The 72,089-nt window shown below is 38.7% G+C and overlaps 1 long non-coding RNA gene across 1 annotated transcript; it reads left to right on the top strand.

Annotated features, from left to right (window-relative positions):
* Positions 1–44,595: 44,595 nt before the first annotated feature.
* On the top strand, positions 44,596–57,576 carry LOC138889081 (uncharacterized). The gene is made up of 2 exons (XR_011406646.1): positions 44,596–45,292; positions 57,390–57,576. It is a non-coding gene; the product is annotated as an uncharacterized lncRNA (long non-coding RNA).
* Positions 57,577–72,089: the final 14,513 nt, after the last annotated feature.

Raw genomic sequence — 72,089 nt, 5'->3', positions numbered from 1 at the left:
GGCACCATCTTCATAGCCCAAGAACACCATGTCATGGCCTGAGGATTTCTTTCGATCTTTTGCATATCATTATTCAAAGGCGTCATGGTTCGGAGGCACCATCCCCATAGCCGGAGAACATCATTTCATAGCCTGCGAATCCTTTATCATACGCTTCATGGCTCAAGACATCATGGTCTGAGGACACCATTCCTAACCGTCCAAAGACAACATTCATGGTCCGATGGGAATTTGCATCATATTTAAATTTACGCACAATATATGCTTGTATTGCTTATTTGAAGGTAAGACGGCGAGCAACGGCTACCCCAGCAGGAGAGATCCCTGCTCTAGTTCCTTCAGCCATATCAAACCTAACCATTCCCGTAAACATTTCACTCACCCAGCCCTAGATATTGCGTCCGTTCTTGAAAGGTCTTCATCGATATACTCCACTGATGGATCCTGAACTACGTACGACCTGATTCCTATAAAACTAAGGATATGTAGGCAACTCAGAAGCCAGGGTGCGGCCTAAATCCTCCCAAACCGTTTCGCTCGTTCAAAATTGGCCATCATTTCTTTACCCGAAAACTGTTTCATCCTTCCCGGGTACAGAGCGGTAGCTGTTGATATCCAATTTTTCCTTATATATTTTCAATATGAAAAATACCTTCAAAATAGAATATATATGCATATATAAGCATGTCCAAAGGTTTTATTATTTTTCCTATAATTTTAAAGGTTTAAATTGATTTATTTTCTCTCTTTTTATCCATAAAATCCCCAATAATTATTTCTGAAATTACTATTTTGATAATTCATCTATTGGATTTCTATATTTATGCAAAAATATGGCTAATGCAATTTTTACATATTTTTTATAATAATATTTAGTATTTTTAAAGCTAAATTGCACATAATTGCAATATTAGCCCTTTTAAGGTTGAATTAGGTTTTAAACGCATAATATTGGATTCTTTATTTTTAAATTACTAATTATGTGTTATAAATCATTTTAGCACTTCAAATTATTTTTCAAAAAACTATTTACTATTTTTTATAAATCAAATAGGGAAAAATGGCTATTTAAAATATAGCCAAATTGGCTTTCAATTGTAGCCCAAATGAGGACCCCAATTCCCAGCCCAATTTCAAATTAAAACCCGACCCAAACCCTTTTAACCCTTACCCAAAACCCAAAACCCCACCTACCCATTTAATCTCGACCGTTGATCTCCCAGATCAACGGTCCCTATTATTCCCTTCCATTTTTAACCTGAATGACCCCCCTAACCTAATTCATTCTTACCAAACCGCCGCCCTAGAATCCCCTTTCCTCTCCAATTCTCTCTGATACCTAAACCTAACCCTAGCCGCCGCCACCCAAACCATCCCTAATCCCTTCGATCCTCACTCAATCCATGGATTCTCATGGCTGTTTGAGACGTATACTTGTCTCCTACGTCTTATGGTTGGTCGTTTTTGTGATTTCGTGGAAAGATCTCGAAGAGATCTAGTCCAGATCTTGTTCAACTCCTATCCATGGTTTTTTATGCCATTTTTTGGCCATCCATGGCTGTTCGAGTCAGATCCATGACTTTTTCGGCCAAAATCGGTAACATTTTAAAGTCCTTTCATCTTCTTTGGGTTCTCTGAAACCCTAACTCTTGAGATTTTTCACTTTTCTTTAGATCTGTCTTAGATCTAGGTGTATCTATGAGTTTAGAACTAGTTTTTTTCTTCGTCTCTGCTATTTCCTGAAAAACCTAGCTATAAATCCTCCGATCTTTTTAGATCTGTGATGGATCTATGGGTTTTTTTTTAAGGTTTTCACCTGTTTTCCTCAAAATATTTCTCCGATTTCAAACGATTTCTTCATTTTCCAGACTAGGGTTTCAAAACCCTTTTTGCAAAAATGATTTCTTTCTGATTTTAGCAATTACTTTAATTTTTAGCATGTTTAAACATCACCTGAGTCTTTCCTTTTTGCTCGATTCATTTTTGTCAAGAAACCCTAATACTTCTGGGTTCGATTCGAAGTTTGAGTTTGTTGGCGATGTGTTTGCATGACTATCATGAACATTCTAGGCTTCATGTGTGTTGTATATGCTCTTGTGCTTTCTGCTCTAATTTGTTCTTAAGGTTTCTTTGATTTTGTCCAAACACGTGTTATTTATCGTTTAATAGGTCCGACTATTTGTTTTATTGATTGTTCATATAATTTATGTTGATTTGGTGTAATCTCCTTAAACCTACATCTGTGATTTTGTGTATTTTCCTTGTAATTCTGTACTGATTTTTCGAAATTACTTCCTTATTTTTTGTGACACTTTCCTTAGTTAGTGTTGATTCCCTGAGATTTTCCATCTCATCCATGATTCTTTGAACTGACTTTCAAAATTGAAATTGTGCTCTACCTTATTTAGATGCCCAATATGCTGTTAATATACTTTCCTTACTTGAAAATATTCCGTACTTAGTCCTTATTACATGCTGCATGCTTTTACTACTCCTATTATGGTGAAATCAGTTCTTTTCCCTGCTTGATACAACTTGTACCCATTTGAACTATGACTCCCTAATTGAAGGGAGTCCGGGTCTTTAATTGATTTTGATTTGAATTATTTCTATAATTATGCTAAGTCAGTACTTATTACCTTATTTTCCTGCCTATTTGTAAAACTATAAATACTCTACCCTCTCTTAAGCATAAGACACGAACAATTAGTTCAGAACACACACATACACACTCAAACTCTCTCTTCTTTCTCTACTACTTGTGCTACTGCTTGTCTAGTCGGCTGAAAGCCAAGGCTAGACTGTGGAACTCTACTTGCTTTACTTTTCTGCACTTTGCTTCTTTAACTGGTATGTTCCTAGTTCAATTCTGAAACTCAACTCTATGTGCTCCATTGTTTGCCAATCCCTGTCTCTTTATGCACTGACTTAATGGCTCATGTTGTTTAGTTGCACTTCTTGCTTACTGCTTTACTCAGCATGTGTAAGTTCTGCCCTCTCTTGTTCAAATGTAATCAGCATGTCTACTTGAGTTTTTGTTTATGTCCCTCAACGAGTATGTCTCCTAATGTACTTGATTAACACTAAGTCATGACTAATTATGTATAATAGACCCCTGCATGACTATTCCCATATCCTGCCCCTATGTCTTATTACAATTCTAAACATGATTCCCTTGTTAACTTTTTGAAGTAATTGTTTGTGTTCTAAAGGCCAATCAGTCCCTACTTGTTCTTTGAACTTGCTGGTCTATATGCATCTCTTCTCAGCCATGTTTATGTGTTTCTGATTTGGGCCCTCTGTGTCCCCAACCCCTACTTCCCTTTTTGTAACTTCTGAAATTGTAATATTTTTTGAACTTATTTTGTGTGTGTGTTGGCTTGTTCCAAGTTATGGTTCAAAATTGTTCTGTTGTTTTGCAAACTTATTTCAAATATGTTGTTTCAAAATTATTTTCCAACTCAACTCTTTTAAATCTATGTCAAGCACTCTCACATATATTCTTAGACCACTAGGTTCTGCCCCTTTTGTGTGAAGCTTGTCTTGGGACCCTTGAGCTCCCTCTAAACTTGGACACATAAAAGCTAGCCTTTCCACACTGCACTTAATCTGTCTTGGCTATGAAATCTGGGTGTGAGCACTGCCTGGGATCCCTTGAGGTCCTTAAGGAACTCTGATACACCCAGATATGAGAAGGCTATGGAACAATCTTGGCACTTGAGGTGATTTATTATATAACTCAGGGAGGAAGTCTTAATCAGTCTTCCTATAGTGTAACTTCTTATTTTTCATTGCTACTTATGTAATTCATTCACATGGTCTGTCATAATTTATAAATAAGTATTGGGGTGGCTAGTGAAAAGGGATGGGGTAAATATGCATGCTATAGTTGTTAAGGGTAGAAAATATGTTATTAGGTTTATATTCCTAATTGTGCAATAGAAACCATGCTTAGGATTCATACGTGCATTAGAAATCACGCTCTAAGGTCCCATGTTTCTTGCTTCAGCATCTCATCCGTCATTAATCCATGTTTTATGTCTATTACTTAGAAACCCTGCTCCTAGGACAATAACAACATTGGCATAAAAGTTGTTACTCTTGTACTTTCAGAAGTTGTATTTCAATAATTCTGCAACTCTTGTGCGCATTTAGAAATCATGCCTTAGGGGTTCTGTTTTTTTGACAATCCTGTCATTTGCATGTGCATATTAGATATCATGTTCTAGGATCATGTTTGCATTTCGTTTAAGACTCCTAGTTAATTGTTGATTCATGAAAAGGTAATAAAAACAATCTCACATTGTGATGTTTTTAATCTTTTGCATTCTCAGATTCGTGTCAACTAGAACAACATGCTCTTATAGTAAAATAATTTCCAAACTATTTCAATAACTCTTAATAACTGCTACATATTATTTTATGCCTAGGCAAGCCTTAGGTAATAATTTAAATAAAAAAAACAAAACTGTCTTTGTTTAACTGCCAGCATGTTAAAATCAGTAGGCAAGCCTGATCCGGACTTCTTTTCTAAGTCATGTAATAAATTTGGTTCTGTTGTAATCACTTAGATACCTTGCTTTAGAGTTTTGAATTCAGACCTTATCTGTGTATGAGTCATGCTGTCTAAGTGCATCATTTGTGGAGGTATACCTGAGCCTTCTACCTGTTTTCTGTGTTTTCCCCTCTTTAATACAGTCCTATGTGTTCTTATATGCCGCCTTACTATTTTACCTTTAAACTTGAGGGTCTGCCTAGAATCCCCTTTATAGGATAGAAGTCCTAAATTCCTCTGGGACTGATAGGAAGGGACGGGTAACAGCATGCAGTAGGGGTCGAGATCCACCCTCGCCTTAATTACCTTCACGGGGCAGGAAAGGATAGATATGGATATGATGACCAGTGCGTTATTACCACGTGTAGCCCCTCTTTGAGGAATGTCATACCGGGTATTGTATTAATGTGATCCATATTATAAACAAACCTAGGACCCCCCCTCCCCCTCCCTTTATGCTTAGATTGTAATTCTTTTCGAAAAGCCTTGCTTTTTCATTAATTGTTTCTCAAACACCTGTGAGACCTACTTGCCTATTTGCTAATTGTACAAATCCACAAAAACTGTTTGGCCGGGAACCATACTAGTGGATCCTGAGGAGTGCCTAACACCTTTCCCTTAGGATAATTTCAAACCCTTACCCTATCTCTGGTTACTAAACGTCGTTATAAATAAACCCTATAAGTGCCCTAACGCACCTTAAAATCATTAGGTGGCTACTCTTAAAAAAATGCAACCCCTTCCCAAAAGGAAAGAGTTGTCCCATAGCAAAAATGTCATAAACCCGATTTCCGCGAAGGAAAAAGGGGGCGCGACAATGTTTTTAGTAGGAGGGGTATGACATTGTGTGTTGTGCTATGTATGTGATTATTTAGATCATGCCAAAAGAAAGAAGGGATAGCCTTAACATACATGAGCCGATTCTCTTGAGAAGGATTACACCGTACTCCTTAAAATTTGCAAAATATCACGCTATATTTATGATGTGAAGGTTCAAATGAGCTATGGAGCTCCATCCATTAGCAAAAGAACGGGAGGTATGGTGTTATTTGCTTACTAGCAGAGGATACATCACATATCAGAACATCCCTGCGAAGTGTTTACTATCCCTTACTATCCAGACAATTTGATTGGATTCTTATATGTTTTCCTTTCATTTTCTTTTTCTTTTTGATGCAGGGTTACAGTGCCAAATCCCTTGCTAGTCAGCTGCCAAAATGGCTCTCTATCTCTTTTCTTTGTAGAATAGGAATTTGGAGCTTCACTATGTTTTTTTTTCTTCCAGCAGATGAACACCTTATGTACGTACATCTCAAAATGATGTATCCAAGGACTTTTGGGAGATTAAGCACTATTCCACTAGTATATCTTTTCTTTATCCTATCAGCTTCATATATATGAAAACTTTTTACCAATTTAACTAGTGCGTGCATGAGGTCCTCCTTTGTAATACAGATGTGGCAATTGCATAAAGCAATATTCAAAAATGCTTACGTGTAAACAAGGTATAATATGTCTTATGACTCATTTGCATATTTTGCCACTTTGGCTTAGCTTATGCCATGTGGCATCCCCAAGATCCTAATCCACTTAATATAATAATTATTTCCACAATTAATCAATTATTCACATAATTAAGAATTATCTCAAATTACTTAAAATACTACTCACTTTTAACATACTTTATACATCTTACTATCATGGTCATGTGGTACCATATAAAATCAATACGTATATTATTATTTCATTAAAACGTCCATGTAAAAATACATATATTTTCTCAACTTATAATTTTCCTAATCTCATATAAAGAGTAAAAATTTCCGTATGCTTAATTCTTGAAATGGTAAAAGATAACCTTATTTTCTTATGAGAAAATAATTTCTATCTTTACAATTAAAAAAATCTCATAAACTTTCTCATATTATGAGTATAATTTACCATATCCAAAAATAGTAATAATGGTAACTATAAAAAATTATACTTATAAACCTTTTACTAAAATACTCTACTTAAAAGAAAACATCATATTAACATAATATCTAACGATATCAAGGTTGTTAAACTTATGGGGTCTTATAATAACACAGTCGCAAATCCTCTATAACCTCATGAATTGTCTTAGTCCCTTCAAGTCCATATGGATTACTATGACTCATCCTGCTATTAAAGTACAGGATGTAACACCTTTGCCCTATTAGGATACCGCACTACGGTCCGCACATCAACTGAGGCAACCCCTATTTACTGGTTTATGGTACCAAAGCTATCATTCCAGCCAAGGAAGAAATTGCTTCTTTAAGGATCATACAGGAAGCCGAACTCAGTGATGCAGAATAGATAAGGAGCCGCTATGAGCAACTGGCCCTTATAAATGGATAACTCTATTTCATCAATAAGTGCATATTTTTGAAAACTTTATTTCTATGGCCTCCAGGTGTTACCAGGGTAACTCGAACAGGGCCTTCAGAATAGAGCAAATCAAAGGAAGCAGAAAAGAGCACGAACCAACCTTTCCCCCTCCCCCCCCCATAAAACTCACAATTTTTCTTTGAATGCAGGCACAGTGAACATGACAGGAATATTCGCAAATATACATGTCAAAGTCATTATCCTCATAACAATTAGGCCACGAGATGCAAATATACCTCCAACTAAGAAATATTCTATTCCTATTTGTTACTTTCATAAAGCTAAGCATTGCCTTCTCTTTGCATGACTAAGCCTTGTCTCAAAATCTTGCATGAGGCTAAGCCCTGCCTCACTATTTGCATAAGGCTAAGCATTGCCTTCTCTTTGCATGAGACTAAGCCTTGTCTCAAATCTTGTACGGGGCTAAGCCCTGCCTCCCTATTTGCATAAGGCTAAGCATTTCCTTCTCTTTGCATGAGACTAAGCCTTGTCTCAAAATCTTGCATGATATTAAGCCTTGCCTCCCTATTTGCATAAGGCTAAGCATTGTCTTCTCTTTGCATGAGACTAAGCCTTGTCTCAAATCTTGCACGAGGTTAAGCCCTGCCTCCCTATTTGCATAAGGCTAAGCATTGCCTTCTTTTTGCATGAGACTAAGCCTTGTCTCAAAATTTTGCATGAGGCTAAGCCATGCCTCCCCATTTGCATAAGGCTAAGCACCGCCTTCTCTTTGCATGAGACTAAACCTTGTCTCAAATCTTGCACGAGGCTAAGCCATGCCTCCCTATTTGCATAAAGCTAAGCATTGCCTTCTCTTTGCATGAGACTAAGCCTTGTCTCAAAACTTGCATGAGGCTAAGCCCTGCCTCCTTATTTGAATAAGGCTAAGCATTGCCTTCTCTTTTCATGAGACTAAGCCTTGTCTCAAATCTTGCACGAGGCTAACCCCTGCCTCCTTATCTGCATAAGGCTAAGCATTGCCTTCTCTTTGTATGAGACTAAGCCTTGTCTCAAATCTTGCTCGAGGCTAAGGCCTGCTTCCATATCTGCATAAGTCTAAGCACTACCTTCTTTTTGCATGAGACTAAGCCTTGTCCCAATATTGCATAAGGCTAAGCCCTACCTCCATATCTACATAAGGCTAAGCACTGCTTTCTCTTTGCATGAGACTAAGCCCTATCTCAAATCTTGCATGAGGCTAACCCTTGCCTCCACATTTGCATAAGGCTAAGCATTGCCTTCTCTCTGCATGAGACTAAGCCCTATCTCAAAACTCGTATGAGGCTAAACTCTGCCTCTGTATTTGCATAAGGCTAAGCAATGCCTTCTTATGGGGGACTAAGCATTGTCTTCCCTTGTATAATTGTTGTTCTATTCTAAAACTTTGCATTATCTTCTTCTCTCGGGGCTAAGCTCTGCCCCCAAACTCTGCACAAGGCTAAGCTTTGTCTTATTGTTACCTTTGACATCATGTCATTGCATTTCATGGGCTGATGTATAGCCAACTTGTCCAAAGGTGTCATAGCCCGAAGGCATCATCCTCATAGCTTAAAAACACCATGTCATGGCCTGAGGATCTCTCAATACTATGCACCATTATTCAAAGGTGTCATGTTTCAGAGGCACCATTCTCAAGGCCCGAGAACATCATTTCATGGCCTGCGAATCTCTTATCTCATGATTCATGGCCCTGGACATCATGGTCTAAGAACGTCGTCCTCAAACCATCCAAAGACAATCTTCATGGTCCAAAGGGAATTTTCATCATGTTTAAATTCTCGCAATAATCTACATATTATTATGCGTTGCGTTTTAAGTTTTGCAGGTAATCCAAGAAGTAACCGTTCTTCAAACATGAGCCACCTTCGCTCCGGTTTCTACTCATATCCTTCCGGTTTCTATTTGGTGCCTTACCATTATTTCAAACGTAATCGACTCCCATTAATTACTCGCCTTTACCCTACGGTCGTTTAGATACCTACCATGTGATACATCAATTATACTGCATACTCATCATCATAACTCCATCCGATATTACCCTTCACAAAAGAACCTTTTTCTGAAACTTGCTACCATTCCTATAACAAATCCATTGGCCTCATTCACCGTTGGGTCCAGAACTACACATGGTCTGATTCCTGTAAAATCAGGGATATATAGGCATCTCAGAGACCAGGGTTCGGCCTTTATTTTTCAAAACATCCCATTCGATCAAAATCAGTCATCCTTTCTTTACCCGAAAACTCTTTCATCCTTCCCGGGTAAAGAGGGCCAGTTGTTGATACCCAATTTTCCCTCATATATTTTCAAAATGAATATATACTTTCAAAATAGTGCATGACCATCAACCAGTATTTTTCCATAATTTTCTATATTTTTAAAAGGATTTTAATCAATTTATTCTAGCATTTTATTATATAAGTAATTACTAATTACATCACAAACAGGTTTTATGATAATTTTATTTGCTTAATTTTATCATTTATATTTGTACTAAGCTTTGATTATTTCAAAAATAGCCATATGTATATGTTAGGGTTATAATTGCAATAACTATGCAATAATAGCCCATGTGTGCATAATTACCTTATTTCACGAGAAAATAATCTTTTATATTTTTATAATGCTAAGTAATTATTTTAAATCATCTTCATGTATAAAAATTATTTTTATCATTTAATTAGCTATTTTTACAAATTATTTTATTAATAAATTAGGTATTTAACAAATAGCCCCTTTAATTATGTTAAATTTGGACCCCCCCCCCAGCCCAATTCAAATTAAAAACCCAGCCCAATTCATCTACCTTAGCTCAATTTCCTATCTAACCCGCCCCAACCTGGAACCAATCTTGAACGTTGATCTTAAAGATCAATGGTCCAAAACCTTCTTTCTATTTTTAATTAAGCCAACCCCCCCCCCCCAAAACCCTACCTCACTCTCCCATTTGTGTTGCCTCTGAATCAGCTCCTCCTCTCTTCTCTCTCAGACACCCTCAAACCCTAGAGCTTTGTCACTCAAAAATTCCCTAAAACCCCTTCGATTCTTGACCAGACATGGGGTCATCTGGTGATTCACTGCCTTATCTAGCCTCTTACCTCTTCTGGTTGTTCGATTACATTGATTTATGAAAGAATCTCAAAGAGATTCAACTCATATTTATTCAAAACCTTTGTATGAATCTACCTATAGTCAACTCCGTTTGTGAGTACTATTATCTTCGTGTTTATGGCTCAAATCTATGGATCCAAACCAGATTTTCTTTCATCTCTGTCATTCTTTTAAAACCCTAGTCTCTTGCTACTCGAATCTATTCAAATCCTTGTAGATCTGAGATAATTTTAAGTTTATTTTGTTATTTCTCTATAAAAACTTTATGTATTTTTTTATTATTAACCGATTTTTGTCTTCTCTAAATCTAGGGTTTCATCCCTTTAAGTTTATGAAAAATACTGATCTTTTTTTAAAGTGTTTAACCCTAATTTTTTTTATTTATTCGACTGATTCTCATGACTATTATCTTTACCCTAGGATTTTGATCTCTAACGAGTTTTCGGTGAAAATCCTTAGACATTTAAATGCTTTCAACTATGGTTTTCTTCTTCACTATTTCGACCGATCTTTTTTGAGTTTCATCTTTATGCCTTTGACATATCCTAGCATTTTGATTCTCTGACTATTTATCTTGTTGTCTTTTTTCTGTTACCTTTAACTTTGTCAATTAAGTTGTTAATTACTTTACTTACCTAAATTAGGATTTTAATTTAGTACCCATGTTTTCTTATTTAAGTTTTACTTGTTCTTACCCTATTTATGTATCTGTATTATCGGCTTGATTGTGTGTCCTAATTCCTAATTGATTACGGAAATTGTTTCTTACCTTATTAACCTTGCTCTTAATTACGGATTGATTCTGTGTGAGATTTTTCCTTAAATTAAGTGGTACTTATTTGATTCTGTCCTCTTAATTGATTCCTGACTTATTGGTAATTGATTTTTCATACCTTATGTATGTGTGATTGATTCATTACCTTATGTGACCTACCCTATTGCATGCTATAAAAAACCTTCTTGTTCTGATTTTCAAGACACAGACTAAGACACTTAAATGAACACACTCAGAAAGAAACACACACACACACACACGCACACAAACTCTTGTTCTCATTCAAACCTTTCTGTTACTTGTGTTTGCTACATTGTCTATCCGGCTGAAAGCCAAGGCTAGACTATTGGATTCTGCATACTTTCAACTTCCTGTTTGCTATTTTCTAACTGGTATGTCTCCACTTCTGCCCTCATTCAATATGCTATGTTATTAGACCTATGTGCTTTATGTTTTAATCAACATGTCCACTTCTATGTAATTAGGCCTATGTACTCCCTGTTCATGGATCTTAACTAGCATGCCTACTTCCATGAAATTAGACCTATGTGTTTCTTGTCTGCCTCTATGTAATTAGACCTATGTCTATTTGTTTCTCAACTAGCATGATTTCTGTCCTGTTTTAAGTGTTCATCCCTAAGAGGTTCCTGAATGATTCATGATTTTCTATGATCCTAACTTTGCTACCTTTCTGTATGATTGTCTGGTCAGTAATTTGATCACAGCATGTTGTTCTCTGATTAATATATGCCTATATGTTCACCTATTAATAAATAATGGATTAAGGTCATGTGAAACCTTGTTCAAATTAATTGTTACTCTGTCATGTCTATTGTTTGATTGCTGAATTTCATGGATGAACTCCTTTTGCTAAATGTGTGCTGCTTGTGGTTCTTGTAATCTGGTAATTTATTTCTACGCACTTCTGAAATCCAAACTATTTTTTCTAAAACAAAACTCTCATATTTTCATATATTATTTTCAACTCCTACTCTTAGTTAACTAGGGTCCTGCCACCCCCAATGTGAGCACTGTTTCGGGTCCATGAGACTCCTCTGAACTCTGACACATTGGGACTAGTTTCCAATCCTTTATGAACTGCTTCTGAACATTTTTTCTCTAGTGTGAGCACTGCTCTATGTTCTCGAAGACCTTGAGAACTCTGACACACTAGAGATTTGGGTTCTTGGTGCTTTGCCAATAGCTATTGTGTATCTCTGAGCTTTAGAGCTATTATGGTTTGAAGGCCTGGTTATCTGGATACAATGGGCCTGCTGCAGGCCTCATATAGTTATATACTTTGTAATTTATTCATTTGCTTATGATTTTTAATAATTATTTGTAATAACGATGGGGCAATAGTTAATTAGGGGAAAACTGGGCCTAGTTTAATATTCGCATGAGAATAGGGTAGAAAACCTGCTTTCCGTGCCTGTTTCTTTCAAATGTTTTCACTACTATATGTTAGATATCCTGCCTATAGGTTATTTATTTGTTCAGTTATACTCTGTTACTGCATGCAGTAGATGACATGCCTATAGGATTTAATTTGTTCAACATGTTCTGATCCACTTTTAGATGTCATGCCTATAGGATCAAAATAGTTCTGAATATCCCGTCAAGATTCACTACTGCATTTAAAATCATGCCCAACAAAGTTTCAAAATTAGTTTTGCATTTTAAAATCACGCCTATAATGTTTTAAATCAGTTTTGCATTTAGATACCATGTCTATAGGAAATTTTAGAGTCATTTTTTCATTTAGATACCATGTCAATAGGAGACTTCAAAATCATTTTTGCAATTAGATGCCATACCTATAAGGTCTTAAGATCAGTTCTTCTACACTTAGATATCATGCCTATAGGGTCTAAAGCATAAAATCCCGCATACTTTAACCATTGGTTCATAATCATGGTCCTATTAACATTTAGATGCTATGTCTATAGGATTCTGCCAAGCTATCACTTAGGCAAGCCTAGGATAATTAAAATCCTGAAGTTGCCAAAAACTGTGTTTGTTTGACTGCTTATAAACTGCCCAGGCTCAAGTTGTAACAAAATCAGTAGGCAAATTGATTAGCTATTTACTGTTTCACCTAATAACTGTTGTCTATTCTATTTTTACTCATTTAGCTATCCTGCATATTGGACTCTTAAAATTATAAATTGTTTGTTTGAGGCGTGCAATTGTTTGCTTATTTGTGGAGGTAAATATGAGCCCTTAAGTGATCTTTTATGTGACAGTCCTACTTGTTTTGTTTGTCGCTTAGTTTTCTCCTTTTTAACACCATAGGTGATTCTAGAACCGCCTTAAATAGAGGTCTTAAACATCTCTAGGGCCACAGGTAAGGGGCGGGTAATGCATGCATAAGGCACTATTGGATACTATTAGAACGTTTAAGTATCAATAATTAAGGGGAAGGGGGTAATCGGGTAGTAAAGGATATGATGCCCTGTGCGCTAATGCTATGTGTAGCACCCCAATTCGGGGACGATTACCAAGTATTGCATAGAAGTGATCCTATAGGCTAAAAAACCTAGGACCCCTTTACTCCTTGTTTTAAATGCTATTTGTCTAAATTGCTTTATTTGCTTATAAGACTAATTCACCTAATTCGAGTTTGGTCGGGACCCACCGTTGTGAACCTCGAGGGGTGCCTAACACCTTCCTCTCAAGGTTATTTCGAGCCCTTACCCAATCTCTGGTAATGCAAATCGGTTTATGAGTTATTTGCTTTAGGTGCCCTAACGCACCTCAAATCCGTTAGATGGCGACTCTTCAAATTTCATACCCCTTCCTAAAAGGAAATGAGTTGTCCCAAAAATGTCGAAACCCGTACTCCACGAGGAAAAAGGAGGTGCGACAAGGTCACTTAGTTAATTTGAGCAAGGTCGAATGTTACAGTTAATTCGAACGAGATTGAATACCACTAAGTTATTTCGAGCGAGGTCGAATGTCACTTAGTTAATTCGAGCGAGGTCGAATGTCACTTAGTTAATTCAAGCGAGGTCGAATGTCACTTAATTAATTCGAGCGAGGTCGAATGTTAGTTAATTCGAATGAGGTCGAATGTCACAGTTAATTTGAACGAGGTCAAATGTCACTTAGTTTATTCGAGCGAGGTCGAATGTTAGTTAATTCGAATGAGGTCGAATGTCATAGTTAATTCGAACGAGGTCGAATGTCACTTAGTTAATTCGAGCGAGGTCGAATCTTAGTTAATTTGAACGAGGTCGAATGTCACAGTTAATTTGAACAAGGTCGAATGTCACTTAGTTAATTCGAGCAAAGTGAAATGTCACTTAGTTAATTCGAGCGAGGCCGGATTCTAGTTAATTCGAACGAGGTCGAGTGTCACAGTTAATTCGAACGAGGTCGAATGTCACTTTTGTTTTGTTATAGCTGGGGGCCCGATTAGGTATTGAGGCAATGTTGCTATGGCGAAAGTATGGGCGAACTTCATGCATCTGCGTTTTGATCATATATTTGGAGAAATTTACATGTTTTCAGGGCTGGCATTCCGGTCTATCTATCTAGTCCCTTCATTGGGCGACCTGGAGAAGTGTTGAGAGGTTGGGCAATGAACTGATCGTCCAGTGCCTTCTTCCATTCGCACTTCAACTTGAAGTGTTCCCTTTTCGCCTTGTTAAAAACCTTCTTGAGAAAACCCAATTGGAACAAAACTCAAGTGAGGGAAAAAGAGTACGACTCGGAGAACATTTTTCCTAAGTTGAAGTACTTGGGGTGGGCGACGTTCCAATTGTTTGGTAGTAGTTTTACTTCCATTGTTTCTAGTTGGAATGACTCTTTGTTTGCCGCTGGCGTGACTTTGTATGGGCCATCCCAATTTGCTCTCAGTTTGCCTTCCCGCGTGTCTCTGCTTGCTTGTGTTTTGGCTTTGAGCATGTAGTCCCTGACTTTGAGTGGCCTGACTTTTGCTTTTTTGTTATCATAGTGTTCTGCCTGTTGCTTTTGGGCGACCATCCTTATGTAGGCCATATCTCTCCGTTCCTCGGCTTCATCGAGCTCTTGCCTTCTGCTTTCGTCGTTTCTCGGCTCGCTTTCATGGGAATATCTCAAACTGGGATCTCCTACATCGACTAGTATTATCGCATCGGTCCCATAGACTAATGAATAGGGCATCTCTCTCGTGCTTGTCTTTGGCGTTGTTCTGTAGGCCCAAAGCACTTTTGGTAGTAACTCTAGACATAGTTTCTTGGCATCCTCGAGGTTTTTCTTCATGATGTTTAGTATTGATTTATTGGATGATTTCGCTTGCCCGTTGCCTGCAGTGTGATACGGTGTTGAGAGTATTCTTTTGATATGCCATTTCTCAAAGAATTCAGCGATTTTTTCCTGTGAATTGGGGCATGTTGTCGTAGATGATCTCTTTGGGGAAGCCGAAGTGGCACACGATGTTTTTTCATATAAAGGCAATTACTTCATGTTCGCGTATCTGGGCGAACGCTCCTGCTTTCACCCATTTAGAAAAATAGTCAGTTAAAACCAAAAAAATCATATGTTACCTTGCCCCGCAGGGAAGGGGCCGACGATGTCCATCCCCCTTTTAATGAACGGCCAAGGGGAAGTGACTGAGTGGAGGTGCTTGCTCGCTTGGTGGATCATTGGGTCAAATTTTTGGCATTGCTCGTATTTTTTCACGAAGTTAGCTGCCTCTTTTTTCATTGTGGGCCAGTAGTAACATGCCCGAATGAGACTCCAACTAGAGCTTGGTTGCCGAAATAAGATCCGTAGTGGCCTTCGTGAACTTCTTCGAGGATGCATCGTGTTTGGTTAGGGCCTAGGCATTTTGCCAAGGGACCGCCATATGTCCTTTTGTATAGTCTTTATGGATGATATTGTACCTGGCTGCTTGCATCCGAAGTTTCTTGGCTTCTTTTTTATCATCCGGGAGTTTGCTATCCTGGAAGTATGTAACAATATGGTTGCGCCAGTCCCAAGTTAAATTTATGGTCCTTATCTCGATTTGATCTATCTATGAGTAAGGGAGACTGACCACGTTTCTTTCTCCGATTATGCTTTTGGTGGTTGCTCCAAATTTGGCGAGGCCATCTGCTTCGATGTTTTGTGCTCAAGGAATCTGGTCGAGCTGACATTCGTCAAACTCGGGCAACAATTTACAGATCTCAACCTGGTATTTTTGTAACCTTGGCTCTTTCACCTAGAAAGTCCCTATGACTTGGTTGATGACGAGTTGAGAGTCGCAGTGTAGTAGACCTATATTACCCCGTACTTCAGTGCTAACCTTAATCCTACAATCACGGCCTTATACTCGGCCTCATTGTTAGTCATGTCTGGGTACCTTACGGACTGGCGAATTACTTCGCCTATCGGGACTTCGAGTACAAGTCCCAGTCCAGACCCTGATGTGTTAGAAGCGTCGTCGGTGTACAAAATCCATAGATCTTGTATTTGTGGAGAAGCATGGACGACTTCTCTTTCGACTTCAGGCATTATTTTTGAGCTGAAGTCGGTGACAAAGTCGGCAAGTTCTTGTGACTTTATTGCCATTCGTTGTTGATACGTGATATCATGTTCGCTTAATTCTATGGCTCATTTGGCTAACCTGCCCGATAGCTCGAGCTTATGCAAAATACATCTTAAGGGAAAAGTCGTGACTACCGAGATGGGGTGGCACTGGAAGTAGGGTCTAAGCTTTCATGAAGCAACGACCAAGGCCAGGGCATATTTTTCTAGGTGGGAGTACCTCGTCTCGGCATCGACTAAAGTTTTGCTAATGTAGTATATGGGAGATTGCATACCTTTATATTCTCGGACTAGGACCACACTCACCGCTACTTCGGATACAGTGAGGTAGATGAGGAGGCACTCCCCAGGTTCTGGTTTGGAGAGCAACAATGTTGATGACAAGTAGGCCTTTAACTACTTCAAGGCTTCAGCGCACTCAGAGGTCCACTGGAGGCCATTGTCCTTTTTGAGTATGCCAAAGAACTTGTGGCATCTGTCGGATGATCGCGAGATGAATCTTGACAAGGCAATGACACAGCCAGTCAGCCTTTGGACCTGTTTTTTGGTGGTCAAGTGCTTTGGTATTCCTTATATGGCTTTGATTTGGTCGGGGTTGACCTCGATGCCTCGCTTTGATACTAGGAAACCCAAGAATTTTCCTAAGGTCACATCGAATGCACATTTTTCGGGGTTGAATTTCTTCTGTACTGCCTGAGTATATCGAAGGCTTATTTCAAGTGGCCGATGTGATCTTCTCTCCTTTTGGACTTGACCAACATGTTGTCTATATAGACTTCCATAGTATTGTCGAGTTGATCCTTGAACATTTTGGTCACCAACCTTTAGTATGTCGCCCCTTCATTTTTTAGTCCGAAAGGCATAACTCTGTAGTAGTACGTTCCTTGATGTGTGATGAAAGTGGTTTATGTGTGATGAAAGTGGTTTTTTCCTGATCCTCCTCGTCTATGAGGATTTGGTTATAGCTTGAGTAGGCATCTAAGAAGCTTATCAACTCATGCCTGGATGTTGCATCAATGAGCTGGTCGATGGTTGATATGAGGTAACAGGAATGAATCTTTGGGACATGTTTTATTTAGATTTGTAAAGTCTACGCACATTCGCCACTTCCCGTGTTTCTTTTTTACCATGACCACATTAGCAACCCACTAGGGGTATTTTGACTCCCTGATAGAGCTATTTTCCAGCAATTTTTGGACCTCTTCGTGCACTACATCGTTTATTGAGGAATTGAAATTTCCCCTAACCTGCATCACCGGTGGGTGCAATGGGTCGACGTTCAACTTTTGTGCGACGATCTCCTTTGGGATACCTGGCATATCTGCATGTCTAAAAGCAAACAAGTCTGTATCCGACCCTATAAGGCTCGGTATATATATATATATACACACACACACCGAGCCTTATAGGGTTGGATAACTATTTTACTTACTATATTGAGAGAGTTGAGTCAGTATTAGCAGGTAAGCTTATCTTCAGATCATCTTTGACTTCCAGCTACTTGCAGTTATTATATTATCAGTTCAGTTTCAGCTTTCAGTATATTGCCTTACATACTCGGTAAATTATTTCGTACTAACGTCCTTTTTCTGGGGGCACTGCATTTCATGCGTGCAGGTTCATACAGACATACGGGTAGGCCTCCTAATTAAGTGTTGCCCGAGTTCAGCTTGATCGGTAAGCTCCACACCTTTCGGAGTTGCTGGGTCTAGAGCCTTATGTACATCTTGTATATATATGTATATATGTTATGAGTAGGTCGGGGAGCTGTTCCGATCATAGTATATCCATTAGTAGAGGCTTGTAGACATATCCTATCAGTTAGTGCAGTATTTTTGGGCTTGCAGGCCTTGTATGTATATTTGGTTGGTTTGTCAGCTGTAATAATTATGACGGCCTTATTGGCCCAATTTTATATTGACAATTAGTCATCATTCGCAGATGTCTTGCAATGTGGCACATGGCCAAAGTATGACATAATATGTTCCGAGTCCCTTAGTTCCAAGTTGGTATGCAAAGATAGGTAAGGCACTGGGTGTCGGTCTCGTCCCCCAGGTTCGGGGCGTGACAAAAGTGATATCAGAGCAGTTCTATCCTAGGGAGCCTACAAGTCGTGTCTAGTAGAGTTTTGTTTATGGGTGTGTCGTGCACCACACTTATAAGCAGGAGGCTACAGGGAATTTAGCACTGTCACTCTTTCTTCTTACTCTTGATCGTGTAGTAGAGCTCAGTTGTAAGAACACAATTTTCTAAACTCTATCTTATTCATAATACGATGATGCCTACATTTAGAAAGATGGTTGGTAAGGGATTGAATGCGGTTGTGAAAGAGTTGAGTCAGAAGAACACGGTGAGCTTCTGGAAAAGGAGCCTTAAGGCAAGAATATCTATCCACCTTTATGTGAAAGACAATGAGAGATTCAGAAGATAAATACAACGTTCAACAAGTAAGGGAAGCAAGGTGAAAGAGGGTATGAGGTACACAGCTAATGAAGATTATCCTTATTTACCATTCCGGAAGAGAGATATAAGTATTTTGAGTTACCTTCAACAGTAATAAAGGTATGTACCATTGACCACACCGATCTAAGTTATGCTCTATGGGAGCTAACAAATATGGTTTAAGAGAAGGACATAATATCACGATCCGGCTGGGGTTAGAGTGACCCAAAATGGTGAATGAATTGTTTGCATTGGCTGACATTGTTGAAGGATATTGCAAATGTACTAATAGATCTCCCTGTGAGACACCCAGATGATGCACTCTAAAATAGTACAGCTAGATATGAGTACTACGAAGATAGGCACTAAAATCCTGGGAGGGATAAATATTACCTTAGTGTGACTCTCGTCCCTAGTAGAGCGAGGACGTTGAGAAACCCAAAGAGCCGATGAATGAAGCAAGAGGATCTAAAAGCAAAAGAATGTCTTGTTGAAGTTTTCACAAGAAAGGGATAAGCAGAAATAATAGAAGAGTAATGAGAAAAGAGATAAGGAAGAATTATGAGTAAGATGTGATACATGGATGACAACGATGGAAAAATAAAATCAAATGACAGTATTACATAGTCGATAATCGAGGGAAGGAAAAAATGAGAGGTGCCAGGTTTGGAGACAACAAAAGAGTATAGTCCATACAGTCACATCCTCATTTCGAGAAATAAGTTCCGAATCTAATGTGATTAACAGAAAGGAAAGTTAAACCCCCAGAGTAATAGAAATCAGTATGGACTAGTGAACAGGATAACCTAAACATGAATTAGGAACTGAGTTATTTGATTATAGTCATCATCATGAGAATTTCATATTGCGTTCTAATAGTAATAGAATGGACAATAGAAGAAGATCCATAATGAATTCAGAGAATGGTCATTCAGGAAAACGTTTCCCTAAATCAAGCAAGGTGAGCAAAGTTAAGCTTAAGGGACTATATATGCTATTTACACTAAGTGTCACCATTGCGAGTGAGGAATTTTGTTATCCTTGGTACAGAAGGATTACCGCAAGGCGAGTAAGGGTCATTGATGATGTGAAATGATGCCAAAGATGGAGAGGAAAAACATCTATATGTAGGTCGTCGTAGCTGCAAGTCTTAGTACTCTCCCAAAGGGGGGAATATGGAATAATAAAGGAAGAATGCGATAAAAATGAGAAATGGATGGGAGACTTATCCAAATCCTACAGATATGCTATGATTCCAGAACGTTAAGTAAGCACCATGTCAAGAAAAAAAGTAATGGTTCCTGCCCGTGATATTGCTGATAGGTAAGGAGCCGGTACGTGAGGTAAGTTAAGAAAAGGAAATAACCCAAGGAAAATTACGTGAAATATGGATATGAGAATGGGCCGATGAGTAGTTGCCAGTTGATTCAGGAAGAACCTAGTTATGGCTAGATAGGAGGTTGTAAACGAATCAGCAGATCGTACAAGATAAACATAGTAAAACTTAATATAGTAAATTCGGCCCCACAGTAATGTCATTATAATACTTGAGGTATATTCAAATAGGAGTCGAGTTAGTTAAAGGTACCGTATGAGTGTTACGGGGATAAAAGAAAGTTCCACTGGGAAGATAGTCAAAATATCATTTCAGGAGCAACCCTACAAGCATAAGGGCATGGAGGTAAGCAACTACGGATGATTATAGGCAAGGAAGGACATCAAAAGGTCCGTAATAAGCTCACATCTTTACAAGAGTCAAGGGTTCTCCCTAATTACTACAATGAAAGATTAGCTGATGAAATAAGGAAGAAGGCTGCAATCTAAGCACAATAACCTAAAGAGGAAATGGTCGTGTAACAGTAGTCTCACAATAACATTGTAAGCACTCCAAAGGAAATTGGCACCTACTGTGGCTAAAGAACAGGGAGAAAAATTAAAAGTAATATAAGAGATTATATGAGTTACACGAAACCTCCGGCATGCGTGGGAACTAAGATAAGATAAGTATGCACGCAACAAGGGGCAGAAAGACCAGGAAAAGTAATAGCTTACGTTAAAGAAAGCTAAGAAGGAATGAAAGGAATAATTTCAATCAATGATCCCGAATTAGTTACGTTACGAACATACTTAAGAGTTCGGATAAGCCATGCAACATATATGTGGACAATCATACAGTCGTAGAAGACTCCGGTATAAGTTAAAAGAAAGAATTGAGTCCAGGTCATAGAAAAAGGATTGAATTGTTAGAAGATTGTATCCTGAACATTCCATAGCGTCCATGAAAGGGCTAAAGCAATACCATGAGCCACATAGTGGAAGATGGCTTAAGCCTACATAAAGGCTAATCAGAAGGAAGAGGAAATTAAAGAGTTACATCAACGAAGTAAACCAGAAGTCTGATTATTGGACCTATAAAATTATAGAAATCGTTAAGAATATTGCAGAATTAATCTTTATATCAAAGGTATAAGAGAGATAGTACAATAACTATATTTTATAACGGATCTACGATAAAGCCAGTTAGAAGAAGTACCAATGTCATAAGAAGTCGGTATGAAGCTCCCACCGAATTGTGTATGCCCCAGAGGTGCAAGTATTATAATAGAGCTTCAAGTTGTGAACGTGAATTATACCTATATGGAAGGGAGGTCATGAAAGAGATAAAAGATACAATGCAAAATTTAAAGGTAAGAAAGGTAAAGGTGGACAACATACGAGATACTCAAATGCAGAAGGTTGTGAATAGTCCATACTATGGATAAAAGGCTAGAAGCACAGGGATTCAGTATCTAGGAATGATAGCAGCGTCGTCAGTGGCATACCTTCCAGCCTATGGATTCTAAGTACCGAAAGGTCTAATTAGAGAGTAAAAGAACAGTTAGAGACGATGCAATGTCTCGCTTGATGTTCCAGAAAAGCATAAGGGAATCCATAGCAAGCTAAAGTATGATAGAATGACAAGGTTTTAGAAAGACAAGAGTAAGGATAAGAAGAAAGCAAGTGAAAAGGTGACGAAAATGGATAATTTCTCAGCATTAAGCCCATGAAAACAAGGGAGTTGATGGTTCCTCTAAGTTGTAGAAAGCTCAATATAGCCTGAATGAACTCAAAGGAGTCTAAGACTAGTAGCATTTAGAAGAGATGGAATGCTGCCATGGTAGCAAAATGGGGGTGTAATTGTAATAAATAAAGGATGGTGTTGGGCTTTCGCTTGAGTAATGATTTGAAGAAAAGGGGGGGAAGAGGATTTCATGAATTGTAAGGGACTAAAATACCCATAAAAGGTGAGTCACATTGGGGTGCTATAAAGTACGAATATGGAAGTATAGTATCACCCCTATGTGGATCAATCTAATTACTCTAGATGTCCCCGGTGAGACGCGAGCCCTAGCGGCAGTGTTACATAAAAAATCAAGTTATCAGTGGTAGACGATGAATCAACATTAAGGTGAATCAACAATAGATGGATAAAACTTCAACAGTATGAGATGAGATTAGACCATCAGTCTTAAGGATAAGCAACGGGAGTAACCTTGAGTTGGTTGCAGACCTTAGTAATGATAAATCAAAGTAAGAATTATGGTATAGTATGACCTACGTATATGCAGTAAAGTCATACGAATGGATAACTAGGTATATGAAATAAGATATAGCCATATTCGCAAGTTCTACAAAGTACCGAGCGAAGAACTTCAGTACACCTATAGATACCCAGAGAGGCATCCTATTAAGCCTTGTATATGTTTACAAAATAAGGCCTAGAGATTGGCTAAAAGCTGGAGGAAAAAGGAGAGAAGAGTCGCATAGGCACACTTACAAAGTCAATATCGTAGAGGTTGCATGATAGGAGGTATCAAAATTACGAGATTGGAAGGAATTCGATCACAAGTCATGGCATGGGAAAGAGGCCTAAAGGGGGGAATGCCCTGGCCTTTGGATTTACTTAAAGAACAGTTGCCTAAATGGAAAGGACAATATTAAAGTATTCACAAGAGCTATGGGTTATGAGAGTGATACGTGCATCAGCCAACATTCGAGGACGAATTTTCCAAGGAGGGGGGAATGATGTTACGCCCCACAATATTACGTCGATGTTACGTCCTGCAGTATTATATTACGGTGATGTTACGCTTCGTGGTATTAAATTACGATGATGTTGAACCTTGTAGTATTGTACGTTGAATTTGTCGTAAGGTAATTGACATCAGTCCAAGGAAAAGATTATTTAGAGATTATAAGGATTATGCTATTTCAAACAAGTGGTGAGTAAATTCGTAAAGGTGAGAGGGGAAGCAAGTCAAAGAAAATGAATTTTCATCCAAGTTTGGCATGTTGGGATAAAATACGGTCTAGTGATAATACTCGATATTTATGGACTAGTATCATACAAAGTACCATATGACCATGATAGTAGTATGTATAAAGTGTATTAAAAATAAGTAGAATTTTAAGTAATTAATTGATTAATTACCGGGTAGCAGGATATTACGTAGTTAATTAACTAATAAGTGGATAAAGATTAAATTTTCCACCCCATCCCCACATGGCAGCAAGTCGTTCCTAAGGACACGACTCTTAACAATTTTCAATTAGGTGGCAAACTAATGTTCCTAAGGACATGACTCTTAATTATTTTCAATTAGGTGGCAAACTAATGTTCCCAAACACATGACTTTTAGTTATTTTTAATTAGCTTCATTCCTAACATTTTCAAGAGAAAAAACACGACAATCAGATGGGAGAGCAACGTGATTTCTTACAATTCCTACAAAAGAAAATCCAACAAGAAATTTTAAAGTCTTAGCAACGTAAAGAAATTTGCGGTTCTAGAGGAGTACGGTGCAACCTTCTCAAGAATATCACACGGATTTTTCCCTACTCCAGATATGTTAAGGCTAAGCTCCTCCTTCATTTTGCATGATCCCAGTAATTACACAAGTTTGATAACGAGGCATAAAGAAAAATTCATGTCCCGAAATTTACGTATATTTTCCTAGTTTTGTAAGTTACAATATTCCCCTTATCGGGACTCTATATTCAATTGAGTATTTACTTCTTCCAGTCAAGAGAGCAGAGAGTTTATATATACAGTACTATAGTATTTTCATTATCAACGAGCTATGATCGATCAGATGGTAAGTATATACCGAGCCTACTGTGTCCGAGCGCCTATAAGCGAGCCTGGTTGGTCGAGATATAGAGCCTAGTATGGCCGAGCGCCTATGAGTGAACCTACTACGGCAAAGCAGTTATATATATATATATATATATATATATATATATATATATCGATCAGATGGTAAGTATATACCGAGCCTACTATGTCCGAGCGCCTATAAACGAGCCCAGTTGGTTGAGATACAAAGCTTAGTATGGCCGAGCGCCTATGAGCGAGCCTATTACGGCAAAGCAGTTATATATATATATACACCGAGGTTTATAGAGTCGGACAACTATTTTACTTACTATATTGAGAGAGTTGAGTCAGTATCAGCAGGTAAGTATATCTTCATATTATCTTTGACTTCCAGCTACTTGTAGTTATTATATTATCAGTTTAGTTTCAGCTTTCAGTATATTGCCTTACATACTCGATACATTATTTCGTATTGACGTCCTTTTTATGGGGGTGCTGCATTTCATGCGTGCAAGTTCATCCAGACAGACAGGTAGGCCTCCTTATTAAGTGTTGCCCGATTTAGATTGATCGGTAAGCTCCACGCCTTTCGGAGTTGTCGGGTCTAGAGCCTTATATACATCTTGTATATATATATATATATATATATATATGTTATGAGTAGGTCGGGGAGCTGTTCCGATTACAGTATATCCATCAATAGACGCTTGTAGACATATCCTGTTAGTTAGTGCAGTATATTGGGCTTGCAGGCCTTGTATATATATTTGGTTGGTTTGTCAGCTGTAATAATTGTGAGCACGTGATTTTTGCCCTATAGGAATTACTCCTATAAAATCTAAGAAAATAAAATTTTCCCAATTTTTGTAATTTTATAGGATTTTGTGGGAATTTGTGTTAATTGGTGGCATTTCTGTGCATATTTATTTTTATTAAAATTATGAAAAAATATACAAAAAAATATCATGCATTGCATTTAGGTTTTATTTTTTTACATTTTTCTAGGATTAATTAGTTAATTATTTGTTTCATTAAAAATGAAAATTACAAAAATGGCCCATTTTATGTTTTTACCTTTTAATTGCTAGATTATTTGTTTTTCTTTTTCATTTAGGATCAAGAATTTTTATAATCTTTAGGAAATTGGTCAGTTTTACAAGCTAGATTAATTTAGGATTTTAATTTAAATTTTAGTTAAAGAAAAAAAAGGGAAAAGGAAAAAGAAAAACAAAAAGAAAAGGAATAAATGGGTAATCAAAAAGGGTTTTGTTTTAATTTTATTGGGCCAAAGGGGCTAGAGCCCAAATATTTTCTCCCCAAACGGCCAAACCCGCCCCAAAATCCGAGCCCAAGAACCAATTACCCGGTCCAGGCCCCCACTACACCCAAACGACCCCGTTCCATCCTGTTGTCATCACAGCCGTTGGATCTTGATAATCCAACGGCTCGGAACTAAGGACCCTCCAAGTATAAGACTATCCGAAACTCTATCACCCCCCTCTATTCCAATCCCTCTCACCTCGTCTCTAACACCAAAACCCTAAGAACCCTAGCCGCCCCAATTTCCCCCATCGTCTCCGCCGCCCTCCACTGCCGGAAATTGCCTCACGGCGGTGAGCCACCTCCAAACCTCCCCAAATCAACACCACAGACCCTCCGTCATCTCCTCTTTACAAATCTCCAAACCAATTCCCTCGAATCATCACCAAACGGCTTGAATCTTGCATCTAAACTCGGAATCCCCAAAACCCTAACTCACCCAAATAACCCCAAATTCACAACATATACTCCACACATCAGCATAATCATCGTCCTACCATTAATCTCAAAAAAAATCCCAACAGATTTCCTCCAATTTTAAATCTAGAAATTCCAGAAAACCTAATTTCTTTTCTTTTTTTATTTTTGCGAGTTTGCAATTCGTTTTGACCTAGAGATTACGTTAATTGATTGATTTCAATGAGAACAATCAAGTGACATTAGCTTTAGGTCATTTCGGAGTCATCAGATTTTGCCCGACTCACCGGACTTCGGCCAGCCTCGTGGGAAGTCGTTTTAAGTTTAATTTTCTCCCTCTTAGTATTTTCCACATCAATCGTTGTTGTTTCCTTTTTTTATTTGTTTATTTTCTTTCATTTTTCCTTAAATCTTGACAATAATCTGTGGCTAATTTGTAGTATAGTTAGTTTAATTGTTAATTTCTTATTTTATTAGTTAATCTTAGGTGTTTAAGGTAATCATATCAGTTTTCTTTATTAAATACAGTAATTCAGCTAGGTTTCTTTAGGGTAGTAGTTTGTTTTCTGTGATTAGCTGGTATTAATTAGTTAGGTTAATTGTATTTGAATTGTGAATAGTGTTTATATCCTTGTTTCATTTTGATCCCAATATTTGAGCGAAAGGTTAGGTTTAGTCGAAAGCTTAAGTGAATTAGAGTTTTTGCACCATTTGATCTTGTTTGTTTTGTTTGCATTATTCTGTAGTCATTATAACTTTGGGGGGGTTAATTGAACAATTGAAAAACTTAAGGGGTTTGGGAAGAATATGAAACAAGTTTTTGGATAAGGCTAGTACAAAAAGCTTCTAGAATAGGGGCAGCTGTCCCTATTTGGTTAGCACAAATATGTTGAGCCAATAAGGGACAGCCAGCTGTCCCAGGTGGTTAAAAGATGCCTTTTTCAGGCTGGGGAATATTTTCCTGATTTGGGTTTTGAGCACATGACCTTTTAGGCCTATAAGTAGTGTCTTTTCTTTCACATACACAGAGATTGGAGAGCATTATTATCTGCACCAAAGTTCTAAAAACACATCAGAGATCTCGACCCTAAAAAAATCCCCAAAAGAAAAAAGAAAGTTCCTGCACTATGTTAGGTTTTTTCTTCTGATTTTCACAAAAAAAAGGATTACAAGAACCTCCTTGAAATTCCTGGGTTCTATCAAGGCTGAAACGTGGTTTAGTGGGAGAAGTTGTGTTGTTGCTGCTGGATTTCTATTTCTGCTTTCATTCTTGCTAATTTATGGGCTCATTTTATTCTATCTTGCTGTATCCAGGTATCTTCATTGAGCCCTAAAATGACAAGTTGAAGCTTTAATATGTTTTAGTGGGAATGAACTTCCAAATCTTTTATTTTCAGTTAGCATTTGTTATTTTGTTTGGGTTTGTAACTATTGGTTTCAATTCTGGTTAGATGTTAACATTAATGTGTTGTTCTCTAGTATGTTTCTTTACAAAATTTAAGTATTCAAAGTTAAAATTAATACAGATGTTCAGTTGTAATTTATTAGGCATGTGATGGGAAGTTGCTAATTGCATAATGCGTGTGTGTAATATCATGTTGAGTCATTTTGAGTGCCAACGCTATCAAATTAGTTAGTCATTTTAGTTAATGTTGTAATATTGTTTCTTAGTTAACATTTGCCATATGTAGTCAACACCCTTGATTCTCAGAATTTGTGTAATGGCTGATAGTTGTAGTCATAATGATAACAGGCTTTAGAGACAAATTGGGCCAGAAGTGGGCTTAGATGGGTGGCCTGGTCAGGATCACCTTTGGTGTGGTCTTGGACCTCTATCTTGCACGCTGGGCTCAGTTTCAGGGCCCAAACCGTGTCAACATTTATATTTCTTTTAATTTTACAATGATCATGATCAAACAGCTCTTTGGGCCTCCTGCAGGTTTAATTCTCTATAGTGTGGAGTTGGGCCAGGCCTTTATTGGCCCATTTGGGGCTAAACAGTCGACTGCCTTGGTTTCATTTTGGGTTCTGTTTGGAGCCCAGCTTTATTAAAATAGTTATGGGCCTAAGGACAGCCCCAACTTCAACATGGGTTAAAATCTAAACCTCTTTTAGGATACTTTAGTTAAATATATTTCTTAAAAAATGGATTAAGGTGTGCCATCCATATTGAGAACATTCATGGCCCTCACAAATATTATAACTTGTTTTCTAAAAATGAATCTCGTAGTTTGCTTTAGGCGCGTTAATTAAACATTTATCATGACTACGGGTATGGTTCCCGTGACGTAGTTGTGATTTGTAATTGCGAAATTTGGGTGTACATTTCATGTGACCCGGCTCCAATTTCCAACAAGGTTAAATAAAGTGTGACGTGAACCGCGGGTGCATTTCATATAGTGTGGCTTACGATGTGTTTTAAATAACCTTGTGTTTCCTAAAATATTAAAAGCGGTTTAAAAGAATGAATTGCTCATAGGTTTTACAAAAAATTAATCAGATAATTAGGCCAATAGTAACAGTTGAGCGACCGTGCTAAAACTACGGAACCCGAGAATGCCTAACACCTTCTCCCGGGTTAACAAAATTCCTTACTCGGATTTTTGTGTTTCGCTGACCATAAATAAGAGTCAAACTTCCTCGATTCAGGATTTAAACAGGTAACTTGGGATACCATAAATTATCTCAAGTGGCGACTTTGAACTTAAATAAATGATCTCATTTCGATTGTCACTTAAATTGGAAAAAACTCCCTTGTACCCTTTCGGGGGTAGAAAAAGGTGTGACAGCTCTGGCGACTCTGCTGGGGAAAAGAACCCAGAACCTCTGGTTCAGGGTTCATAATTCGAGCTTAGAATACCTATTATAATTGGCTTTATTTACTATCTGATTTTTTTATATGTTTTGAACCTAATGTGCTAAATGTCATTTTTTTACCGCTTTGATATTATTAAACTGTATATAAATTGTTACGAAACCCCCCTCTCTCTGAATCTTCTAAATCATATGGGAAGGGTGCACTTCGTGTAGCTTCTCTTCTGTTAGAGTCATATTCCAATTTTAGAACGAGGTTCAGACAAGTTGCAAAGTCGATGAAGCTTCTGTATTCCCGGTACGCTGCCCCCCCCCCGGCTCGAGCTATCCGATCGGGTAAGCCAGATCTAAAAAAAATAAACCCAGGTTTTTAAATATAGTATAGCATAGCCTCATGCCAGATCCCTAGTAGGAACGCTTGTTTGCATCACGTGCATTTGACTTTGGGGACTCAACACAGGGGTTGGGTCTGTGTAAGACAGGTGTACCCAAAATCAAAAGACCACCCTGATGCATTTTAATTGCTACTTGCACATTTGTTTGGCTCGGATTGCATGTTGACCGGCTTCTAGAAATGTGAAAAAAATTGAGAAAAACCAAATTGAGGTAAGAGAGAGGAAATTACCCGCCTGTGAAGAACTTGGTGTCCAAAATATCCCGAAACTCTACCAAAATTTTTGAAAAAAAAAGCTATTTCCAAAATGTTTATGTTTTTTTGTTGCGTCAAAATTGACCGAACTACGCAAGTTTGATTTTCACCAGATATGGGATACGTAGGCAACCCTCACCGGGTCCAACTACATTTTTACAAAATTAACCCAAAAATATGAAGTGTTGTTATTTCGTCGTAAATAAAATTAGGTAATGCCGCTCTTGTCTAAAATAGCCAAAATGCCCCCAAAAGGGTGTCGGAAGACTGCTTTGGAAAGAATAGCCACCTATGATCCTTTTTCAAATTTTTTGTCGATTAGCAAACACAGCCCTAAAATCTTCTTTCCTGAGGTGCTGAAGGGTTGTATTTGCAAAGGTGTTTTTGTTTTAGATTGCAATTTTTGAAAATTGATAATTTTCTCTTGAGTCAAAATAAATCATGGTCTTTTAACCAATCACTCTAAATAAATGTACAGGATGAGCACTATTGAAAATGAACCCTTCACAGTCCTCGAGGAAATCCCGTTAGTACTCCATATGTGGTGGAATGATTTAGGGAAAGTCAGCAGAGATACTGTGATAAAAATTTTGAGCGGTCTCATTGGTCTTTTAAAGATTAAGCCGAGGTTGGATATAATTGAGGCTTTGATACCTTTTTAGGACCCGGCGCATAATGTGTTCCATTTTTCTGATTTTGAGCTAACCCCTATGCTTGAGGAAATAGCTGGTTATGCTGGTCTTAGTGGGAATCTCAGAAATTGATATCCAGTGGCACCTAGAGCGGTGACTCCTCATAAGTTTCTAGACCTTCTAAGTATCAATCGGGAAGTTAAAGACGGAAATTTGACTGAGGGATTTTGCACATTCTACTTCTTGTACCGGCGTTACGGGGATCCCCATGGTTTTGAAGCCCCAGATGCTGGTCTAATTCATTCAGGGAACAAAGGTAAATGGGAAGCCCGGCGAGGACTGGCTTTTATAGTGGCATTCCTAAGCGTCTTAATCTGCCCAAGAAAGCATGGAAATATAGAGTTGGGGCTCAAGGGAATGGCCGACTTCATGACTAAAAAGGCTAATGGCACCATTGTATCGATGATCCTAGCGGAGATTTATCGAGCTCTAACTGTTTGCCGAGAAGGGGGAAAATTTTTTAAGGGTTGCAACATGCTTTTACAACTTTGGATGAAAGAACACCTTTGCCATCGTCTGGGGTACATGAACTGTGGTATGACCGGTCTTAAATGTATTGAAGAACATGAAAATCGGGTGAAGGGTCATGAGTTTCCGGAAGGTACAGAGGCATGGTTCGCACATTTGAGCTCATTGACTACAAGAAAAATTGAGTGGACATTCGGGTGGCTCCCGGTCACTGAAGTCATTTACATGTCGGCCAAAGTATGTTTTCTTCTATTAATGGGTCTCCGGAGCATTCAGCCCTATGCCCCACACAGGTTTCTACGCCAGCTAGGCAGGTACCAGACTATCCCACATGATGAAGATTTTAGTCGACAGGTCATCGAACTAGGGCCAAAAGCTGTATTCCCGAAAGAAAAAGTGCGCCAAATTTGGCATCAGTGTATGTTCCTGGAGCCAAAGACTGAGGTACGGGATCTGTCCAAAGGCGAGTTGGAGCCTAGTTACACAACCTGGTATGGTAAAAGGTATCAAGTCCATCAAGAGCCCGAACGGCCTGCCAAAAGACCCCATGTTCAACAATTCACCGATGGGGCACATGAGCAATGGTATTGTTGGCAAAAGAGACAAGTTACAGAGCCACAATAAGCAAATTGGAGGGGCAAATCAGAGACCTTAAATTTGACAAAAGTGTACAGGTTGCTGCTGTAAAGGGGATAAGAAGAAATTGGCCCAAGAAAACAAAGTCCTTCGAGCCTAGATCCAAAAAATGAAGATAGCTACTGGGAATCAGGAAAGGAGTCAAACGGATGAAAGACTCATAAATGGTCTTAGGAGGAAAATATCTGAATACGAGGATGATTTGGAAAAATCTGAGGGTAGTCTGGCGAGAGCCCGGGCATAGTTGGCGAAGAATGCAGAGGGATGGGTAGAGTTTGTCCACCAATTGAAAAGGAAATATGAGGGAGAAGTCACAAACTTGAAGAAAAAGCCCACTACCCTCGAGAATGAGATGGTCAAATAAACAAAAAGCTTTAAGGCGGAAAGGGAACATTGTTATGCATTAATGTCTCAGCTAGAGGAAGATATGCAACAACTGTAGGGTCAAAGCCATCATGACACCCAAGTGCTAGAAGCTAGGTCTCAACAAATTGGGCGTTTTCTCCAAGAGAAGGGCATCATTAGGGAAAGGGTTAGAGCAATCGCCGACTATATCATCATGAAATGCCATGAATGTGAGGACATGACTAGGACCACCTTCTTCGCCACAGTGATGACCTTTGTTCACCAAATAATGAATGACATAGATCTCCTCTAAGGAGATCTTGCACATAGGCCCATGGCGAGACCGACTGATGTCCCACGGGCCCCTGGAGCAGTAGTTGAGGCACTTATGTATTCTTGATTTTATTTGTTCTAGTCTGTGTTGTCAGTTTCTCTTGGAGTTTGTTAGTTCATTTTCAAGTCTGTATTTTTAGTTTTCTTTTGGAGTTTGTTAGTCCACTTGTCGAGTCTGTCAGTTTTTATGTTTAAATCTGTAGGGGAAGTCGCTGTAATCAGGATGTTTTTTTTATTATTATTTTATGAAAATTTAAAAACCCAAAAAATGTATCTTTCTTTTATTTCGCATTTGTCCCCTGAACTACATAATGATCTGATTAATGCGGTGCCATGATACGTAGGCAATCCCCATAGGATTCGATCATAACCATAAAATGAAAAAGAAAAAAGAGGAAAAAGAAGAGAGAAAAATAATAAAGAAAATCGAGTGGAAAGAAATAATAGAAAAACAAGAGAGAAAAAACGAGTGCAAAATAAAAGGGAGGCAACAAAAACAAGTGGAAAAGGGCAATAGTGATTAAAGAGGGTTTGGAGTGAAAAGAGAGAGAAGAGAAAGCGCAAAATGTGAAGAGTTAGTTAAAAGCCGATGAAGCATACAACCGTTCAAATACACGATAGAAGCTTTAACTGTCTAGGTGCATTGCATCCCAAATGTGCGGTTGCCTATCTGTTAAATCTTTAACACTGACAATTTCGATGTTGTCATTGAGTACAGGAAGGTGGTTAGTTTGTTTGGCATTCTGGCAACCCATCCGTACAATACCAGGTCTAAAAACAAGTTGATCATGGCTGGCCAAGAACTAGACGCAAGTATTATTGATTCACTAAGAGAGGTGGAGGAGTCTGAGGTTGGTCTGCAAGAGCAGTTACATAAGTTGAAACACCAAATGGTAGAGATGTACCAGGCATGGATAAAAGGGCATCCCCCACCATCATACCCTGCCAACCCTGATTTCATTCCACCGCTAGCTCAGTCCCAAGAACCTCCCACTACAGATTCATCCCCACAATATGCACCAAACTTCACCCCTTACCACCACTATCATGGCACCACTTCCCTTCATCCGCCCTCGAATAGGATATGTCGGGTTCATCCGCCCTCGAATAGGATATGTTGGGTTCATCCGCCCTCGAATAGGATATGTCGGGTTCATCCGCCCTCAAACAGGATATGTCGGGTTCATCCGCCCTCAAACAGAATATGTCGGGTTCATCCGCCCTCGAACAGGATATGTCGGGTTCATCCGCCCTCAAACAGGATATGTTGGGTTCATCCGCCCTCGAACAGGATATGTCGGGTTCATCCGCCCTCAAACAGGATATGTCGGGTTCATCCGCCCTCCAATAGGATATGTTGGGTTCATCCGCCCTCAAATAGGATAGCTTGGGTTCATCCGCCCTCGAATAGGATAGCTTGGGTTCATCCGCCCTCAACAGGATAGTTTGGGTTCATCCGCCCTCCAACAGGATAGTTTGGGTTCATCCGCCCTCAAATAGGATATGTTGGGTTCATCCGCCCTCAAATAGGATTTTATTCTCAAAGTTGTGGTTGAAAACAGGCACCCACCTGTATAACGAGAGGAACACATTTCTGTCTTTTCATTTCTGTTCTAGGTCGCCCACCAGTATAATGCAGGAATACATTTCTGTTCTAGGTCGCCCACCAGTATAATGCGGGAATACATTTCTGTTCTAGGTCGTCCACCAGTATAATGCGGGAATACTTTTCTGTTCTAGGTCGCCCACCAGTATAATGCGGGAATACTTTCTGTTTTTACATTTCTGTTCTAGGTCGTCCACCAGTATAATGCGGGAATACATTTCTGTCTTTTTATTTTGTTCTAGGTTGCCCACCAGTATAATGCGGGAATACATTTTTGTTCTAGGTCGCCCACCAGTATAATGCGGGAATACATTTTTGTTCTAGGTCGCCCACCAGTATAATGCGGGAATACTTTTTTGTTCTAGGTCTCCCACCAGTATAATGCAGGAATACTTTTCTGTTCTAGGTCGCCCACCAGTATAATGCGGGAATACATTTCTGTTCTAGGTCGCCCACCAGTATAATGCGGGAATACTTTTCTGTTCTAGGTCGCCCACCAGTATAATGCGGGAATACTTTCTGTTTTTACATTTCTGTTCTAGGTCGCCCACCAGTATAATGCGGGAATACATTTCTATCTTTTCATTTTGTTCTAGGTCGCCCACCAGTATAATGCGGGAATACATTTCTGTTCTAGGTCGCCCACCAGTATAATGCGGGAATACATTTTTGTCTGTTCATTTCATATTCTAGGTCGCCCACGAGTATAATGTGGGCATATTATTTGAAGCACTACCTATCCTCGTATACTACTTATCTCATATCTCGTTTGGACCCATTGAAGTATATCTTTCAGAAGCCTATGCCCACAGGAAGGTTGGCAAAATGGCAAATTCTGCTCACAGAGTTCGATATCGTCTATGTGTCAAGGACAGCCATGAAAGCCCAAGCGTTGGCCGACCATTTGGCAGAGAATCCCGTTGATGAAAAATACGAGCCTTTAAGAACGTATTTTCCCGACGAAGAAGTGATGCATACGAGTGAGCTGGAATTACCCGAGGAACCGGGTTAGAAGCTTTTCTTCGATGGAGCTGCGAACGCGAAAGGGGTTGGAGTAGGAGCAGTACTCATTTCTGAAACAGGACGCCACTATCCCGTTACAGCTCAACTACACTTCTATTGCACCAATAATATGGCCGAATATGAAGCTTGCATTTTGCGTCTGCGATTGGCTGCGGACATGGATGTCCAAGACGTTTTGGTCTTGGGAGACTCGGACCTCTTGATACATCAGATTCAGGGTGAATGGGAAACACAGGATTTGAAACTCATACCATATCGACAATGCTTGCACGATCTGAGCAAGCGATTTCGATCGGTGAAATTCAAACATATCCCGAGAGTTCATAACGAGGTTGCAGATGCATTGGCCACCTTAGCATCAATGTTGCACCACCCTGACAAAATGTATGTTGACCCTCTGCACATCCAGGTTCGTGATCAGCACGCTTATTGCAACGCGGTGGAAGATGAAGCAGATGGCGAGCCTTGGTTCATGATATCAAGGAGTACCTCAAAATGGGGATATATCCAGAACAGGCCACTGGAGACCAAAAAAGAGCCCTTTGGCGAATGGTTTTTTCCTCAGCGGAGGAGTGTTGTACAAAAGAACCCCGGATTTGGGATTGTTAAGATGTATAGACGCCGGTCAAGCCACGACGGTTATGGCAGAGGTACATGCTGGAGTTTGTGGGCCACATATGAGCGGATATGTATTGGCAAGGAAGATCCTTCGAGCAGGGTATTATTGGCTCACCATGGAGCATGACTGTATCACTTTTGTGAGGAAATTCCATCAGTGTCAGATACATGGAGACCTGATTCATTCTCCGCCAACAGAGTTGCATACGATGTCGGTACCCTGGCCGTTTGTTGCATGGGGCATGGATGTCATTGGGCCTATCAAGCCGGCATCATCCAACGGCCATAGATTCATTCTAGTGACCATTGATTACTTCACCAAATGGGTTGAGGCTAAAACCTTCAAGTCAGTAACTAAAAAGGCAGTGGTGGATTTTGTGCATTCCCATATCATCTGCAGATTTGGGATCCCAAAAGTGATCATCACGGATAATGGTGCGAATCTTAATAGCAGCCTGATGAGAGAGGTATGCCAACAATTCAAGATTACACACCGCAATTCCACCCCATATCGTCCCAAGGCGAATGGAGCGGTCGAAGCAGCCAATAAGAACATCAAGAAGATACTGCGGAAGATGGTGGAAGGATCTAAACAATGGCACGAAAGATTACCCTTTGCTTTTTTGGGTTATCGCACTACCGTCCGGACCTCCATAGGTGCAACTCCTTATTTGTTGGTGTACGGAACTGAGGCCGTAATACCAGCGGAGGTCGAAATTCCGTCCCTCCGGATTGTCGCTGAAGCCGAAATTGATGATGATGAATGGGTCAAAGCTCGACTAGAACAGTTGAGTTTGATAGACGAGAAAATATTGGCAGCAGTGTGCCATGGTCAGCCGTATCAGAAGAGAATGGCAAGGGCATACAATAAAAAGGTACGCCCCAGGAAGTTTGAAGTAGGGCAGCAGGTATTGAAGAGGATCCTCCCGCATCAGGTCGAGGCAAAAGGCAAGTTCGCCCCAAATTGGCAAGGGCCTTATATCGTGACCAGAGTGTTGTCCAACGGTGCTTTATGTTTGACGGATATCGAAGGAAGATGTGTCGACATGGCTATTAATTCTGATGCAGTCAAAAGATATTATGCGTAATTTCTGTGATTATGGTAGTTATTGGTTCGTTTGTTTGTATTTGGTACTTATTGGATAATGAAATGACGGAGGCAATTCTTTCTTCTATCCAAATACTTTTAACCCTTGTTTCCCCCTTTTTGAGCCTTAAGTTATTCTTTCATACCCCTTTTTTGGAATCACCAATGGAAAAAAAAAGAAGCTTTAAGATGATAAAAAAAGAAGAAGATAAAAATCACAAGAAAAACAAAACCGTTAGGAACTACGTTTGACCTGATTCCTCGAAGAGGATACGTAGGCGCCTCACGGCTCGGTCATAGTGTGCATAGTGTGCATAGTGGGCGTAACACACGTAGCTCAACATAGTGTAAAAAATAAAAATCCCCTAAGCGAGAAAACTGGGGCAGAGGATATGTCTTAAAGTTTTGACAAAGGTTTGATTCCAAGAGTTGTAGTGGCTCACCCGTCAAAGTTATTTCGAATTCTTGATAGCCTTTCTTTTTACCCCACACCAAAACCAACATCGATATCCAAAAAAGACCTCCCGATCAACCCCCAAGAGGTGCCAAGTCAGGCAAATAAAGCCGAGAATAATACACTGATCCCCAGCAAAGAAGAGGATCATAAAACTGGAAATGAATTGATAGTCAAAAGGAATCTCCAGAAGAGAGGGTTATATCGACAGCACTCCAATTCCCCGCTGAAGAAATAAAATGAGAGTCTTATCGGTGAAAACCTTCACATGCACCATAAGGCGACGAAAGATGAGAGATATAAAACGAGAGAGTCTTATCGGTGAAAACCTTCACAGGCACCATAAGACGTCGGGAGCTGAGAGAAAAGAGAGAGTCTCGTTAGTGAAAACCTCTCGAAGGGCACTATGAGGCGACAAGACAGATCGACAAAAGGGTCCACGTTCGCAAAGAGATGGACACCCATTTATCCCCAGCAAGTAAGACCATCAGGCAAGATGATTGATACAAATAGACTGGGTTGGGAATCTATGGTGCACGTCATGATCATAAGGACCAGTCATGTCATCCAGATAAGTTCTTCTCTTTCCTTTTTTTCCACCAAGTATTGGTTCAGAAAGATTTTTCTCCTTTTCTATCTTTTTCATTTCTTTCTAAAAATTCGTTTTGAAAAGGATTTTTCAAAGTTTACTACCAGAGGCCGAAGGGGTACAAAAGCAAAATACAAAAGGGATAGGCCAAAAGACGAGAATAAGACAAAAGGCATCGTTTGCAAAACCAAAGAACGAATTGCGTAGAAAGTTAAGAGGACGTAAAGAGGGTGGAAAATGACGGGTGAAGGACCTGTGGACCAAGTTCCGAGAAGGTTTCCCCGCAGAATGTCGATAAATCACGGACCCAAGTCCGAAGTGGTCAGACTCCACATGAAAGGTAAATTAATCCGATGCAAGATAACCCTAACAGTCCTAAAGGTTATCCCCAGGCATAAAGTTCTATGCCTTGCAGTTCTGGGAGGAAATAAACTCCTAAGGGAGTGATTTCGGGAGGGAAGCGGACTCCCACAATTTGTTCTGTAAAGAGAAAAGCAGAAAAGGGGATAAATGGAAAACCATCCCCAGCAGACAGGTCACCCCCAGCAAGCAACTTTGTCCACCAACCAATGGTGGGGGCACAGACCAAGAAAGAAAAAAAAAAAATTAATCCCCCAACGGGAAAGACACCGCTGCCCACCATGATTAAAACTAACAAAGTCCTTTTGTCTGATGCAGGAAAATAAAGGTTGATGATGGCAGGAGGACGCGATGCCAGAAAGGTCACCAAAACCGAGGCAGAAAATTTTCTACCGTTGTCAAAAAATTTCTCGGAGGAACGAGAAAACAAATTCAAATACATTTTCGTTCTAGGTCGCCCACCAGTATAATGCGGGAATATATTTCATGTCTAGGTCGCCCACCAGTATAATGCGGTAATACATTTCATGTTCTAGGTCGCCCACCAGTATAATGCGGGAATACATTTCTGTCTTTTCATTTATGTTCTAGGTCGCCCACCAGTATAATGCGGGAATACATCTCATGTTCTAGGTCGCCCACCAGTATAATGCGGGAATACATTTATGTTCTAGGTCGCCCACCAGTATAATGCGGGAATACATTTATGTTCTAGGTCGCCCACCAGTATAATACGGGAATACATTTCATGTTCTAGGTCGCCCACCAGTATAATGCGGGAATACATTTCATGTTCTAGGTCGCCCACCAGTATAATGCGGGAATACATTTCTGTCTTTTCATTTATGTTCTAGGTCGCACACCAGTATAATGCGGGAATACATTTCATGTTCTAGGTCGCCCACCAGTATAATACGGGAATACATTTATGTTCTAGGTCGCCCACCAGTATAATGCGGGAATACATTTATGTTCTAGGTCGCCCACCAGTATAATGCGGGAATACATTTCATGTTCTAGGTCGCCCACCAGTATAATGCGGGAATACATTTTATGTTTTAGGTCGCCCACCAGTATAATGCGGGAATACATTTATGTTCTAGGTCGCCCACCAGTATAATGCGGGAATACATTTTATGTTCTAGGTCGCCCACCAGTATAATGCAGGAATACTTTCATGTTCTAGGTCGCCCACCAGTATAATGCGGGAATACATTTCATGTTCTAGGTCGCCCACCAGTATAATACGGGAATACTTTTATGTTCTAGGTCGCCCACCAGTATAATGAGGGAATACATTTCATGTTCTAGGTCGCCCACCAGTATAATGCGGGAATACATTTCATGTTCTAGGTCGCCCACCAGTATAATGCGGGAATACATCTCATGTTCTAGGTCGCCCACCAGTATAATGCGGGAATACATTCATGTTCTAGGTCGCCCACCAGTATAATGCGGGAATACATTTCGTGTTCTAGCATTCAGGCGCCCACCCGTATAACAGGAGGAATACTTTTTAGTCTTATATTGCAGATATTGGAATCAGTAGCCCACCGGAAGGTAGAAGGTTACAACAGGAATCCCCAGCAGGAAACAATAAAAATCCCCAGCACTGGGAAGCAGAAGGTTGCAAACTCTAGTGCATGTGTCAAAGGAAGAAAGGACGCGTTGTGAAGGAAGCGGCTTGTGAACATTAAACCATGCCCAGCATAACAAGCTTAATGAAGAAAGCCATGTCCCCAGCGGACCAAGCAAAACAATGAAAACTGGTATTCAGAAAGGCAAAAGGCCAGTATCATTCCCAAATTCAAGGAAGAAAAGCACCGGATGAAACACAACCGACAAGAAAGCAAAACAACAAGAACAAGTTGAAGATAAATGGGATCTTATGATTCGTAGTCTAGCCTAGCTTCTTGTTTTTCTTTTCAACGCAATGTAACAAAGAGATCGTTAAGCAATAACAGCATACAACAGCATGTAACAGCACACAACAACAGCGAACATGACAGTCACACGGTAGTAGTCCCAGCTACCCAAAACCTCCCGAACTACATTGATCTGATTCCTGTTCAGACCAGGATATGTAGGAAACCTATGAAGCAAAGGTTCGGTCAAATCTTTTTCAAAAAAAAAAATGCTTCACACGGAGTACTCGGATGAGCAAAAATCGCTCACTCTATCTTTGCACGAAAACCCTTCGTGTCTTCGGGCAAAGAGGGGCAACTGTAAGCACGTGATTTTTGCTTCACGGAAATTACTCCAAAAGAAAAAAAAGAAAATCAAAAATATTTGCATAAGTTTTGTAAGCACGTGATTTTTGCCCAATATGAGAATTACTCCCAAAAATTCAAAATAAAATGATTTTCCTTGGTGTGCAATTTTGAGAATTTTGTGACATTTTTGGATAATTATTTGTATTTGTTTGTGCATGTTTATTTGTTAAATTAATATAAAACAAAATACAAAAATATGTCGCATTTGTATTTAGGATTTGGTCCTACAATTGTTAGTAATTAATTTTGTTTTACAAAAATTGAAAAATTACAAAAATAGGCATCTTTTGCATTTTTAGCATTTAATGTCCAAATATACAATTTTATGCTTAATTGCTACTTAATTATGCGTTAATTGTTATTGGGAATTAAGATGCCCAAATATAGTTCTTTCACAGCAGTTGTTTCAACAATGGAATAATCTTGTACCTTCATCCTTTTCAGAAACTCTTCTGCCTCTTCTTCAGAAAGAAAATAAGAGAGAGAGAAAAAAAGGGCTGAACATTTAAGAGAGAGAAAATTCCGAAAAAATATTTAAACTTTCAAAAAAAAAACTAAAAAAAAAAATCTTTTGCTTTCTTTCATTGTTTGAAATTAGAATTAATTATTTTTCATCAAAGCTTGAAGCTTTTGTTTTTAGTTAATACTCCACCGGTTTGCAAACTCTGTTCTTGGGTTGTTACTGCTATTGGACTTTTGTTGCTGTGCTGTATTGTTATTACTGCGTGGCTGACTTTCTTCTTCTTATATTGGCAATACCAGGTACACAACTGTAATTTTGGCATTTTGTAAGCTGAAATGAAGAACGGAATGTTAAATTTTTAATTTAGTTTTAATTTTTTTTGTATTGTATTTAGATTATTCATGTATTATTATTCTGTCAATCACTGTCATTTGGCATAATTAGACATGTTATAGCGATATATTAAATAACGCCTTAACCGGATTATTAGGAAATATATTCAAGACGGATTACTAATTAAAACTGTTTAATAATCAAAATAGAAGAAATAACGTAAAAAATGGCGTTATTGAATCAGTTTGGCAAAAATTGATTAATTCCTTATTCATAAGGTTTTTTGTCAACATTAAGTTAATCGGAATCATGTAGTTAATTTCAGTTAAAACATGAATTAGTTTGCGAATCAAGTATTAGGACATGATGTGAATTAAAACAAAGTTAGTTAAGTTTAAATTGTTTAACTTTTAGAAATATGGTTTAGTAATCAAGTTTTTTTTTTAATTTTCAGTATTTGTAAATAATTAATTTCAATAAGCTTAAGTCATACTAACAATATGTTTTAATCCAACTATGGGATAATTAGTTTTTTTTTTTTTTACTTTTTGGGCAATTCCATGTTGTTCGTAATTATCATTTTAGTAATATTACTTTCCATTAATATTTGTTTTGAATTAGTAATTAATATGTTATTTTTAAGTATGTAGAGATTGACTTCATAATTATGGACAAACTTAGTAATAATAAAGATGTAGTCATTAAAGGGTATTCATAAAATAAGGGAGGATCTCGCTAACAAATAAATAAATATAAATAATACAAAAAATTGCAGTCCTCCAATCTTATTTATTTATTTTTTTATATAAGAAAATACCTAGATTTCAAGATGGGCGATTTAGTAAAATTCACGGTCTTACCTAATAATATCATAACGCGTAGTATTTTGGCGCATATTTAATAAGGTTATTTTCTTGAATACGGGTGTACATTTATGTAACCCAAATCACGATCTTGACGAAGTCAAAATGCGTCAACAAATCACGCGTGCACTGGTTGTGGCGTGGCTCGAGATGCGTTTTCACGACGTTGCAATTTTGTATAAAATAAATAATGATAAAAGCGGTTTTTAAAAGTTAAATTTGCACATAAGTTTATAATACGTATTATATCAGATAGTCAAGCCAAATATAACAGTTGAGCGACCGTGCTAGAACCACGGAACTCGGGAATGCCTAACACCTTCTCCCGGGTTAACAGAATTCCTTATCCGGATTTCTGGTTCGCGGACTGTAATACAGAGTCATTCTTTTCCTCGATTCGGGATTAAACTGGTGACTTGGGACACCCTAAATCTCCCAAGTGGCGACTCTGAAATAAATAAACAAATCTCGTTTCGACTGTCCTTTAATTGAAAAAAACTCCTTGTACCCTTGCGGTAGGAAAAAGGAGGTGTGACAGTTCTGGCAACTCTGCTGGGGAAATTGAACCCAGAACCACTGGTTCAGGGTTCAAGAATTCGAGCTTAGAATAATTGTTATATTTGGCTTTATTATCTGATATATATTGCATGTTCTGACATAACATACTAAATGTTGTCTTTTACCGCTTTGATATTATCTGAACTGTATATAAACTGTGCCGAAACCCTTCTCTTCTTACCTCCGGGGAGAAGCTCGCTGGTCGAGGCTCCCTATTCTGTTAGTGTCAATACCTGAAATAAGAAAGAGGACGGATAAGTTACGAAGCCGGATGGCCTTTTGGTTCCCGGTAAGTTGCCCCCTCCTCGACTCGAGTTGTCCGCTCGGGTACACAGTCTAGAACATATACCCAGGTTATAAACCTAGTATAACGAAACCTCATGCCGGATCCCTAGTAGGAACGCTTATTTGCATCACGTTGCATTTGACTTAGGGGACTCAACACAGGGGTTGGGTCCGTCTAGGACTAGCAACCTGAAATGAAAAGACGATTCTGATGCATCCTACTTGCTCTGTATATATATTTGTTTCGAACTTGCATGTTGACCGGTTTCTGAATCTCGGGAATGTTGGAAAATTGAAGGAAAAAAAAGAAAAAAAAAGGAAAAAGAATATATTAGTTAGGGAGTTAATTGATTATTTTAGAAAAAATCAATGACCAATTACTGGCGAAACTCTGCCGAAATTTTGAAAAAAAAAGAGGAAAATATTTTATTTTGTTTTACTAAAAAATATAGAAAAAAAAGTCTTTTATTTTTGGAAAAATAGATTGTTTTATTGTTTGTTGAAAATGGAAAAAAAATCGTTATTTTGTCTTTTTCAAAAATAGAAAAGGAAAATAGATTGTCTTGCAAGAAAAAAATAAAAATTGAAAAGAGTCATGTTTTAAAATAGTTCGGTTAATTTGCCCGAACTACGCAGGTTTGATTCTCACCGGATGTGAGATACGTAGGCAATCCTCATCGGGTCCCTCATCGGGTCCAACCCCCCTTTTGCTAAAAAAGCCAAAAACAAATAAAAAAAAAAACATGTCAAGATTTTTAATTTTGTCATAAATAAGTCGGGTGATGTCCAACTTCCTCTTTTACAAAAAAATAAAAAAATAATAGCAAAATATATATGTCAAATTTTTAAGAAGTCGGGTGACGCTCTTTTATCAAGACATAGCCGAATGTTCCCGAAGGGGACACCGGAAGGCTGACTTTGCATAAACAGCCACTTTTGGGTCATATTTAAGATTTGGTCCAGTTGACTCACACAACCTTAAAAATCTTCGTCCCCGAGACGTTGAAAGGCCGTGTTTGCAATATTGAGTTTCCTAATTTGAAAAACGATAAAAAAAAGAGTCATAAATAAGTCAGGTGATGTTGTTATGTCATAAATAGCCAAATATTCCCAAACGGGGCACCGGAGGGCTGACTTTGCATAAACAACCACCTTTGGTAGTATTTTGATTTTTGACCCTCACAGCCTTAAAATTTTCGCCCCTGAGGCGCAGGAAGGCCGTGTCGCAATATCGGGTCTTTTATCTAAAAATATTAGAATTAAGAATTGAGTTCTTCATTTGAAATATAGGGTTAATTTTGAGTCGATAATATAGATAGTAGTTTTTGGAGTTAAATAAAAGTTTTCTTTTGCTTAAACGCTTTAATAAATGTGCAGGATGAGCACGACAATAAATGAGCCTTTTTCAATAATGACCAAAATCCCTTTTGAGCTGCAATTGTGGTGGAATGATTTGGGCAAAGAAGGGCAAGACGAAGTGAGAAAATATTTGAAAGACCTTCCGGATTTATTAGACATTCAGCCTCGGGGGGATATCATCAGGGCATTGGTCGCCCATTGGGATTCGGCACATAATGTGTTTCATTTTTCAGACTTTGAACTCACCCCAACAATAGAGGAAATAGCGGGGTACATTGGAAGTGACCAAGCTCCATTGAGATTCAAATACTTGATTGCTCCTAGGGCCATTACCATACATCGATTCCTGGATTCCTTGAAAGTACCCCGGACAGTTCATCACTCAGATTTTGCAAAGGGTTTCTGTAGTTTCCGCTTCGTGTATGATAGATATGGACATGTGGGCGGGTTCAATGTGCGCGTCATGATACGTAGATATGTGATTTTTGACCCTCCCCAAGATTTTTCTTATTTTTGCATATAAATATTTAATTTAGGTCTAATATAGTTATTTCAACTATTTTAACTTCTTTACTTTATTTTCGTCATAAAAATGGAAAATTACAAACAAAAAAAAAAGAGTTACATATTTCTAGAGTATTAGTTTTATTTTTGTTTTGAAAAAAAAAAGAAGAAAAAAAGTGTCAAAAATTAATTTTATTAGTTTAGTGCAACTTTTTTTTTTATAAAAAACTAGACACTTTCAATAAATGAAGATTGAGTGTATAGTCATTTTATCTTGCTATTTTTAATTTAGTAGGAGTAAATTTTATTTTTGTTTATTTGTTATAAACAAAATACTACAAAAAAAAAAAAAAAAAGAAAGAACAATCAAAAATTGTCATTTAGCAAAGATTCCTCTCTATCTTACTTAACAAACTAGCACATGGCATAACAGATTTTGGTTTTGGGCAATTTAAAAATCACATGCACTTTGGTTATGGGACCCATCCTCACATGCACAAGAATCTCCTTTTCCTCTCTCATCGGATAACGTTTTGGAGAGGGGGAAGGACCTTTCCTTTTCTTTATATATATATATATATATATATCCTATTCTATTCTTTTACAGGGGGATCAATCTCTTCACAATTGGGGGAGGGGATAGATACAGGGGAATGAATTTCTTTTTGGAGTCTCTTCTTCTGCTAGCTTCCCTCTTCAACCAAAACCTCCAAAGTACACCCCTGGACACCACTTCAATTGCAGCCCCAAACAACCACCAAAATATCCTCTTTCTTCTTCCCCAAATGGCATGAAACTCAACTGAAAATGATACAAAAACAATGACCAAAAATGAGCCCAAAAATGCAGCAAACTTCAGTCAAAAAGGAGAAGCAAAACCCAGTGAAAACTAGTCCAAAGGAGCAGCAAAATTGCGGCCATAACAGCCCCCAAAACAACCAAAGGAATGCTGCCAGTTCGCACCCTCGAAATAGCCACGAAATCAGCCAAAAATCAGTTTCTTTTCCCTTCAAAAACGCAGCAAAACCAAGCCAAAATTCCAGCAATTTTTCCCCTTAAAAACAACCCCAAATTCTATGATGAATCCACCCCAAACCCAGCCATAAACTCACTCAAAAATACCCGAAAATCCAGCTTCAAAGCACCTAAAATCAGCCCCAAAAATACCGTCAAAAGTCAACGCCGAAGTGAAGTCGCGTTAGAGTTCCGTCGTTGAGGTTCCGGTTAGGTGCTGGTCTTGAATTTTTGCTGTTTGCAAGCTTCTTCTTCACTGTAGCTGCTGGAAATTTTAGCAATAAAGGTCTTTTAGTCTCTCTCTCTTTCGTTACTATTATTTCGTTGATTTCATTTATGGGCATTATTTTGTTCTCTCTTGCGTTTGAAAGCATGATATCTTATTAGTTTTGTTGATTTTCTATTAGTTGTGTTTGGTGAACATTGCTTTGTTTGTTCTGTGAAGGATAGAATGCAAAGTTAACTTATGTCATTATCAACTGTCAATAGCCATAAATTACTTTTCCTCCTTTGTGTCACATATAGGTAGATCCAAATGGTTCCTATCTCTGTTAGTATTTTGTTATTTTGCTTTAGTGATTTGTATAAACTTATTTTAGATGGGTTTGTATTATGAACTTGAAAATATGGAATAAAAAGGCGTGAGTATAAGTCTAATATGCTATAAGAAGTTTTGTCAATGGATTATGTGATGACGGGGTTAAATCGAAGTAGAGTCATTGGTCGAGGGTCGTGGAAAACTAGTTTTGGAAAAATAATTCTTAACGCGTAGTTGCTTTAGGCGCATTATTTTAATAATTTACCTTCCTAAACTCGGGTGCGCATTTATGTGACCCAAATCCAAATCTCGACGAAGTCAAAATGTGTTGACAATCACGGGAGCATTGATTGCGACGTGGTTCGAAACGCGTTTTCACGACGTCGTAATTCTTATAAAATAAATAATGATCGAAAAAATAGGTTCATAAAATGAGACAAGCCTCACCGAACAGAAATAAATAAATGTGGGGTCCTCAATAAATGGTTATTAAAAATGATTAGAATTTGGGATGGCCATTTAGCGAATTCCACGGTCTTCCCCAGAATAATATTACGTGAGAACCTTTAGGCGCGATTTAATTAAATTACTTCCTTAAACTCGGGTGCGCATTGATGCGACCCAAATCCAAATCTCAACGAAGTCGAAATGTGTTGACGACCATGGGTGCATTGATTGTGACGTGGTTTGAAACGTGTTTTCACGACGTCGCAATTCTTTTAAAATAATGATAAAAAGCGGTTTACGAATAGAAGGCACATAAGCTAGCATGTATTGAAATCAAATAAAATCAAATACAACAGTTAAGCAACCGTGCTAGAACCACGAAACCTGGGAATGCCTAACACCTTCTCCCGGGTTAACATAATTCCTTACCCGGATTTCTGGTTCGCGGACTGTTAACAAAGTCATATTTTTCCTCGGTTCGGGATTCAATCGGTGACTTGGGACACCATTAATCTCTCAAGTGGCGACTCTGAATAATTAATAATTAAATCCCGTTCCGATTGTCCTTTAAATGGAAAAACTCTTTTACGCCCTTCCGGGGGTGTAGGTGAAAAAGGAGGTGTGACAGCTCTGGCGATTCTGCTGAGGATTAAAACCCAGAATCTCTGGTTCAGGGTTCAGAATTCGAGCTTAGATAAATTGTTGTATTTGATTGTATTTGATTTTCCTACATGTTTTGTGCTGAATGTGCTAAATGTTACCGCTTTGATATTATCTGAACTGTATATAAACTGTGCCGATACCCTTCTCTATTCACCTCCGGGGATGTGCTTACTGGTTGAGACTCCCTATTCTGTTAGTGTCATACCTTGAAGTAAGAAAGAGGCCGGACAAGTTACGAAGCCGGATGGCCTTTTGGTTCCCGGTAAGTTGCCCCCTCCTCGACTCGAGTTGTCCGCTCGGGTACACAGTCTAGAACACCGACTCAGGAATTGAACATAGAATAACATGACTTCATGCCAGATCCCTAGTAGGAACGGTTATTTGCATCATGTTGTATTTGACTTAGGGGACTCAACACAGGAGTTGGGTCCGTCTAGGACTAGCAACCTGAAATGAAAAGACCATCCTGATGCATCCTACTTGCTTTGTACATATATTTGTTTCGAACCTGCAAGTCGACCGGTTTCTGAATCTCGGGAATGTTGGAAAATTGAAAAAAAAAAAGAGAAAAGAGGAAACAAAAGAAATATCAGTTAGGGAGTTAATTGATTATTTTAGAAATAAAAAATCAATGACCAATTACTGGCGAAACTCTGCCGAAATTTTGAGAAAAAAGGGAAAATGTTTTATTTTGTTTTACTAAAAAAAAAGCAAAGAAAAAGAAAATAAAGAGTCTTTTATTTTTGAAAGTTGTTTGTTGATAAAGAAAAGGATAAGAAAAGTTGTTGTTTTAGTTTGAGAAACATAAGTTGTTTCATTATTTGTTGAAAAAGGAAAGAAAAAAAGAGTCTTTTATTTTTAGTTTGGAAAATAGGTTGTTTTATTATTTGTTGCAAAGAAAAAAAAGAGTCTTGTTTCTAAAAATAGTTTTATTTGCTTATGAAATGCCAAAAATAAAAATGGAAAAACGAGTCATGTTTTAAAATAGTTCGGTTAAGTTGCCCGAACTACGCATGGTTTGATTCTCACAGGGCGTGAGATACGTAGGCAACCCTCATCGGGTCCAACCTCCATTTTGCAAAAATAACCAAAAAATATCAAAAATTTAATTTTTGTCATAAATAAACCAGGTGATGCCGTTTTTGTCAAAAATAGCCAAATGTTCCCAAACGGGGCGCCGGAAGGCTGACTTTGCATAAACAGCCACCTTTGGTCGTATTTTGATTTTTGACCCTCACAGCCTTAAAATCTTCGCCCGAGGCGCAGGAAGGCCGTATTTGCAATACCGGGTCATTTATTTTAAATTTTGAGAAAACAAGAAAAGAGTCAGTGGTCTCGTGAATACCGTTCGGATTTTTGGGTCGGAGTTGGCATATAGGGGAAGGAATCTATCATTTTTGGGGTTTGTATTTCTTTTGATTAGAGTATATGGATCGTTTGATTTTCGAGCCTGTATTTCATCATTAAGTTGGTTAGTTTTGTTGTTATTATGAAAATGAAAAATTCCAAAAAATGTTTTATTGTCGTTTACCTTTTATTTGCAAGAACTACGCACGGTCTGATTCATGTGGGGTCATGATACGTAGGCAATCTCCATAAGATTCGACAACCCACCCCATTACATTTTGTCCCCCATGCTTCATATAAACAAATACAAAATGTACAATTCCTAAACTACCCCTCCGACCTTACTGAAATTACCAAACTACCCCATCAGCTATAACAAATCAATTAATCACACTCAACCAAAATATAGCCAATATGACCAATTTCTACACAAATTTAAACAACAAATCACATGAACATGATTTCTTCAACATTTCAACAACAAATCACATGAACACAAATTGAACAACAAAGAACAACTAAAATTTGATTGAACAATATTTTTTAGCAACAAACAATCCTATTTTCAGATTCAACAACAACAATCAAACAAGTATATTTAGATTTCCAAATTCAATAATATTGAACTTAAAATCAACTCTAACAACATCACAACAAACAATTCCTATATTAAACTTAAACAAGATTATGAGACAAATTCAAGAAATAATCATAAGTGATAAACAAGAAATCAAACTATACAAATTTCGGATTCAAGATCAACCAAACAAAGTATGAACATGAATGAAAATATTCAATAACAATAACAAACAAACTTTGCTCAAACTTTGAATTAAACTTAAACAAACAAATAAATATATTCAAATCACTAATCTTCAAATAACCAATTAATTTTTCTTAACTAAATCCAACAAAAATTATAACAAAGATACATGATCCAAAAATTTAAAACCAAAACATAACTTCACATTAAATCACTGAATTAAAACCAACTTCAAAAATGAATACAAATTAAGTCTATATTAACAACAAACAAACGGATTTTAAATGATTTAAACTAATACCTTTCTATATTAAAACTAAATCCTCTTAAAATTAATAAAACAAACTGAAAATAATTGAATTGAATCTTCAACTTAAATCTAACAATAATATAATTAAACTAACAACGTTTATCTAAAAAAAATAAAAAAAAATAAAAAAAATAAAGCAAACTTATGCTAATTCCAAATCTGAAAATATCAAACAAATTACGAATGAAATAAAACTTAAACCAACTAACCGTAAATGACCAACGACGAAGATCTTGAATGAAACAAATCTGTCCGAAAAATGATTATCGTACCAAGACTACCAATGCCCTAACGGATCTTGCCTTCAACGATAAACTCCCCTTCCTCTTGAACTCAAAACAACACACAACAAACTCAAACGAAAACCAAACGAATCCTTGACGAGAACGAAGAAGATGACGCAGCCGGAAGGAGGAGGGGAAGCCGCGACGACGTGGGCTGAAGAAGAAGCGGCGTGAAGCAGAAACGCCGGCAGCATCGACGGAGGAGCTGACCACGCTGCTCAACTGTAGCAGCAGCACTACTGTAGCAGCAACGAAGAAGCTGGAAGGAGGAAGGGAAGCAGCAGCGACATGGAGAAGAAGACGACGCAACAATGACGCAATTCGTCGAAGGTTGCTTGGTTGAAGGAGGAAGACGACGCAACAATGTGTGTGTGTGTCGTGAGAGTGACAGGGTGAGGGGGAAGGGCTGGAGGGGTCTGTTTGGAGGTGAGGATGGAGGGGAGGCCATGGTTGGGTCTTGGGTTTTTTGCTTGAGGAAGAAGAAGAAGAGAGATAGAGAAGGGGGGGGGGTGCGGGTAGTTAGTAGTTTTTTGGTTTGAACCCTAACCCGAAGGTGTCCAAATTTTTGGGCAAAGACACAGGTTGAGTAATGCCCTGCAGTTCAACCCCCAAACCCTTCCCGGGCACGAACCCGTTATTCAACATTTCTGACACTACCATGACGGTCGTAGCTGACACCCTAGGACATGGCATGCTTTTACCCTCAAGCAACCTGCTCACCGGAACCGTGTCGAGGATCTGATACACCCATGGCCCCTTATCATCTTCGGTCTCTATAAAGGGTACAATGGCATCATTCACGGCGCATGTGGGATCTTCCCCATGTAACACAATTTCTTGTCTGTCCCACTCGAATTTGATCATTTGGTGCAGTGTGGAGGGCACGGCTTTTGCCGCATGAATCCACGGTCGACCCAACAAAAGATTATAGGATACTGCAGCATCCAACACCTGAAATTCCATCGTGAACTCGACTGGGCCAATAGTCAATTCGAGTACAATATCCCCTACCGTGTTTGTTCCCCCTCCATCGAACCCTCGAACACAAATGCTATTTTTGCGGATTCTATCCTCATCAATCTTTAACTTGTTCAATGTGGATAACGTGCAAATATTAGCGCTCGACCCGTTATCGATTAGTGCCCGAGTAACCATTGAACCTTCACATTTGACCGTCAAATAGAGAGCCTTGTTGTGTTCTGTGCCTTCCATAGGCAATTCATCATCAGAAAATGCTACCCTGTTCACTTCAAAGATCTTGTTGGCAATTGTCTCTAAATGGTTTACTGAAATTTTGTCAGGCACATGAGCCTCATTCAATATCTTCATTAAAGCTCGGCAATGCTCATCAGAGTGAATTAATAATGACAACAACGAGATTTGGGCTGGTGTTTAGCCTTGTTGTGTTCTGTGCCTTCCATAGGCAATTCATCATCAGAAAATGCTACCCTGTTCACTTCAAAGATCTTGTTGGCAATTGTCTCTAAATGGTTTACTGAAATTTTCTCAGGCACATGAGCCTCATTCAATATCTTCATTAAAGCTCGGCAATGCTCATCAAAGTGAATTAATAATGACAACAACGAGATTTGGGCTGGTGTTTTTCTCAGTTGTTCAACAATGGAATAATCTTGTACCTTCATCCTTTTCAGAAACTCTTCTGCCTCTTCTTCCGTTACAGCTTTTTTAACTGGCACTGGATTGTCTTTTGCGCCCTTAACCTTTCTCAACTCCTCGGGAGCGAAACAACGTCCCGACCGGGTTAGTCCTTGTGCTTCACAACTCTCTTCCTCAATTTACTTTCCTTTGTATGTCACCACTACCTTGTCATATTTCCAGGGTACGACTTTGCTATCAACCATGGGTAACTGGACTACCACCGGGTTAGTCCTTGTGCTTCACAACTCTCTTCCTCAATTTCCTTTCCTTTGTATGTCACCACTACCTTGTCATATTTCCAGGGTACGACTTTGCTATCAACCATGGGTAACTGGACTACCGGTTTTATGACAACCGGTTCTACATAGACTCCCTTCACAACCACCACGGGCGCGGATACTGACCTTGGTCCGTTCGAGTCACCCATGACCAAGACTTCCCGTACACCTATATCCACAGCTAATCTCAATCCCAATATACACGCCTCATATTCTGCCATGTTGTTTGTACAGTAGAAATGAAGTCGAGCTGTAACGGGGTAATGCTGACCTGTTTTCGAAATAAGTACCGCACCTATTCCTACGCCTTTCATATTGGCGGCCCCATCAAAGAAAAGTTTCCATCCCGACTTCTCAGCTGGTTTTAATTCTTCAATGTGCATTACCTCTTCATCAGGGAAATAAGTTTTCAAAGGCTCATAATCTTCATCAACGGGGTTCTCAGCCAAGTGATCGGCCAATGCCTGTGCTTTCATGGCAGTTCGTGTCACATAAACAATGTCGAACTCTGTAAGTAAGATCTGCCACTTTGCAAGCCTTTCTGTGGGCATGGGTTTCTAAAAAATATACTTCAACGAGTCCAAGCGAGATATAAGGTAAGTGGTGTAAGATGACAAGTAATGTTTCAATTTTTGTGCCACCCAAGTTAGGGCACAACATGTCCTTTCCAGATGAGTATACTTGACCTCGTAAGATGTGAACTTCTTACTGAGATAGTAGATAGCCTTCTCCTTTCTGCCCGTAACATCATGCTGCCCCAGTACACAGCCGAATGAACTGTCCACAACTGTCAGATATAGAATCAAAGGCCTCTCTGGTTCTGGTGGGACCAACACGGGTGGGTTTGACAAATACCCCTTTATCTTATCAAAAGCCTCCTGGCATTCATCAGTCCATTTGACCGCGGCATCTTTCTTTAACAATTTGAAAATTGGTTCACACGTTGCCGTGAGCTGAGCAATGAACCTGCTGATATAGTTCAGTCTTCCCAACAAACTCATCACCTCGGTTTTGTTTCTTGGAGGTGGCAACTCCTGAATAGCTTTGATCTTTGACGGGTCTAATTCAATACCCCTCCGGCTAACTATAAATCCCAACAACTTCCCAGATGGCACCCCGAAAGCACATTTCGCAGGATTGAGCTTAAGATTGTACCTGCGAAGCCTTTGAAAGAATTTTCTCAAATCTCTGACATGGTCGGATTGCTGTCTAGACTTCACGATCACATCATCCACGTATACCTCGATTTCTTTATGTATCATATCATGGAAGATAGTTGTCATGGCCCTCATATAAGTTGCCCCAGCATTTTTCAAACCAAACGGCATGACCCGATAACAATACGTTCCCCACGGCGTGATGAATGCCGTCTTTTCTGCATCTTCCTTATCCATTAGAATCTGATGATAACCCGCATAACAATCCACAAAAGAGCCAATATCATGTTTGGCACAATTGTCGATCAGTATATGGATGTTGGGCAGTGGGAAATTATCTTTTGGGCTTGCTTTGTTAAGGTCTCGATAATCGACGCACACCCTGGTCTTGCCATCTTTCTTTGGCACAGGCACGACATTGGCTAACCAAGTGGGGTACCGTGTAACTTTTTTGTTGTATGCTCTTGCCATTCTTCGTTGGTACAGTTGGCCATGACACACTGATGCCAATCTTTTCTCATCGATCAAACTCAACTGCTCAAGACGGCTTTTCACCCATTCATCATCATCGATCTCAGCCTCTGCAATGATTCGCAGAGATGGGATTTCCACTTCTGCGGGTATTACTGCCTCGGTACCGTATACCAATGAGTAAGGAGTCGCCCCTACCGAGGTACGCACGGTGGTGCGATATCCTAACAATGCAAAAGGCAATTTCTCGTGCCATTGTCTAGATCCTTCAACCATCTTCCGGAGTATTTTCTTTATGTTCTTATTGGCCGCTTCAACCGCACCATTTGCCTTGGGACGGTACGGAGTAGAGTGCCTGTGAGCAATCTTAAACTGCTCACATGTCTCCTTCATCAAATGGCTATTAAGATTAGCCCCATTATCTGTGATGATTACCTTTGGGATCCCAAACCGACAGATGATATTTGCATGCACGAAGTCAACTACAGCCTTCTTGGTCACAGACTTGAATGTCTTCGCTTCCACCCATTTGGTAAAATAATCTATAGCTACCAAGATAAACTTGTGCCCATTTGATGCTGCTGGATCAATTGGTCCAATAACATCCATGCCTCATGCAACAAAAGGCCATGGCGCGGACATCGTATGTAATTCTGATGGTGGAGCATGAATCAAATCTCCATGTACTTGGCATTGATGACACTTACGCACAAAACTGATACAATCTCGCTCCATCGTGAGCCAATAATAACCTGCTCGGAGAATCTTCTTTGCTAGAACATACCCACTCATATGCGGTCCGCAAACTCCGGAATGCACCTCAGTCATGATAGTTGTGGCCTGCCGTGCATCTATACATCTCAACAAACCGAGCTCTGGCGTTCTTTTGTACAGTACTCCTCCACTAAGGAAAAACCCACTTGCCAACCGTCGAATTGTTCTTTTCTGATCACCGGTGGCCTGCGTTGGATACACTCCCGCTTTGATGTACTCTTTGATATCATGGAACCATGGCTCTCCATCGATTTCCTCTTCTATCACATTGCAGTAAGCATGCTGATCACGGACTTGAATCTGCAATGGATCAACATAGGCCTTATCTGGATGGTGCAACATTGACGCCAAAGTAGCCAAAGCGTCAGCAACCTCATTATGAATCCTTGGAATGTGTCTGAATTCTATGGCCTGAAAACGCTGGCAAAGCTCATGCAGACACTGCCGATACGGTATAAGCTTCAAGTCCCGTGTTTCCCATTCCCCTTGAATCTGGTGTACCAGTAAGTCCGAGTCACCCATGACCAAGACTTCCCGTACACCCATATCCACAGCTAATCTCAATCCCAATATACACGCCTCATATTCTGCCATGTTGTTTGTACAGTAGAAACGAAGCCGAGCTGTAACGGGGTAATGCTGACCTGTTTCCGAAATAATTACCGCACCTATTCCTACGCCTTTCATATTGGCGGCCCCATCAAAGAAAAGTTTCCATCCCGACTTCTCAGCTGGTTTGCTTAATTGCTACTTAATTATGCGTTAATTGTTATTGGGAATTAATTTGCGCTTTTATAACTTAACTTAGTTCTTAATAATAATTTAAGTATTTTATAATTTAGTTCTAGAAAAAATAAAAGAAGAAAGAGAGCAAAAATACAAAAAAAAAATCGGATTGGGCCATTTGTTCAAATTTCAACCCCAAGCCCAAACAATAGTTAAAGATTGATGAGGATAGAATCCGCAAAAATAGCATTTGTGTTCGAGGGTTCGATGGAGGGGGAACAAACACGGTAGGGGATATTGTACTCGAATTGACTATTGGCCCAGTCGAGTTCACGATGGAATTTCAGGTGTTGGATGCTGCAGTATCCTATAATCTTTTGTTGGGTCGACCGTGGATTCATGCGGCAAAAGCCGTGCCCTCCACACTGCACCAAATGATCAAATTCGAGTGGGACAGACAAGAAATTGTGTTACATGGGGAAGATCCCACATGCGCCGTGAATGATGCCATTGTACCCTTTATAGAGACCGAAGATGATAAGGGGCCATGGGTGTATCAGATCCTCGACACGGTTCCGGTGAGCAGGTTGCTTGAGGGTAAAAGCATGCCATGTCCTAGGGTGTCAGCTACGACCGTCATGGTAGTGTCAGAAATGTTGAATAACGGGTTCGTGCCCGGGAAGGGTTTGGGGGTTGAACTGCAGGGCATTACTCAACCTGTGTCTTTGCCCAAAAATTTGGACACCTTCGGGTTAGGGTTCAAACCAACAGCGGCAGATATCAGAAAGGCCCGTAAATTGAAGAAGAAAGCTTGGGTGCTCCCTAAACCAATTCCTCGATTGTCCAGGTCCTTCGTCAGGCCGAATATCAAGAAACAGTCATTGGCAAAGATATCGGGTTCGTTAGTTGAGGCGGATGGGAATTTGGATAAGGTGTTTGAGAAAGTATTTGTTGAAGTAAACATGGTTGAGGCCGGGGAAGGGTCAAGCAGAGCAGACATACAGTACATCGGACCACGTGCTAACATCAGCAATTGGGAAGCTACTCCTCTTCCAGTTCGGAGGGAGTCGTGGTAGTGCTGCTGCTACAGTTGAGCAGCGTGGTCAGCTCCTCCGTCGATGCTGCTGGCGTTTCTGCTTCACGCCGCTTCTTCTTCAGCCCACGTCGCCACGGCTTCCCCTCCTCCTTCCGGCTGCGTCATCTTCTTCGTTCTCATCAAGGATTCGTTTGGTTTTCGTTTGAGTTTGTTGTGTGTTGTTTTGAGTTCAAGAGGAAGGGGAGTTTTTCGTTGAAGGCAAGATCCGTTAGGGCATTGGTAGTCTTGGTACGATAATCATTTTTCGGACAGATTTGTTTCATTCAAGATCTTCGTCGTTGGTCATTTACGGTTAGTTGGTTTAAGTTTTATTTCGTCCGTAATTTGTTTGATATTTTCAGATTTGGAATTAGCATAAGTTTGCTTTATTTTCTTATTTATTTTTTATTTTTAGATAAACATTGTTAGTTTAATTATATTATTGTTAGATTTAAGTTGAAGATTCAATTCAATTATTTTCAGTTTGTTTTATTAATTTTAAGAGGATTTAGTTTTAATATAGAAAGGTATTAGTTTAAATCATTTAAAATCCGTTTGTTTGTTGTTAATATAGACTTAATTCGTATTCATTTTTGAAGTTGGTTTTAATTTAAGTGATTTAATGTGAAGTTATGTTTTGGTTTTTAATTTTTGGATCATGTATCTTTGTTATAATTTTTGTTGGATTTAGTTAAGAAAAATTAATTGGTTATTTGAAGATTAGTGATTTGAATATATTTATTTGTTTGTTTAAGTTTAATTCGAAGTTTGAGCAAAGTTTGTTTGTTATTGTTATTGAATATTTTCATTCATGTTCATACTTTGTTTGGTTGATCTTGAATCCGAAATTTGTATAGTTTGATTTCTTGTTTATCACTTATGATTATTTCTTGAATTTGTCTCATAATCTTGTTTAAGTTTAATATAGGAATTGTTTGTTGTGATGTTGTTAGAGTTGATTTTAAGTTCAATATTATTGAATTTGGAAATCTAAATATACTTGTTTGATTGTTGTTGTTGAATCTGAAAATAAGGATTGTTTGTTGCTAAAAAATATTGTTCAATCAAATTTTAGTTGTTCTTTGTTGTTCAATTTGTGTTCATGTGATTTGTTGTTGAAATGTTGAAGAAATCATGTTCATGTGATTTGTTGTTTAAATTTGTGTAGAAATTGGTCATATTGGCTATATTTTGGTTGAGTGTGATTAATTGATTTGTTATAGCTGATGGGGTAGTTTGGTAATTTGCAGTACGTTCAAGGGGTAGTTTAGGAATTGTACATTTTGTATTTGTTTATATGAAGCATGGGGGACAAAATGTAATGGGGTGGGTTGTGATATAGTTGTTTAATATAAAGGGGGGACAAGACAAAATTTAGTGGGGAGGAATCTTGTATTTATTTATGTTAGGCATGGGGGACAAAAAATAATGGGGTGGTGTGATATATTTATTTAATGTAATGGGGATAAGTGGGAAGATAATGAGTTTGGTAGAGAAAATGGATTGATTTTAATTGATTAAAGGGTTGGGATTATATATAGGAAGTCTTGAACACAAGACACACAGATAGGAGAGAATACAGAAGAGAAAGAACGAATTTGAACAGAAAGAAAATAAGAGAGAGAAAAAAAGGGCTGAACATTTAAGAGAGAGAAAATTCCGAAAAAATATTTAAACTTTCAAAAAAAAAAAAAATCTTTTGCTTTCTTTCATTGTTTGAAATCAGAATTAATTGTTTTTCATCAAAGCTTGAAGCTTTTGTTTTGAGTTTAATACTCCACCGGTTTGCAAACTCTGTTCCTGGGTTGTTACTGCTATTGGACTTTTGTTGCTGTGCTGTATTGTTATTACTGCGTGGCTGACTTTCTTCTTCTTATATTGGCAATACCAGGTACACAACTGTAATTTTGGCATTTTGTAAGCTGAAATGAAGAACGGAATGTTAAATTTTTAATTTAGTTTTAATTTTTTTTGTATTGTATTTAGATTATTCATGTATTATTATTCTGTCAATCACTGTCATTTGGCATAATTAGACATGTTATAGCGATATATTAAATAACGCCTTAACCGGATTATTAGGAAATATATTCAAGACGGATTACTAATTAAAACTGTTTAATAATCAAAATAGAAGAAATAACGTAAAAAATGGCGTTATTGAATCAGTTTGGCAAAAATTGATTAATTCCTTATTCATAAGGTTTTTTGTCAACATTAAGTTAATCGGAATCATGTAGTTAATTTCAGTTAAAACATGAATTAGTTTGCGAATCAAGTATTAGGACATGATGTGAATTAAAACAAAGTTAGTTAAGTTTAAATTGTTTAACTTTTAGAAATATGGTTTAGTAATCAAGTTTTTTTTTAATTTTCAGTATTTGTAAATAATTAATTTCAATAAGCTTAAGTCATACTAACAATATGTTTTAATCCAACTATGGGATAATTAGTTTTTTTTTACTTTTTGGGCAATTCCATGTTGTTCGTAATTATCATTTTAGTAATATTACTTTCCATTAATATTTGTTTTGAATTAGTAATTAATATGTTATTTTTAAGTATGTAGAGATTGACTTCATAATTATGGACAAACTTAGTAATAATAAAGATGTAGTCATTAAAGGGTATTCATAAAATAAGGGAGGATCTCGCTAACAAATAAATAAATATAAATAATACAAAAAATTGCAGTCCTCCAATCTTATTTATTTATTTTTTTAATATAAGAAAATACCTAGATTTCAAGATGGGCGATTTAGTAAAATTCACGGTCTTACCTAATAATATCATAACGCGTAGTATTTTGGCGCATATTTAATAAGGTTATTTTCTTGAATACGGGTGTACATTTATGTAACCCAAATCACGATCTTGACGAAGTCAAAATGCATCAACAAATCACGCGTGCACTGGTTGTGGCGTGGCTCGAGATGCGTTTTCACGACGTTGCAATTTTGTATAAAATAAATAATGATAAAAGCGGTTTTTAAAAGTTAAATTTGCACATAAGTTTATAATACGTATTATATCAGATAGTCAAGCCAAATATAACAGTTGAGCGACCGTGCTAGAACCACAGAACTCGGGAATGACTAACACCTTCTCCCGGGTTAACAGAATTCCTTATCCGGATTTCTGGTTCGCGGACTGTAATACGGAGTCATTCTTTTCCTCGATTCGGGATTAAACTGGTGACTTGGGACACCCTAAATCTCCCAAATGTCGACTCTGAAATAAATAAACAAATCTCGTTTCGACTGTCCTTTAATTGGAAAAACTCCTTGTACCCTCGCGGTAGGAAAAAAGAGGTGTGACAAGTGTTTCTTGTCATTGGTTGATTTTTATTAAATGTTAATTTGTGGGTGTATAAATTTATTTTGTTTTATTTAAGAGTTTTGTTTAAATTAAAGAGGAAAAGAAAGGAGGATACTCGGTTTTGGGCCAAGAAATTAAACAAAAATAGGCCCAAAACGAGCTGGCCCAATGAGCAAAATGGTCCGTTTCTTTAAAGGTGTCCAAACGGCATCGTTTTGTCCCGGTTAAGCTGGGCCATTGATCTCAAAGAGATCAACGGCCAGGATCACACCCCCAGATTTGTTAACCTGACCCGGTCCATCCCCCACACCCGGTCTCACCCACCATCACCCTCAAACGACGTCGTCCCTCTTTAATGAATAGATCCTGGCCCTTGATCTCACATGATCTGACGGCCAGGATCTAAACCTCTAAATCATATATAAAGCCCAACTTTGTTACCCCGCCCCCTATCCAAACACCACCCGGCTTCATCATCTCCCAGAGACCAACCCTAACACCCAAACCCTAGCATCCGCCATAGCTTCCCTTTCACCTGAACCCGGCGACAACAACGCCGATGACCACCAGACTAACACCCTTAAGACACAAGACCACCCCCAACCCCGATCTGGTAATGGTTTGGCTCGAATCTTCCTGGAACGACTCGAATAATCGTTCGAAGGTTCGAGCCGAAACCCTAAGTCACCGGATGAGTCCCAAATTCACCCTAGTCACTCCCCTAACATCCCTCATACCCTAATCAGCTTTGGTTCCGGTCAAATATAAGCAGAACTCTTCGAATCCCAAATCTGAGTTCAAGAACCCTAAAAACCAAACCTGTTTCGTTTTGAGGTAAGTTTCCGGTGTAATCGTCTTTTCTTTCCTTTTGTTTAGGTGTTATGCATATGTTCGTGGATTTGTTCTGGATTTTTGATTATTTTTCTGTCCATCTTCAAAGACCCTTTTGTTTGGTCGGTTTCTTTTCTTAAGTGTTAATTGAGTGTTATAAGGTGTCTATTCGCTTCGATTGATGTTGTCGACTAGTTACGTTTCGTAAAATCCATGTTAAATTCCCCGAGTTTTGAAATAAATTGGTGCCCTGTTTAGTCTGTGTTGTTCGTCGATTAATTGTTACGTATAATAGTTCGTATAGTCGATTTGAGTAACGTCGTCAAATATTTAAGTTTCGTAAGTTCCATTGTTGACAGAAAAATGCCTGAATCACTCAGTTGTTCTGTTTTGAGTTTAGTTGATTAGCGACTAATTAGTATACGTTATAACTCGCGAAGTCGACTCGATACATGTTGTCGTTTGTTTCACAGTATTAAAATGACGAACGACCTAACTCTTACTGGCTGTTTTAGTTGAAGGGTTGTGTTGGACTGATTATAGGTCTGTTTGTTAGCTGTGGGAGGGGTTCGAACTAGTTCTCAAATGGTTAATACCTAGCAGATACAATAGAATGAAAGGGTGGGGCAAGGCAGCAGTGATCAAGGGTTTGTGGGGTAATTTTGGTTGGGAAAAAAACTGATTAAATGTGCAGGATTAATGGGCTATCAATTGTTTAATCAGAAATACTATTAATCTAGTATTAGTGGGGACAAAACATAAGAGCATGGAAGTTTAAAATGAATACTTAAATGAACCCATGACTCTTGATTAGAGCAATAGGCCAGGCATGGGGAACCAGATAACTTGCATCAAGAAGATGCTCAGGCATGGGAAATGAAGGGTATGGGCAGACCTGGGGGCTGTGAAATTCTAGGCAGACCTTAGGGCTTCCCTTTCAGGTTATAAATAGAGCTATTTTTAGCTAAGAAAGGGCTGGACATTTTTTAGTCTTCAGAGGAAAATCAAAAAGAAAATTTCAGAATATTGTAACCAAACACTGTCTGAAAGCTGCATAAGAGTTTAAGTTGGTCAAGTTGTCTTTGCCAATTGTTGTTGGTTATTTGCCGAGCTTTTTGTGATTACTGGATTGCTGTTTCTATTGCATTGAGTCTTCTGGGTCTTTCCTGCTGATTGAAACTCTCTTTCTGGGTTTGTTTTGTGGTGCTCGATCACCTTGGGTTATCATTATTGAACTACTGTTGCCATTGCGTTGAATATTCTGGTTGTCTCGACTGTTTTACTACTCTGTGCCCGAGATTGTTTGCTTGGTGCTCGACCCCTGTGGGTTTCCTCGTTGTTGAAACTGCTGTTGGTTGTTTGTGGACTATTGGTGACATTGTTGCTGGTTGTTGTTGCTGTGTTGTTGCTGTTTGGTTGCCTGCTGCTGATACTTTTCTTCTTCTCCTTTTTATTGTCCAAACATCTAGGTACACATGCTAAATTCACTAATGTAATGATGAGTTTGGAGCTGAATAAGAGCATAAGAAGTATTGCAGTCCAAACATTAGCATAGTTACCATTATTCTGCTGTTTGTAGTTTAGAATATTTGCGTGTTTAACTTGTAAAGTTTGGTTTTCAAACTATGTAATAAAACAGTTTTCAGTCCATAAGGAGTTTGGTATGGTAATCTATCGTTGTATGTTAGTCAGAAAGAAGCTAGCTGGATAGTAATGATACTCGGCCAACAATGGTTTCACATAGGGTCTGTTGAAATGAATGCAGTAATCACATTTGCTTCACCTTAACTCATCAGTAGATAATGTATATTTCGAAGGCATACTAGGCAATCTGGGTTATAGTAAAAAGGGAAAAATCGTGCAGTCAAACATATAGCAATATCACACTAAGTTAGATAGGTTCGGTTTCAGCTGTTTCGTTCTTTTTTAGTGTCAAGTATGCAAGGAATCATTAACTGAACCTCATGTGCATGCCCGTCAATAAATAAGGTTGCATACATCTAATTTCTTCATCTAAAAAATAATCTGCTTCGATATTATTGTGCGTCAATCTCATGTTTCAGTTTTGTTAAATAATAGAATATAGAACGAAGGCAATCCCTCTTTGTACAAACTCTGCTGCAATTTCTCATTTATGTCAGCCGTAAACTAATAACTAATAAGTTATACCTTTTCAGCATGTAATTAATCGAGGTATTTTCTTTTGTTTTTTTTAGAGACAAACTTAATAGAAAAAGTATAGTTGCTGTAGGTTTATCCTTAAAAGTAAAACTGAGATGAGCCTCGCCGAAAAATACAAAATCGCGGGGCCCTCAGTAAATACTTGTTTCAAACTTGCTTAGACTTCGGGACAGGCCGCTTAGCGAACTTCACGGCCTTTTCTCAAAATAACCCTGCGCTAGTCGCTTTAGGCGCGTATTTAATAATGTTATCTCCTTAAACTCGGGTGCACATTTATGTGACCCAAATCCAAATCTCAACGAAATCGAAATGTGTCTCTAATCACGGGTACATTGATTGTGACGTGGTCTGAGATGTATTTCCATGACATTGCAAATTCTTTTTAATAATGAATGAGACGAGCCTCGACAAACAAAAAATGCACAAGCTGCGGGGCCCTCTAAATGTATATATTAAAATACTTAGAATTCGAGGACAGGCCGTTTAGCGAATTTTACGGCCTTCCCCAAAATAACAAGACGCTAGTTGCTTTAGGCGCGCCTTTAATAATTTATTTTCCTTAACTCGGGTGCACATTTATGTGACCCAAATCCAAATCTCAACCGAGTCGAGATATGCCAAACAACTACGGGTGCATTGATGTAACGTGGTTCGAGATATGTTTCCACGACGTTGCAATTCTCGTAAAATAATAACAATAAGTAAGAAAGCGGTAAAAAGATAAAATTTTGCACATAAGTTCATATTTGTATAAAATCAGATAATCAAGCCGAATATAACAGTTGAGCGACCGTGCTAGAACCACGGAACTCGGGAATGCCTAACACCTTCTCCCGGGTTAACAGAATTCCTTATCCGGATTTCTGGTGCGCAGACTGTAATATGGAGTCATTCTTTTCCTCGATTCGGGATTAAAATTGGTGACTTGGGACACCCTAAATCTCCCAAGTGGCGACTCTGAAATAAATAAACAAATCCCGTTTCGATTGTCCTTTAATTGGAAAAACTCCTACGCCCCTCGCGGGGCGAAAAAAGGAGGTGTGACAGCTCTGGCGACTCTGTTGGGGATTAGAGTCCTTTCTGCTGTGGAACAGAATGTTATGTTCACCGGTAAGACTCTCATTTGTCTGACTTGGCATCTTTTGAAGACTGATCAGAAGGTCTTTCTTTGGACCGTAATGTGGGTTTTGGGTAGGGCTAGAAAGAAAGGGTATTAAAGGCTAAAAAATGCATCGATTTTGGGTTATTAATTACAACCTTCGGAACCAGATTTATTTACAACGAACGCAACCTCTGCCCCAGTTTCTTGCTTGGGGATATCTTAATTGATTGATTTTTTTTTCATTTTTCAAAACTATGACCGAGCCGTGAAGTGCCTACGTATCCTCTTTGAGGAATCAGGTCAAACGTAGTTCCCAATTCCCCTTTTTCATTTGACTTTCTTTTGTTTTTTGTTTCTGTTATCATTTTTTTTTCGTTTTGTTGTTTTCCTTTTTTTTTTGTTTTCATGCCATGCTTGCGTTTTCTAGTCGTTTTTACTGATTCCGAACGAGGGGTACGAAAGAAAAACAATAAGGCTCAAAAGGGGTTAACGAAGGATAAAGTGTTTAGGTAGCAGAACAAAACGCCTTCGTCATTCCAGTCTTCAAAACATGCCAAATGCAAACAACACAATGAAACAAAAATTTGCAGCCTCTTCCGATGGTGCTGGACTTGACAATTATATTCAACATCTGCTTGTTCATTTGTCACTTCTAAAGCACCGTTGGGTGACACTCTCACTCTCATTACCATGAAAGGTGAATCTTGCTTTTAACGGTTTTCTTTATGTTTTACTTGCCCTAGTTCTGTATGACTCGAGCTCTGAATAATCTCAAACCGTCCTTATTTTCTTTAAATATTCTGATCACCTCTCCAGGGTTTATGATTAACTTTAAAGACTAGGCCCTAACTGTGTGCGCATGTCATGTCACTAGAATCGGCGCTGAACAAAATGACAAAAGGACTAAACAAAAAGATGACTGGAAATAATAAAAGACCAGATTTTGCATTAGACTACCGGTGAAATGGTTTGAATAACAAAACAAACAAAACAAACCAGAATAAAATCCTAAAACAAACTGGACAAAATTTAAACAACCGCTATGACAAAACGGAAAATTAAGACAGTTTGACACAAGACAATATCCGAATTATAATCTTAATAATCCGGACAACAGATATGATAACAAAATAAGCCACCAAATGCTTCTTTCTTGCTAACCAAGGAACGGAGCGTCCTCCCACTTTATCAAAACTGACATCTTAGCCACTGCGCCTCGCATCAGCATTGCCTAGACCATTACCAACTTCAATATCATCAACCTTAGTCATCAAGTCCCCAATAAGATTTGAGTGCTTCTGCTATCAGGCCAGATCCCCGCAAAATGTGCATCATGATGTGCGAGTAAAGGATTTTGCGCGATGTTCTGGGTGTCATTGTCCGTCTTACCACAAACCAACCGCCTTCTTTCTTTGTGATTCAAAATGAAACCGGTTAAAATGGACTCAGTCGGTCCCCATTATTAACAACATCTCTTTTTTTTTCTTTTTTTTTCTTTTTTTTTCTTTCTTTTTCCTTTCTTTTTTCGATTTTTCTTTTTTTCTTCTTTTTTTCTTTTTTCTCTGTTTTTTTTTCTTTTTTGGTTGTGGTCGAATCTTATGGAGATTGCCTATGTATCATGACTCCACATGAATCAGACCTTGCGTAGTTCGAAAATGAGAGAGATGGTAGAGTGTACCGAGGTGAAGAGCCGATCGAGGTGCCGTTCCGTAGAGGTTCCGGTCCGCGGTCCTGTCATTACATCACAAATGAAAAATGAAAAAGACTAACTAAGCCTATCAGCTAGTAGTTACAAGGACTCCTATCTATAAGTCTTCTGAAACTTGATCTTGAGTCTTGAATGGTGCTTCATACAGACTTTGGATTTGAACCTTGATACTTGCTAGTTGTAGGTGCTAGTTCTTGAGCAGACCACATCTGTTCTCCACTTCCGTACTTTGGATTCATTTTTCCCTTTTTTTTCCTTTTTTTTCGTGACTAGCTTCTGTTGATCATCTCAGACTGTTGACTCGCATTTCTTGAGGCGAGCTTCTGCTATTTCTAACTTGGATTGAATGCTGGGGATAGCGCTGTTGAGGATAACACTGCTGGAGGATTTTCATTCCTTCAAAATTGGTGTTCCACTCTTCTGAAGCCTGCTGGGAGCGACACTGGCCCTTTGCCTTTCCAAACACCAGTTTTAATCTTTTTGTTCGGTCCTCTGGGGATTCAGCTTCCTTTATTAAAACTTGGGGATAACACTGGTTCAAAGATCAACTCCCTTGAGACTGGCGTTATCTTTCTTCTTCCCCAAATGGGTACCTGCCTTCAAGAAAATTTTCACAATGAGAAAATTTTCTACCCCGGTTTGATGATTTTCTTTATGGCCTGTCTTTTCGCCATCAATAACGTTCATTTTCCCTGTTTCTAAATCAAAGAAAATTTTGTTAGTTTAAAAACATGGTAAGCGGTCATGCCACTCTTGTTGGGGATGATTTCCTCTTTCTCCTTTCCCAGCTTTGTGTTCCATTATGCTATCAAAACTTGTTGGGGATGATATTAATTGCTGACACTGGCCCATTCCTTTTATCAATCTCATCTTGATGGGGATACCCTTCTTGACACGGGTTTTGCGCATGTTCCTTCCTGACTTATACCACTTGGGTGTACTAGTCAGATCCCGTCTTGCATAATTGGAAAGATGATGGCCTATTTTGAAGTCATTTTTCATTGGTTCTGATCAAACAAACTCTACTTGGGAATGTTTCTATGAAAGGAGAAAGATAAACAAAAGGTGAACCGAATAAAAGACAAAGAAAAAATGACTCTTTAACAAAAGAAACTATAAATAAAAGCCTATCAAACGCCGTTACTGACTCTAATAATCATGACATGCGCATGTGGCCTATCCTCTGCCGTCAATCGTCTCTCAAGACCCTCCCTTGATGATTCCCCATCTGATTCGACTTGTAGTGCCCGAAGGGTTTTCACTATCAAGCCTTTCTCATTTTGGTTTTTCTCTCAGCTTTCATCGCCTTATGGTGCCTGTGAAGGTTTTCACCAATAAGACTTTCTCATTTGTATCACTTTCCAGCTGGGGATTTGGAGAAAGAACTTATAAAGTCCCGGAAAGTGATACAAATGAGAGAGTCTTATCGGTGAAAACCTTCACAGGCACCATAAGGCGATGAAAGCTGAGAGAAAAACCAAAAATGAGAGAGACTTGATTGTGAAAACCCTTCGGGCACTACAAGTCGAATAGAATTGAGAATCGGATGGGGAATTGCCAATTGAAGATCTTGAAAGATGATTGGCGGTAGAGGATAGGCCACATATGCATGTCATGACCATTAGAGTCGGTATCTGCGTTTGATATGTTTTTATTTATAGTTTCATTTGTTAAAGAGTCATCTTTTTCCTTTGTCTTTTTATTCTGTTCCCTTTTATCTTTTTCCTTTCATAGAAAAATTCCCCAATAGAGTCTGTTTGGTCAGAACAAGTGAGAATTGACTTCAAAATATGCCATCAACTTTCCAATTATGCTAGATGAGATCTGACTAGTACATCCAAGTGGTTTAGTCAGCAAGGAACAAGCGCGAGGCCAGTATCAAAAAAGATATCCCTAGCAAAAGAGAATTGACAAAAGGATTGACGAGTGTCAAAAGGGATATCCTTGCCGAAATCAAAGGTTATAAACCTCAAGGCCGAGGCCCGTGGACAAAGCAAGGAGAGCAATGAGCATGGTGTGGTAAATTTATACTAGACTAAAAGGTCGGTGAAATGCCAGCTTCCGAGCTACGCCACAAAAGAAGAGGGATATCCCCAGCAGAAAGGGATTATCCCCAGCAAATAATATCATCCCCAACAAGTTTTGGGAACGCAGAGCAAGGAAAGAGAAAGGAAAAACCATCCCAGTAGGAGTATCACAACCAACCACCGTGTTTTAAACTAACAAATTTTGTTTGATTTGAAAACAGGTAAAGGAAATGGCATTGATGACAGAAATGCATGCCATAAGGGATATTGTCAAACTGGGGCAGAAAATTTTCCTTTCATTTTAGAAAATTTTCTGGAAGTCAGGTACCCATTTGGGGAAGAACAAAGATAACACAAGTCTCAAGGGAAGTGGTCTTTGAACCAGTGTTGCCCCCAACATAATAAGTTTTAATGGAGGAAGTTGTTCCCCAGCAAAGGGATGAAACTTGAGCTCAGAAAGAGAGAGAGGCCAGCATCATTCCCAACAGCCTTCAGAAGAGTGAAACACTAGTTTTGAAGGAATCAAAATCCCCAGCAGAGTCGCTAGAGCTGTCACACCTCCCTTTTCCGCCCCGCGAGGGGCGTAGGAGTTTTTCCAATTAAAGGACAATCGAAACGGGATTTGTTTAATTATTTCAAAGTCGCCACTTGGGAGGTTTTAGGGTGTCCCAAGTCACCAATTTTAATCCCGAATCGAGGAAAAGAATGACTCCATATTACAGTCTGCGTACCAGAAATCCGGATAAGGAATTCTGTTAACCCGGGAGAAGGTGTTAGGCATTCCCGAGTTCCGTGGTTCTAGCACGGTCGCTCAACTATTATATTCGGCTTGATTATCTGATTTTATACAAATATGAACTTATGTGCAAATTTTATATTTTAACCGCTTTATTATTATTGTTTTTAAAAGAAATATGAACATCGCTTAAAACACGTCTTTGGACTGCGTTACATGAAATGCACCCACAATCCGGAACACGTTTTATTTGATGTTTTGGGATTTGGATTCGGGTCACATGAAATGCACACCCAGGCTTAAGAAAGTAAAATATTAAACACGCGCCTAAAGAGACTATCGCGTTATTATTTTGGGGAAGACCGTGAAATTCGCTAAACGGTCCTTCCGAATTCTAATTAAACCATACATTTTGTGAGGGCCCCGCAATCTATACGTTTTATTTGGCGAGGCTCGTCTCATTTTTATTTTTAAAGGATAAACCTACAATGACTATATTTTCTATTAAGTTCGTCTCTAAAATAAAAGAAAATCTCTTAATTATTTACATGCTGAAAAACGTAACTTATTAGTTATTAGTTTACGGCTAATGCGAATGGAAAATTGCGATCGAGTTTGTACAAAGAAAAACTGCTTTCATTTTATATTCTGTTATTCAATAATACTAGAACATGAGATTGACCATAATATCAAAACAGATTAATTATTCTCCGTAATTTAAACTAACATTATTAGATGAAGAAAGTATACATATGCAACCTCATTATTCATTAATCATTCAACTACATCTTTATACGAAGAAAGAAAAATTATATTCAACCACAAATCTAAACAGGAGGAATTCAACAGGAACAAAGCCTGATTAATATTTCATTTTTTGCTTCAAGCCGAGATTGTACAAATGTGTACCTGGAAACAGCAGTACAAGAACAAAAGAAGGAGAAGTCAGCAGCAGTAATAACAAGCAGATTATTTTTTAGATGAAGAAATTAGACGTATGCAACCTTATTTATTGACGGGCATGCACATGAGGTTCAGTTAATGATTCCTTACATACTTGACACTAAAAAAGAACGAAACAGCTGAAACCGAACCTATCTAACTTAGTGTGATATTGCTATATGTTTGACTGCACGATTTTTCCCTTTTTACTATAACCCAGATTTCCTAGTATGCCTTCGAAATATACATTATCTACTGATGATTTAAGGTGAAGCAAATGTGATTACTGCATTCATTTCAACAGACCCTATGTGAAACCATTGTTGGCCGAGTATCATTACTATCCAGCTAGCTTCTTTCTGACTAACATACAACGATAGATTACCATACCAAACTCCTTATGGACTGAAAACTGTTTTATTACATAGTTTGAAAACCAAACTTTACAAGTTAAACACGCAAATATTCTAAACTACAAACAACAGAATAATGGTAACAATGCTAATGTTTGGACTGCAATACTTCTTATGCTCTTATTCAGCTCCAAACTCATCATTACATTAGTGAATTTAGCATGTGTACCTGGATGTTTGGACAATAAAAAGGAGAAGAAGAAAAGTATCAGCAGCAGGCAACCAAACAGCAACAACACAGCAACAACAACCAGCAACAATGTCACCAATAGTCCACAAACAACCAACAACAGTTTCAACAACGAGGAAACCCACGGGGGTCGAGCACCAAGCAAACAATCCCGGGCACAGAGTAGTAAAACAGTCGAGACAACCAGAATATTCAACGCAATGGCAACAGTAGTTCAATAATGATAACCCAAGGTGATCGAGCACCACAAAACAAACCCAGAAAGAGAGTTGCAATCAGCAGGAAAGACCTAGAAGACTCAATGCAATAGCAACAGCAATCCAGTAATCACAAAAAGCTCGGCAAATAACCAACAACAATTGGCAAAGACAACTTGACCAACTTAAACTCTTATGCAGCTTTCAGACAGTGTTTGGTTACAATATTCTGAAATTTTCTTTTTGATTTTCCTCTGAAGTCTAAAAAATGTCCAGCCCTTTCTTAGCTAAAAATAGCTCTATTTATAACCTGAAAGGGAAGCCCTAAGGTCTGCCTAGAATTTCACAGCCCCCAGGTCTGCCCATACCCTTCATTTCCCATGCCTGAGCATCTTCTTGATGCAAGTTATCTGGTTCCCCATGCCTGGCCTATTGCTCTAATCAAGAGTCATGGGTTCATTTAAGTATTCATTTTAAACTCCCATGCTCTTATGTTTTGTCCCCACTAATACTAGATTAATAGTATTTCTGATTAAACAATTGATAGCCCATTAATCCTGCACATTTAATCAGTTTTTTTCCCAACCAAAATTACCCCACAAACCCTTGATCACTGCTGCCTTGACCCACCCTTTCATTCTATTGTATCTGCCAGTTATTAACCATTTGAGAACTAGTTCGAACCCCTCCCACAGCTAACAAACAGACCTATAATCAGTCCAACACGACCCTTCAACTAAAACAGCCAGTAAGAGTTAGGTCGTTCGTCATTTTAATACTGTGAAACAAACGACAACATGTATCGAGTCGACTTCGCGAGTTATAACGTATACTAATTAGTCGCTAATAAACTAAACTCAAAACAGAACAACTGAGTGTTTCAGACATTTTTCTGTCAACAATGGAACTTACGAAACTTAAATATTTGACGACGTTACTCAAATCGACTATACGAACTATTATACGTAACAATTAATCGACGAACAACACAGACTAAACAGGGCACCAATTTATTTCAAAACTCGGGGAATTTAACATGGATTTTACGAAACTTAACTAGTCGACAACATCAATCGAAGCGAATAGACACCTTATAACACTCAATTAACACTTAAGAAAAGAAATCGACCAAACAAAAGGGTCTTTGAAGATGGACAGAAAAATAATCAAAAATCCAGAACAAATCCACGAACATATGCATAACACCTAAACAAAAGGAAAGAAAAGACGATTACACCGGAAACTTACCTCAAAACGAAACAGGTTTGGTTTTTAGGGTTCTTGAACTCAGATTTGGGATTCGAAGAGTTCTGCTTATATTTGACCGGAACCAAAGCTGATTAGGGTATGATGGATGTTAGGGGAGTGACTAGGGTGAATTTGGGACTCATCCGGTGACTTAGGGTTTCGGCTCGAACCTTCAAACGATTATTCGAGACGTTCCAGGAAGATTCGAGCAAAACCATTACCAGATCGGGGTTGCGGGTGGTCTTGTGTCTTAAGGGTGTTAGTCTGGTGGTCATAGGCATTGTTGCCGACGGGTTCAGGTGAAAGGGAAGCTTTGGCGGCTGCTAGGGTTTGGGTGTTAGGGTTGGTCTCTGGGAGATGATGAAGCCGGGGGGTGTTTGGATAGGGGGTGGGGTAACAAAGTTGGGCTTTATATATGATTTAGAGGTTTAGATCCTGGCCGTCGGATCATGTGAGATCAAGGGCCATGATCTATTCATTAAAGAGGGACGACGTCGTTTGAGGGTGATGGTGGGTGAGACCGGGTAGGGGGGATGGACCGGGTCAGGTTAACGGATCTGGGGGTGTGATCCTGGCCGTTGATCTCTTTGAGATCAACGGCCCAGCTTAACCGGGACAAAACGATGCCGTTTGGACACCTTTAAAGAGACATACCATTTTGCTCATTGGGCCAGCTCGTTTTGGGCCTATTTTTGTTTAATTTCCTGGCCCAAAACCGAGTATCCTCATTTCTTTTCCTCTTTAATTTAAACAAAACTCTTAAATAAAACAAAATAAATTTATACACCCACAAATTAACATTTAATAACAATCAACCAATGACAAGAAACACTTATGCATATATTTTTGATTTTCTTTTTTTTCTTTTGGAGTAATTATCGTGAAGCAAAAATCACGTGCTTACAGCTGCCCCTCTTTGCCCGAAGACACGAAGGGTTTTCGTGCAAAGATAGAGTGAGCGATTTTTGCTCATCCGAGTACTCCGTGTGAAGCATTTTTTTTAAAAAGATTTGACCGAACCTTTGCTTCAGAGGTTTCCTACATATCCTGGGCTGAACAGGAATCAGATCAATGTAGTTCGGGAAGTTTTGGGTAGCTGGGACTACTACCATGTGACTGTCATGTTCGCTGTTATTGTGTGCTGTTACATGCCGCTGTATGCTGTTATTGCTTAACGATCTCCTTGTTACATTGCGCTGAAAAGAAAAACAAGAAGCTAGGCTAGACTACGAATCATAAGATCTCATCTATCTTCAACTTGTTCTTGTTGCCTTGATTTCTTGTCGGCTTGTGTTTCATCCGGTGCTTTTTTCCCTTGAATTTGGGAATGATACTGGCCTTTTGCCTTTCTGAATACCAGTTTTCATTGTTTTGCTTGGTCCGCTGGGGACATGGCTTTCTTTATTAAGCTTGTTATGCTGGGCATGGTTTAATGTTCGCAAGTCGCTTCCTTCACAACGCGTCCTTTCTTCCTTTGACACATGCACTGGAGTTTGCAACCTTCTGCTTCCCAGTGCTGGGGATTTTTATTGTTTCCTGCTGGGGATTCCTGTTGTAACCTTCTACCTTCCGGTGGACTACTGATTCCAATATCTGCAGTATAAGACTAAAAAGTATTCCTCCTGTTATACGGGTGGGCGCCTGAATGCTAGAACACGAAATGTATTCACGCATTATACTGGTGGGCGACCTAAAACA

The sequence above is a fragment of the Nicotiana sylvestris genome, chromosome 4, assembly GCF_000393655.2.
Source record: "Nicotiana sylvestris chromosome 4, ASM39365v2, whole genome shotgun sequence".
NCBI lineage: Eukaryota > Viridiplantae > Streptophyta > Magnoliopsida > Solanales > Solanaceae > Nicotiana > Nicotiana sylvestris.
The sequence above is the reverse complement of the archived record's forward strand: the minus strand, read 5'-3'. Positions and strand labels throughout refer to the sequence as shown.